The sequence below is a fragment of the Argiope bruennichi genome, chromosome 10 (assembly GCF_947563725.1).
Source record: "Argiope bruennichi chromosome 10, qqArgBrue1.1, whole genome shotgun sequence".
Taxonomy (NCBI): Eukaryota; Metazoa; Arthropoda; class Arachnida; order Araneae; family Araneidae; genus Argiope; species Argiope bruennichi.
Window position 1 is genome coordinate 86,656,061 of NC_079160.1, and position 72,089 is coordinate 86,728,149.

The 72,089-nt window shown below is 28.9% G+C and overlaps 1 protein-coding gene across 3 annotated transcripts; it reads right to left on the bottom strand.

Moving 5' to 3' along the window:
- Window positions 1-17,126: 17,126 nt before the first annotated feature.
- Window positions 17,127-44,005, bottom strand: LOC129988265 (coatomer subunit beta-like). Of its 3 annotated transcripts, none has more exons than XM_056096452.1 (23): window positions 43,931-44,005; window positions 41,909-41,938; window positions 41,418-41,512; window positions 41,072-41,301; window positions 40,416-40,585; window positions 39,509-39,716; window positions 36,309-36,446; window positions 35,322-35,441; window positions 33,980-34,087; window positions 31,817-31,963; window positions 31,571-31,716; window positions 30,450-30,546; window positions 29,746-29,905; window positions 28,578-28,708; window positions 28,403-28,474; window positions 27,480-27,635; window positions 25,347-25,436; window positions 24,024-24,255; window positions 22,347-22,466; window positions 21,650-21,795; window positions 19,944-20,033; window positions 19,679-19,831; window positions 17,127-17,926 (listed from the first exon to the last, which is right to left on the bottom strand). In XM_056096452.1, exons 3-23 carry the CDS (start codon window positions 41,506-41,508, stop codon window positions 17,858-17,860), a joined length of 2,874 nt encoding a protein of 957 aa, XP_055952427.1. In that variant the 5' UTR covers window positions 41,509-41,512; window positions 41,909-41,938; window positions 43,931-44,005; the 3' UTR covers window positions 17,127-17,857. The 3 variants fall into 3 exon arrangements, with proteins under 3 accessions (XP_055952427.1, XP_055952425.1, XP_055952426.1); XM_056096450.1 differs by having other exon boundaries at window positions 27,471-27,635; XM_056096451.1 differs by lacking the exon at window positions 43,931-44,005 and adding an exon at window positions 43,789-43,808 and having other exon boundaries at window positions 27,471-27,635.
- Between the last annotated feature and the right edge of the window lie 28,084 nt (window positions 44,006-72,089).

Here is a 72,089-nt window from a genome sequence, read left to right on the forward strand (position 1 = left end):
TCCGGATACTGTTATAGCGGGTTTGAACTTTTCATTTCGTTTTGTTCTTTTCTTCCTTTTTTTATCAGTTTCTTTTAGGGACAATGTAATACTGAAACTTTTCTTTTTACCTGTCTCGTATACGTAGTATAGAGAAAGTACAATAATCGTCAAAAAAAAAAAAAAAAAGAATTCGAGATTTTAACACCAAATTTGCCGATTTCTATCAAATTTTGAGTAAAATCTGTTGTGAGGAAGTCCACCTGTCCGGCTGTTTGAATATAAGATAATATGATGCGTACAAAACGAAAAGAGTCAGATAGATAAAAATTCGGTACACAGATCACACATCTATAGTGTAGGTAATAGTCTAATGTTGAGCAAAACCGAATAAAACCTTGACTGTCTGTCGGTCTTTCAAAAATATATAACGCTATATTTCAAAAACGCACTATCTAAAATATATCAAATTTGGTATGGGATTTTGTGACTATATATGCAGTTTTATGCTAAATCTTTGTTTCAATCGTTTGAGAAAATGTAGTTTAAAGCACACATTCGATTTTCGGATACTATTAACAACAAGCCAGGGATTAATCGCCAAATTACACTCCAAGAATAATATGATAGATTTAGTAAAAATGCTAAATTCACGCCAAATAAAAATTTTATAGCTATTGCACGCCAACACGTTTTCTGGTATAACAAGTCAATTAGACAGTAAGCGAGAAAATTTTTTTTGGGGGGGGCATTCCTGCTAGTTTTATCTGATTTCACATTTACTATTTCAGTATATAAGTAATCTTATGTGCAATGTTACGATAAGCGCTATCAGTTTCAAACGAAATGCAAACAAAAGTTAAGGCAGGAAACTAAGTTCATATCTGATTTTTTTTACTAGTCGAAATTTAGGTTTCCGTGCAGAGAGAAAAATAAATATGCAAAGCGAAGATGCTTCTGTACAATCTCAAATTCCGATTGCGCGCATGCACAGACGCAACTCCGACCTTTCCTTCATGTTTTTAAGCGGATTTTTTTTTTTTTTTTGAATGAGGGGGATTTAGGGATTTTTAGCTACAAAGGCTGTCATCCCAGCGTTCAACAATATCTTCAATCAATAAATGTCAAAAAATTTCAAGTGTTGAAGGAAAATATGGAGAGAGAGTTTATCTGCAAATGCTTTGCTCGTGAGTTGTTTGAAATTACAGCTTGAAAGAGAGTCGAGGCCCAACTTCGACCACAGGCAACGTCTTACTCTTGAGTATTTTCGGCAGTGCAGTAAGATATGATCCAAATTATTCAAAGAGTGGCATGTTTCGCAATTTGGTTCATTCGACAGGTTAAAACGATGTAGAAGGCCAGGTGTAATGAGTGTTTTGGTAGATATTCTAGCGCAAATGATGTCTTCTCTTCTATTTCTTGTCCATTTAGCAATATTTTTTATGTCTGGAATTTCACCAAGAATTTCATAATATTTGCTCTGTCTATAGCTGTCTGTTGTTTTTCTTTTTCAGATTTGTTTGATGCGTGAGATGATGTCTTCCGATGCGATCCATTCAATGCATGGGCTGATTTCTGTAACTGATTTTGCGATCAAGTCCGCTTTTTCATTCCATAAAATTGTCGAATGCCCTGGGATCCAAAGAAAAGTAATATGTTGGTTAATCTGAGATTTTTCCACAATTTTGGCCACAATTTTATGAATAATGGATGGGGATTTATATGAAAATTTTTGAAGTGCTGTAAGAACTGAAAGACTATCTGTAAGAAGAAGTAAATGTTTCTCAGGAACGGAAAGATAGTCCAGAGCCTGGTAAATTGCAAGAGCTTCAGCTGTAAAAATTGAATTGATGTTGTGGGTTCGAAAAGCAAATTGAGACAGATCCGAAATGCCGGCGATTGAAGTTAAGTTTTGTGATTTCGATGCATCAGTTGCGATAATGAAACACTGTTTGAAGTCCTTTTGAAGCGTTTCTTGAAAACTGCCATTAATAGCTGAGTGTGGGAGAGATTTGTTTTGAAAAGGGTATTTTGAAATAATAATACTGCAATTTTCTCTTGGAAGTTGCAAAAAATGTTGATCAGAAATAATGCGATTCCAATTAATGTTTAGATCAGAAAAAATTTTATCCAGAAAAATTTTGTCCTGTTCAATAAGAGCAAGATTGAAATGTTCTAAATCTAATTTGTAGATGGCGGAGAAGGAACTGATAGAAATCTGCTTAATGAGAAATTGTAAGGATAAACGTTTGATTTTTTCACTGAGAATTTCCTGATTGGAGATGTAAAGGAGAGCTTTATTTGGTGTCCACTGTGGAACACCAAGTGCAATGCGAAGTGCTTTGGTCTGAATAATATTACATGCTTTCATGTGAGTTTCTGGAAATTTGTTGATAATGGGACTGACGTAAAAGAATAAGCTGCAAATGCTATTGTCTGTGATTGTGATTAAATCTTTTGTTCTTGGGCCATAATGTTTATATGCAAAACCCTTTAATGCATTGATTTTTTTAAAGCTTTATTTTTAATTTTATTTAAGATCGATCCGTTTTGATTTCTTTTTGAAAAAGAAATTCCGAGGAATGTAATTGAGTTTTTCCATTGGATGTTCGTTCCTGCTAGTGAGATATTTGGGTGGGTAAAATTAATTTTGTTTGAAAGATCGGCTATGTAACTTTTCTCTGCATTAACTGAAAGCTTCCAATACGTACACCATTGATGTACGTTTTCCATTGTTTTTTGTAATTTCTTAGCAATAAGTTCAATAGACTGGTGCGAGCAAAATATAAATATGTCGTCCGCAAAGATCAAACAATCAACTTCATTTTCAAGAGTTTCAAAAAAATCCGATATAAAAATTGCCCATAAGATTGGCGAGAGGACACTACCTTGTGCCAATCCTTTGTTTGTAATTCTTATGTCGGAGAGTGTTTGTCTCCATCGCACTTGAAACGAACGGTGACTAAGGAATTGATGCAACCAAGCGCATATCTTCCCGCAGATGCCCAATTCCAAGCATTTATATATCAATCCGTCAATATAAACCGAATCATAAGCTTTTGCGATGTCGAGACTAATACCAATGAAATGTTTTTTTTCCCTCTTTGCTTTTGAAATGCTGTAATATAATGAGTAAGTGGCTGCCCTATTGTCCTTGTATGGTAAAAAACCAAATTGTTTTGGATGAAGTTTTTTGTTCTTTGTAAGAAAATCAGTAATTCTTTTTTAAGATACGTTCAAAGATTTTGGAAAAAACAGATGTTAGAGCTATTGGCCTATATGATGTTATCTGAAGCTTGTCTTTATTTGGTTTTGGAATGGGAATAATAAGTGCATGTTTCCATGTTTTGGGAACATATGCTGTGTTAAAAATCTGTTGAAATAATTGAAGGATGTAATAATTTGCATTTTTGTTAAGTTTTTTGAAAAAGGATGCGGGAATATTGTCTGGACCTGGGGTTGTTGTTTTTGATTTTTTAATTGCGAATTGTAATTCTTCCATTTGAAGTACTCCGTTTAATTCGCTTTCCTGATTGTCCGTAAACTGGATTGGTAATGGCTCGTGAGTACTGGAATTGTTGGCATAAAATTCTGCGAACAGATTACTTTGCACGAATGGGTTTGTGATAAAAAAATTGTTAACAGAAATGGTGTTGAAGGAGTTATTATCTTCATATTGCTGATTCATTTTTCTTAAGATAGAATAAAATAAACGAGGATTTCTTGCACTATTACATAAGTTATCCCAAAATTTTTGTTTTGCTTGTTTACTATAAAATTTGAATCTGCTTGCGAATTTTTTGTGAAGAATCCAAAATTTAGTTGATATGCATTTTAATGCTTTCTTCCGATATATGATTTTAAGGTTGTAAAGTTTGTGACAGGTTTTATCCCACCAGGGTGGATATTGTTTGTTATTCAAAGGTATTTTTCTAGTATTATTGGATATGATTTCTGAAATGTTTGATGAAACTGAGTCTAGGTTAAGATTTGTATCTTCAAAAATTTTTTCCGATTGAAAAAGAATAGATTGCCATTTAATTTCTGTGAGGAACCTTTGTTTGTTGTGTAAAACTTTGCAGGTGGAAATTATGGGGAAATGGTCGCTGTCAAAAGATGATTCAGCAACAAAACAATCTGAGCTACAGAAGAGTGATTTGGAACAAAGGGTAAGATCCAGAAGTGATTGGTTACCTGCAGGAGTAATGTGCGTCGGGTTCGAAGTATTTAAAATGGCAAAATTTGAATCCGTTAACCAATCGACAAAATTGTTGCTGAGTCTGGAAGAAGTGGTTGAGCCCCCAAAAGGGTGATGTAAATTAAAGTCACCAAAGATGAACGTTGGTTCAGAAAGTGAGTTAAAAAAGTTTCCGAAAATTTCAATGTCAAAACCTGTAGGAGCGTAAATGTTTACTATACAAAAGTTTAGAGAAGCTGTAATGATTTTAACGGTGAGTATTTCCACGTCCGAATTTTGAGGTACATCGTAAGGGATTATGTATGCCGACAAATGATCGGGGATTCCAATTAAAAGGCCCCCTCCCAGTCTGCCTTCCCTGTGAGATCTAAAAAACCTTTTTTTTATAGAAACTAAAATCTTCTTCAGCATAAAGAAAAGTTTCTTGAAAAATCCAGAAATCTGAAATTGAGAAGGGAGGAATACCAAGCCAGATTTTTTTATTCCTAATACTACGGCAATTCCACTGAACAAAACGCATCCTAATAAATTAAACCAACAGAAAAGGAAAAAGCAATCTGCAAACTCTGCAAGAGGTCAACCAAACACCGGGGTGACGTACACACACAAAAAGAAAACAAAACAAAACAAAAAAAAAACCCAAGCATTTGGGAAAGATAAAATTGAAGCAGCGCTTTGCAAAGAAGAGAAACAAATAACAAGCAGTAAAGTGGGAGAGGAAACATAAAACAGCAAAAAGGAAACAAAGCGCAAAAAAAAGATTATTAATCCGAAGTCCCAGCAGGGCCACCAGCGTCCCATTGCATGGGTTGACTAGTAGAACTAGCGAAGTTTTTCGAAGCATTAAGTAAAGCTTTTTTCTTCCTGGATGGAGATTTAATTTTTTCACCTTTGTCAATCACATGAATTAACTGTTGCACCATAGACTCGACCGTCTTTTGAAATATTTCCAATAGAGCATTGAAATGTTGCTCCATCTTTTTGTTGATGTTTTGGATGATGGATTCCATTTTGTCGTTGAAATGTTGTTCCATCTTTTTGTTGATGTTTTGGATGATGGATTCCATTTTGTCGTTTAAAGATTTTTCAAAGTCAATGGGTTCCGTGTTCGATCTAGTAACAGTCGCATAAGTTGTATTAGAAGATGCATTAAATATGCGTCGTGCTTCCCCCGTAGTGAGGTGGTTACGACATTTTAGATCCAAAATTTGTTGTTCTTTGACGTACAAGGGACATGCTTTAGATGTTGCTGCATGAGAACCTTGACAATTAATGCATTTAACTGGGTTTTGACAATTTCCAACGTGTTTTGTTCCACATAATTGGCAAACTTGGTCTTTCGAACATATCCTAGATGGGTGTAGGAAACTGTAACATTTTGAACACTGTCTAGGCCGATCAATAAAAGGTCGAATTTTCTGGATTGTAAGCCAAAGTTTAACTGAATCTGGAAGAGAAGTACCCAGAATTGTTATGAGAATTGGAGAAGTTTGTTGTGTCGAATTTTGTTTGACAAAACGTCTCATCTCTCTGATTTCAATATCGTTAAACTGTCGCAGTTCATTTGCAACTTCTTTGAGTGGAACACATGTGGGCATATCAATAAGCAGAAATCTAGAAGTAACTCCTTCCCAAATAACGTTTGAAGTAACCTTAGTATCGTTAATCTGCTCTAAGCTAAGAAGTTGTTTTGCGCATCCCGGATCCTTTGTAGTAAAAATTAGTTTCCCTTGCCGGGTAAATCTCATGTTCATGATATTTGAGTGTCTGTCGATATTTTGCTTTATGAAAGTTTGCATCAGAATGGGGTTTGTGCGCGGTATTTGAGAAGAAGCATTCGCATTAGAAAAAATAACGTTTATTTCCTCGTAATGTTTCTGACCTAAATTTAGCACAAGGTCCTTGGTAGGTTTTTCATTCAAAAAATAAATGTCAGTAATTTGAGGCATCGTGTTGAAGGCGAGAGTTTCAGAATTCAATTGAAAGGACTCATCACTAAAGTCTTGCACTGATACAAATGTGCGACTCAGCTTGCAATGAAGAAAAAATTCACAAAATATAAAGGAACAATCTTACCTCGTACAAAATGAATTTAGCAGAGTAGAAATATGAGGAGAAACAAATAAAAAACTTGTCTAAGCTTGAGAGTAAGATGCAAAAACAAAATCCACCGTAAAGTATTTTTAAACGCAACTTCGCTTTTTTATAAACAAAAGACCGTTATATCTTTCAAATCAAAAAACGAATTCCACGATTGTAATATTTCCTTTCTGCATATATTTGGAATACGAAAAAACTTTTAAGCGGAAAAAGTACTGTCCAGGCAGGAAATACCAGCGGAGTTTAAATGTTTTTTTAACAGCTGGAAAAATGTTTTTGCGTTTCAAAAAATGGAAAATAAATAAAGAAATAATGAATAATTAATAACAAATGAAAAATTGATCGAAAATAATTTTTTTATCGTCATTAAAAATTTGGTTTGAAATTTTTTGCAATTCAAGGAATTTTTCTGGTTAATTTTTAATTAAAAATCTTGGTAATTTAACTAAAAATTTTGAAATGAAGGGAAAGTTTTTCGAAATTTCCTCGTTCTCAGTATAATTTCGTACGATCATAATTTTTATCATGTTTCACAGCTAATGAAGCATTGATTTCGAATAAAATATGAAGAGCTTCAAGGAACATAATTCCTTAAATAATATTAATGAATTCCTATTTTAATATATCAAAGCGCACTTTTAGACAGATATAATAGAATGAATTAGTTTTTTTTTCTTTCATATTCAGAGCCAGAAGTCTCTTTCTTAACATTAAAATAAAATAATTTATTAATGGCATTAAATGAATCGAAGCAACTGATGCTACTTTAACTCTGATGGGTAAAACAGTTTTTAATAATCATATCAGCAAACGATTTTGATCTCATCGCTGAGAGCGAAACAAGATGGATGTATTATTTTTTAAATAATTTTTAAAAATACCAATAAAAGACATTCGATTATTCTTTTTTATATTAGTTATACGGGAATTTTTTTCTTTTTAATTGATAAGAAAATAATTTTAATCATGTATTCATTTTCATTTTATTGTTCAATCTTAGATGTATGAATCTTTTCTACTAATAATAAAATTCTATGTTGTCTCGGTTGCTGTGTGGATATTGGCTGTCTACAGGACAAATCATTTGATCTAGAGCTATCAAATTTGACACGTATATACTGTGGAAGAAGAAATAGTACACCGTGGAATAATTAAAAAAAATAATTATTTAAAAATTAAGCGAAATGTTGGCCTTTTTCAGTGATAACCCAATAAAATTATTATTGAAGAAAATTGGTTTCAAGCATCATTTTAAAATTCTAGGAATTGCTTTTTTTATTGCTTTGAATTTAATTATCAAGCTAATTTTTTCTAAATTCTGGAACTTATAAAAAATACTATTTTGCGCAATTTTCAACAATATATTTTATTGTTTTATCAAATAATGAATTGTGTTATTCAAATGTTTTTATCAATAATGAATCATTTTCTTAGCTTCCATTGTTGGAAGCTAAGAAAGAAAGATTAATCTGTGCATGATTCTTAATACAGATACTGAAAGTATAATCTGTATTTGTATTAAGAATTTGTATAATGTCTGTGTAGTTTACATGAGAAATAAGAAAGCGAAGCTACAATACCCCGATTATAAGAAGATAGATTTTCTGTTTAATCATAACATGTGCAATAAATAGCGCAATTATGCCATGATACTTTCTATTTTGAAGGTCCATGTACACAATGAACCGAACAGGTGTAAGAGTATTAAAATTACACTGCTTTAATGTATATCACCATTTGATGCTTAAAAATATTTTGCTGAAGAAATTTTGAATATTAAGTTAGTCATAAGGGATTTTATTGAATGGAAATAGAATCAATATTCCCCGCGAACCCGCTGGTCACCAAAGGAGGGTGGTAATATATAAAGGAAACGTAGCTGAAATTAAATTTTGAATTTGATTTTTTAATTAAAATAAGGTTGCTAAATAACATCAATTCGAAGTAAAAAATATTACAAGTTTGTTAGCAAAATATTAGTTTATTTAGAGTCAATGAAAAAAGACATGTAAGTGGTAAAAATATACACAGTGCAGGGAAGGAATAAAAGTTACAGTAACCCCCCTCCCCCCGATTGCAATCCATAAATCGTCAGTAAAACTCGTCATTTATATTCGTATTTCAATTTTATGCTTAAAAAAACATTATTTTGAGAGAATATTTGTTACAAAAATGGAATCGAAGATTTTCCCTTTTAATTCATGCAAGCATTTTAAACAAGCATTCTAATCGAATCTGATAAGTACTGATTCATTGTTCAAAAGCAAATTCGATACAATTCAGCTTTCACGGCGACCGAAAAGAGCCAAGAAAAAAATTTAGTCAAATTATAAAAATATACTCAAGTATCAAGTTATATAATCACATGTTATATAGTTTGACTATTGAAATCGCCAAATTGGCGAAGTTTTTTCTTGGTGCTTTTTCGTCACCGTTATAACCGACAAGTACTGCAAATTCGCATTAATTATTTATATTACTGCTTTCTACGACTTTTAATTAGTAAATTTAGGCTACATTCTGAATGGTTTTATCCTCTAAAGGATTCACCTTAAATGCTAGGAAAGAAAGTTCCTAGATAAACATTTAAAAGGCGTGAGCTGACCAATTGTTTCACATATGATGATATGATTTATCTTTTTGAAAAGTCTCTATGCATGAAATACTTGTATTGTTGTTTAATGTTTTGCAATATTTTTAATATTTTTGTTTGTATTTGCGATAAACCAGTCATTCAGTCATACTAGGTATAATGCAACAGGCCAGGTATTTCTCTAGAGGTCAAGTCATACTAAAAAATGAATATTTTGTACTAAGATGTACAAAGTATATTACAAATTCTTCCCAGTGAAACCCACTTCAGAAATGGGAATGAGAAGGTTCTGGTTCAATGTTTGGGACTTGCTTTTCTGTTGGGTATAGTAATGATGTGAAGTTGAGTAACCTCAACTCCGAAGACGGGACATAACTCTAACAAAAGGAGTTATATAGAGGTCGGTGATGTTCATTAGAGCTCCACCTTAATTCGAACCTCTTGATATCACGACAACGGTCTTTTAAAATATTCTGGATGCATAGGCAAAGCAAGATAAGCATTCTGAGTTAATTTTAATTCAGAAAAAAAAAAGGGAAAAACCGAAATTTTACTATCTTTTTCTTTTTATAAGGCCCATTCTTGCTCTATCTTCTGTAAATTTGTTGGAAGACAGAAAATATAGAAAAAGAATTTGAAATTAAAACTAATCTCAACTTAAACTATACCCAAAACCTGAAAATGAAAGCATATTAATTGTATTTTTTCCTCAGTGAATCAGCCTACTCCTCCACGGCCTATCGCGACTAGTATTGTTTTTAAATATTTAAGGAGGGCATAAGGAAAAGATTTGTAATGCGTAACGGCAAAAGCGCCGTTACGCATTGCCGATTAAAATTTGATGCATAACAAAAATCCTAAACTTTTAAGGTATAAATGTTTCATCTTGATTTTTATATTACTTTTGCTCTGATGGGGCGTTCACAGTACATAGGGTCCTCTCAACATGGGACCTTCGTAAGTATCCAGATCAGTTTTATTTCTCCCTACTCTCGTGTCCATGTTAGAGGCAAAGTTTTTATATTTTATATGCCCCCAATAAATCAACCAAGTGAAGTTGGGCAGATCCGGTGAGTTGAGGTGTTTTTCATATACAGTACACTCCCAAGTGTCTAGTTCGCAACTATCCAGCCTACATTTCTTTTGTCGTAATTAAATGAGGAAGGCTAGGCGTCTATTAAGTCATCTATTAAGGACTTTTCAAAACCTAAATACTTTAAATTTTTACTCTTATCTTATGGTTACTTTTAAAACGAGAAATCGTATATCAATGATAAATGTGACCTGCGTAATCATTTATCAATGAAAAATAAAATCAGTTTAAGTCAATTTTTTTAAAAACTTCCTAAGATTTACATTAATATCTCCTGCATTTAAGTTGGGCATTACAGAATTTATATTATAATGTGAACAGTTTATATCCTATAACATATATTTTCTCTAATCGATTCTTGAAACGTGCAGGGCAGTATCTAAGCCAATACAAACTACCAGTACAGAGCCTTCTATTTCAACTCGACACGCTACCGGCAATTGCTTCTATGATTCACCGCGGTTGCGTTCACATTGAGATAAATGGAGGGCTTAGTACTCAATAAGAAGTGAGGAAATAAGTATTATGACAAAGTTTTGGTACAAAAACTCTGTCTTCTTTTATGGCAAAGGAATGAATTCATAGAACTCCGACCTATCCGGCTTTTTAGTTATCCGACCTACCCTTCCGCCACATTAGGCCGGATACTCGGGAGTGTACTGTATTTAAATAAGTTAAAATTCATCGATCATTTAAAATATTCCAGATGCATAGGCAGGAAAGGCATTAAAAGGTTCTTGATTTAATGATACATATTTATTTTAAATAAATTTATTTCGATTTAAAGCATGAAAAGTATGTTATCAAGAAAAACGATTGTCTCAATTTTAATGGCAAGATTGTATTAATTTCAACAGCATTTTATTATTTTTCTTGTTGGCTCTCATATTCTAAGGAAAATTTCGGTATAATAGATAAATTTTGTAGATAGAAAGAAATGAAACCAATTTTTTTTTTTATATTTATTAAAAATCCCACTTCCTTATTTTGAAGTTTTTAATTCTATTGAGGTTGTATATTTTACGATTTTTGATTTGGCGAAATTGGCTATTACAATGATTTACTGAATGAGGTCATTCTGACAAGAAATTTGAATTTAAAACTGGTTGGTTAAGTTTATTTTTCTTTGTGCTGTTTTTTTGTGGGTTTGTCAGCAATACCCAGTGTTGACATATAATGCTTGAAAGATAAGAACTCGACCTTGGCGCTTCATAAGAAAGCAAAACGGAAAGATAAAATTCAGTAAACACTTAAAACGTTTTTAATGTTTATGTGGGCGGGACAGATTAGATTGCTGAACTGGCGAGGAACCAACTTTTCGATTATATTATTCATTTCATAGGAATGCAGACTGACACTATTTTATAAAAGGTTAATAGCCTTTAGAATATAAAAAGAAAGTAATCTGCTCTAATAAAAATAAGTGTAGTCCCCTCAAATGTTTCTCGCATACTCTCTAATGAAGCTGTTGTCCCAGAGAAAGACTTGCATAACATTGGCGTATAATTGTTATGAAATATTAACCTTTTGCGTGAATTTATCATTTTTAATGAATCCACTGTGTCATTCTTGGCGAGTTTTTTGGCGATTAATCACTGGCATAAGGATAATAGTATCCGAAAATCGAATTTGTGTTTTAGACCGGTTTCTTCTCAATCGATTACAGCCAAAAATTGACACAAACCTACACTTGTAGCCACAAAATCCCATACTAAATTTTATATATTTAAATCAGTGTGTTTTTCAGTTCTCGTGTTTACATGTTTCTGAAAGTACAAACCGACAGATGGTCAACCCCTTGTTGAATTTGGCTCAAAGTTTGATAAGTGTCTGCATATAGATGTTATATCTGTGTACCGAATTTTATCCATCTAGTTCCGTTCGTTTTGTAGTTATTGTGTTAACTTATAATCAAACAACCGAACTCGTTCAGAACAGATTTCGCACAAACTTTAGTAGAAATCTGCAAATTTGGTTTAAAGATCGCATACCAAATTTCATCTGTCTAGCTGAAAGCGTTTTTGAGTTATCTCTGTCACATACAGACAGACGAACATTTTCCAGAAATGTGTTTTTTCAAACTCGGGGAGTTCTGAAACGTGGAGATTTATTAAAATCTTAAATTCGAATTTTTTGACGAGTATTATACTTTCTCTATACTAAGCATATGAGGAAATAAACATGATTAAGAAATCAGTTTAAGAATTCCTTTCCCTTGAGATATGAAACAGCTAATAGAAATGACATTTTATCCTTAAAGAAATGAGACTTTCTATGATACTTTTAAATTTGCAGGCCGCGGTGGCAAGGTCTCGGAACCGGAGGGTTTCAGGTTCGTGACCCGATTCCACCGAAGAGCCGTCATGTACGAGGGTCTGGTGCACGTTAAAACTGTCCGGGTCAAACGTCCTCCCGCTGGTGTGGAGAGAGGAATGCCAGCTCAGGTATCGTCCTATTCCTCGGACTCTGGTTCAAAATTACGAGGTCCGTCCCAAAATAGCCCTAGTATTGATTTAAAACGGAACGTTAATATGACTAGACTAGACGATACTTTTTAAATTAAAAAAAAAATTTAATTAGAAAAGCTAAGAAATATTCACTCCATTTGATATTTTATAAAATTATATAACAACGAATAGTGCTGACTATGCGAGTAAAGTCTTATTTATGAATTTAAAATTTACCAATGAATAGTTGGAATATTTATTATCATGAGTACATGATGTTCTTTTGGTTTGGAGTTTTTGAAGCCTTAAAATGCGTAGGCAGAAAATAAAGGGCATAGATCGTAAAAAGTTATCGCCCGAAGAAGTAAGTATAAATGAGAAAACGGGAATCAACGCAAAACAGGGAGGAAAGGTATCGAAAGCTGGCCAAAAAATTTTGGAGGTGAGACGATTTTGAGATTAAAAAAAAAAAAACATCTTTTTTCTAAAAGTTGACGATTGTACATTACAATAGTCACGTGATCATTTCAAAACAGTTTAAGGCAGATTTTCGCAAAAAGAAAGGGGTGGGGAATCTGCCCTAGTAAAAAAGTTTTGGAGCTCGAACGATTTTCAGATGAGAGGGGGGGGGGGGAAATAAATAAACCTCTTTTTTTAAATATCGATGCATGTGTAATCTTATAGTCACGTGATTGTTTCAAACCAGTTTAAACTGGATTTTCAAAAAAGCCTCGAGGAAAAATTTTAGAACTCGATTGATTTTGATATTGTCAAAAATCATAGCTTTTATGTTTATCGTAAACTCAACCTCCGCTCCTTTTATTCTGTCGGATTGATACCACGCGATTTAAAAAAAAAAAAATAATGTTCCCACATAATAATTTGAAATTTGCGGTTGCAGATTTTCACTTTTTTTTTAACTTTTAAACATTCCTGCAAAGTATTAATTTTATTGCATTCTTGCAATTTTCTGCATATTCTTGCCAGATGATGATTATAAAAGCCGTAGAAAAAACTGTTACATTAATTTTTAGTAATTATATATATAAAAAAAAAAACTCCTACAATTATATTTTTGAGTTCTCTTTGCACCAAAAGGAATGTCATATAAAGGAATAATCATACATTTTATTATATTTCTGACGGTGTAAGGTTAAGTATCAATGTACTATTTTTCACAAATAATCTGAAATTTTGTTTGGTAATAACTAAAGTGCTTGAAAGAGTATACTATCTTAAAACGCAGTTTCATTTTCTTGAATTTGAAGAGTACCAATTTTAATTCATCAATAGATCAGCTACATTGCAAACGATTTCTAGATTCAAGTTTTAAAAAAGGCAATTTCTGAAGAATTCTGCTTGTTGTTTTTTTTATCCTTCAAAGAATATTATTATTCTAATAGGACCAATATGAATCAAACTGAGAGAAAAATAATGAATATAAAAGCAAAACACGTACTAAGATTTTTTTATATATATATCTTCCTAATTTTTTTGTGAAAATTATTCAAATTATTTAATCGTGTCTAATTTTTATCCGTTTATTTGTTATCTCGAAATTTTGTTTAATTACCCTAACAATCTTTTAATCTACTCAATCCTCTTTTAGAATTCGTATCAGAATTTCTACTTATTTAAAAATTAGTTATCTAATCTTCCTAATTTCTGTTTGCTAATTCATGGCTGGTTTTTGTTTAATTCCTCTACACAATCACGCTCTAGAATTAGTATTCGTATCCTGGTCACTTTATCTAACTGCCGATTCTTATTCAGTGAAATTCGAGATAACATTTTTCTATTTTTGCCAGAATTTCTAGAAATGCTCTGTGTTCGTATTTCCTTTCGCAGGAACAACAATTCCTTCTTTCATCACATTTCCCTTCATTAATAACTTGACATCCAAAAATAGGTATAAGTAACTGGACTCATTAGGCTGAAATATGATGCTCTTTCAATAATCATATTCAGTGAAGAGGAACTCAACACCTACACTGACATCAAAGAAACACACAGAAAAAAATAAAATAAAGAATAAAATAAATAAAAAAGTTTGGGAAAAAAAGCTGCTTGTAATTATGCGTAACAAGGGCGGGAAAAAAAAAAGGTTGGTAGAAAAGCAGATAATTTGTTGTAATAGAATAAAACACTCTGCTCATAAACAACGATTTATTACTTTTTTTTACAGAGAGCATTCTACTGTTTTTTTTAATTAGTCGATTGTTTTGGATAAAATTTTCAGGTATTAAATCATTGTCGGCTCTTGTTATATCGGGCATCTTTGAGAGAATGTTGAAAAATTTATAACAAAATAATCGGCCTTTTTTCTATGACAAAACGATTTCTATTGAATCAAAATAATGGAAAATGTTTTACGAGAAAGATTTGAAATAAAATAATCATAAAAAGATAACCGATAAACTGATTACAAAAAAAAATTTTTTTTGCACATAATGACAATTATGTGATTAACGAGTACATGGGAAAGCTATAACGATTTTTGGTCGAAATTTTAATTATTTACTAAGCTGAATGTGTGCGACATATCTTGAAGATGGAAACAACAATAATAATAAATTAAGGAACATAAAATTCTTTGTATTTTCCTATTGCCATGGTAACCCAGTTTAAATTTTGAAACAGTGAGAATTCATTTTTGTGCGATTATATTTTCTGAAGTTATGGCGGAAAAACGGCAACATTCAGCTTAGTAAATAATTAAAAATTCAAAAATAAAAGCTCCGATGTGAACATTCTTACCCCTAACTTACTCTTCCTGTCTAAATAGTATTTGCTATTTTATAGAATATTTAAATTTGCCCTTTTCAATATTCTCAACATATAATACCAATCATTCTGCATTTCAATTGCTCTAGACATCTGTATATGCATTAAATTTATAGCTGTAGGTCAAATGACCCAGCCTGTAGAGAGCCAACACACACACATTAATTATTATTATTAATAATAACAGAGATAATACACACATTTTTGACATCATAATTTTCAAAATGTTATAATGCTTAATTCATTAGAATTGTGGAGAGAATCAAGTTGATTTATTGATGAAATTTCATTGGACATTTTTCAATTATATTTTATATATATATATATATGCTATCAGCAAAGTTTGAAATCTGATATTCTATAGAAAACCTAGACATTTTTAGACAAGACGTAGAACAATTTGAATATTTAGCACTTTCTCAGATAATCAATTGCAAAACATGAAATACATCGCCAATTTGTTTCCTAAATTTATCAAAATAAATAGTATTTGCCATTCTACAGAATGTCTAAAGATGCTCTTTTGAATATTCTCAACATATAATACCAATGTTCCTATATTTTGAATGCTCTGGATATCTGGTTATATGAAAATTTATGGGAAATGTCCTGATAAAATTTTAGATCATCCTCCCCTTTCACAAGTGAAAATTTCAACAAATTATACACATTGTACACAGAGGGGTTAAATATCTTCTATGGATATTATTTATCATGTCTAGGTGAATTGTAGAAAACATATGTTACAATTAGTCCCCCACCACCACCACCAATTTAATAATAAAATTGAAAACTCTTTCTGTATTTTGTCATTCAATAAATCAAAAGTTTCCAATTTATTGATGGTCTGTTCTTTAAGACAGAAAAAACTTTTGTAATTCTACCAAAAAAATTAGATTTAAAAAAGTGTTATAAAATATCTTTGCTTGCGGGATGGCTCATTAAAAGTAAGTATTTGATTTTAACTTCTTTGATTTTATCTTTTCATAACTGAATGAATAAGTCCACTGCCTCTTTTGCAAAGATTAGCTGCATGTTTCATCAAACATTAGATTATACACATTAAGATCAGCCAGACATTTAAATAAAATATCCCTAATGTATGGAGCCATGTTAAATAAAACCAAATAAGAGCACTTTGTTAGCTTCAAGAGAAATTTTTGGCAATCTTGCTTATTGGAAACATTTCTCAGAATGAATCTGAAATATCCTTACAAAAGCTATATGAATAATAACCCTATATACTTCCAAAAAAAAAGTTTCAATTTTTTATTTAAGCATTGCAAAGATATGATTGGTGTAGCAGTATTATCCTTAGCTGCTAGGTCGGTTGAAGTTTCCTCACTAGCTACAAAGACAATACAATTTACTTTCTCCTTTTCTTCCAAAACAACACGGAGAAAAAAAAATTGGTGGTTGACTGTATTCAGATATTAATACCTTTACCGTAATGGTGGAATTCTCAAGGAAAATCCAAGTTACTAACTACTTTCCATATTTCTTAAAAAATAAAGAATATACATCTTAATTAACTTTCAACAACCTAAAGAAAAATCAAGTAAAATAAAATTCAACATGCTTTCAAGGAAACCATCTTTGTATCAAAATGATGCGATAAATCCAAAACATAACTTATTTACATGCATTGTTTCCACACTAACAGTAGATATACAACTTATTTTACACTAACATTTTCAGAAGGTAGATTGTTTGTATATGCATATTCAAAAAGTTAAAAATGAAGTTGAGAATATCAAAATTGTAAATCTATATGAAATTTTGACATCTAATCAGTAAGAAGTCAAAATTCCTTATTTCATTGTCTATACTATACTACAATATTTAGCACAAAATGCGATTAGTATATAACTGTATTATAAAAAACTGCATTGCATATTTCGGCTTTAGCAAATTCTAATAAGATGACACTCAATTGGTTCATATTTTATTTTTTAATGAAAATAAAATAAAAAGTAATTTTCCATAGCACTGCTTTTTACATCTGAGTACAAAAGAGGTGAAAGGCAATTTAACAATTCAATAAATTTCATAAAATAGAAATAATATTAACTATCTCTAATAATTCTGAAGAATCAATGCATTATAAAAATATTAAAATTCCCAATGGCAAGAAAACTGCTTTTACAAGCCAAAATTTATTATTCATTTCAATAATTGAAAAAATTCCAAGAAAATTTAACAAACATCATTCTGCTTTATACAATACATAAGCCATTTGAAGTGATAAACACAATTTTAACTCTACTTCTTTTCATTTCAAAAGACAAACAATTAAAGGAAGTGATTTAATTCAGCTAATTAAATGCATACGACACATAAAAGAGTGCATTTTATTGGCAAAATATTTTATGAATAAAGAATAAATAATAATTGTCCAAAAATTAAAAGAAATGAAGTTGATATAAGTTGTGATGCTGGATTAATTATAAAATTCAAACTATGAAAAGGTTCAATTAACAATTACAACACATTTCTAATAATATTTATTATACATGAAAAAATACTATAAATTTAACATTTAACAAGATGGTTTAAAATAATGAATACACCTTCATAATTTCATTTATATCGTGATTGGTAACATTCACATAAACAGTTCATTTCAAAGTCTTATAAATGAATTTCCCAAAACACAAACATCATCAAGCACCACTTTTTAGACCCATCTTTTGACTGAGATTTATTTTATCTCCAAGGCTTAGAGCCATACCCTAAAAGAAAATATTAAGTATTAAATAATAGAAATGATTCGGTAACTAATTTTACATGAAATAAAAATACAATTGATAATATTTGGAAAAAAATATTGATTTCAGTTTTATTAAATACCTGCAAAATTACAAAACAAGATAAACAGTATTAGTTTTACTCAAAAGAATTAACATCAATAAAAATCTTTTTAATTATGAGGGAGTAAGAATTTTCGTAAGTATTTAATTTAGATATGAATTTGATGCTGTATCCATTGTGCAGTTTAAAAATATTTCTTATAAACTGATGAATATATATTTGAGCAGTTTAAAAATATTCCCCATGAACTGATGTGTTGGTAACTATTAAATTGAAATTTGTTTTTGCAAATAGTTGTATCTTAACCTATAAACCTATATAAAAAATATCCCTTTTTTTTAAAAAAAAAAATTCTGTATTTTCTGTTTGAAAAATATATATGAATATAACATTTGATTAAGAGAGACTAAAATAATTATCTTATTTTAATTAATTATCAAGAATAATAATAAATTATTTTACTCTTAACAATTAATTCATTAAGAGTAAAATAAATTATTACTCTTTTTGATAAACAGTATTTTCTAAGGTTTTTTAAAAAAATATATTGCACATTAAAATGTTACAAAAAAAATAATTAAATAATTGTAGCTAAAAATGGGGTTTAACTTTAACATTAAGTGGAATATATGATTAATAGAATTTTTAGAGATAAATTTAACAAACGATTTCTATGTTCTATGTATTTGAACTACAGAATTCAAAACTTATTGAAATGAGAGCTGCTCATTCAAATAAGTGTGACAGCTATTTCTGAATCTTGGAATCTGATGTGTTTGTAGATTTCTCAAGCTAATCTTTGTTTGCAATGGGGAAAAAGAAAAGCTTTCCCTTCTGCCACACACATATAAAGCTTAGATCTATTCATCATGACTAGAAAATATTCTAGCTCTCTTACCAATTCCTGCATTGTCACTGGCTGAAATGGTGGTACTAATATTTGTTTGTATTTCAATTTTAAACTGTAAATGCTAATATTTTGTTCATTTTAATATGTCAAAGTTTTAGTCAATATACCTGCCATATCCATTTAACATCAGTAATATTGTAGGGAGTATTCTTAGGCTGTATCACTTATTATTTCACAGAAACAAATTTGAACTATTTTCATACACTCTCATTAACCCTCCAAGTATTCATCTAACAATCTTTTTGATTTGAAACCTGTCTATTATTTGTTGTAACCCACAATTTTCAAAGGTTATTAATCACTGTGCTTATCTACGGTTACGGAGAGTATAAAAAGAAAACAGTTTTGTTTTTAGCATTATTACCTCATGGTTTCCAGTAAATGAAAAAATATTTGTTTTTATTTTTGTAATACATACATTTATAATGTTCTTTAGCTATCACATTTACATTTTAATAAAAGTAAACTTTGGGGGAAATTTTTTTCTGAATATAGTCTTTACAGGCACGGTATACTGGATAAATAAAAACGATCTTTTCAATTTATTAACATTATTAAAGCAAGATCTTAATTTTTCACTGTAGTTTTCTCTTCTCTTACCTCAAACCTGGTTTTCACTATAATTAAGAGGAAATTGTCCAAATGCATAAAATTTAATTAATGGATGAAAAATACACTTACACAAAAATTTAAAACAAAAATGAAATATTTGCAAAATTTGACATCGTTTTATAAATAAATGAAATCAAAACATTACACTTACCTGGCTTTTCGCTCGAATTCTAATGTGACCAGTTACAGGAGCTTCAGGAACCAATGGATTCTTTTCAATGCTCACATTGGCCAGAGCATATTCTCCAAATATTGATCGGGCATACAAGTTGGCAGCCATGAAACCACATTCACCAGACAATGCCTAAAATATAAAAGTTTGTTAATTTTGTGTGTAAAAATATAAATTTAAATGTAACAAATTTATAAACTACATACAAATTGCAAATTGGTAAAGAAAAATATGATAGGCATACCTTTTCAGGAGTTAAACATCTCATGTTCGTGAAGCTAATAAGATGTGACAAATACTCATACAGATCAGTTAAATTAGTGTTAACAGACACCTAAAACAAATAATAAAGTATTTTCTCAACAGAATTTATTAAAGATACAATGCAAAGATAAAAAAATAGAGGAAACCTAAATAGCTAATTAGGTAAAGTAGTTAAAAATAAATTAATGAGATTCAATTACATACAATTAACCACTAGATAGAACAGTTCTTTTTTAAAACAAGCTAAGAATCGGTTAAGTTTAGTTATATTAATAGCCTTTTTAAAGTAACATTATGGCTATTTTGGGACAGCCTTCCTATATTTAACCTATAATTAGATGATGAGGACAAGACATGAGCTGATATCCCCTCTCCAAACTTTCACACCACAGCAATAGAAGGATGTTTGATCTATAATATTTTATTTAACATATGTACTAGGCCTGCATACATGATGGATATTTAGTGGAATTGGGCTTTGAACTTGGAACTTTCAGCCTCAAGACATTATCATTAAACCACAAAGGCAAGCTAAGATTTGGGGAAAATTCGACAGCAGCCAAGGACAAAATTTCATCTGAGTGGAGGCAAGATTTTGAGAAATTTCCAAATTACATAGTATTATAAAAATTTTAAAAAGTAAGACATTTAAAACAGAACCTTTTAAGATTTAAAAACCTACTAATGTTGAATAATATAGTCAGCAATTCAAGAGATTTTGAATGCATTCAAAACTGCATCAGAGAATAACTGCAATAGGTTGAGGCAAAGGAAATAAAAAAAAACCTATAAGATACCTTGGTGACCTCATAAGTTATCTCCTCTGAAACATGGCACCTTAAAATAATAGGTTGTTTTTACAAACAGTACAGAATAGAAACCCAATTAATGCCATAGTAGGTTAAGATGAAGAGATTCTATCTTGGAATGAATCTTATAATTTTGAATCATATTAAGACAATGAATATAACTCCTAAGCCAGTACACACTTATCTCTGAACTTCTACAACAGACAAGCAAGAATACATTTGGACTTGATGAATTTAGCATGCCCCATATCAGCTTTACATGGCAGTTCTTCTATGAAACCAGGCCTGAAAGCAAAACCCAACAGTCCTATAGTTGAAACCTTACAGCAGGTTATTTTGGCCTGCCTGGCTTTTGATTTTGGAAAATTAATGCATACAGAAAAATGTGAGTATTGCATTGAAAAATAAAAGAAGAGCATTTTTAAATAGAAAAATTAAGACAACCAAAGCTGCTCTTGAGAGCTGAACTGCACATAGGGAAGAAGCAATGCCTCAAAATAACATCTATCTTTGATTTTTATCTTCATAACTGGAAATTTGATCTTACGGATGAATGATAATCAGGTAAATCAATCAATCAATCAACTGACTGATGCACAGTAAATTGAATGTAATTCTTCACGGGAAACCATATTAATAACAGAATAAATTGAAGGGGAAGGAAACCACATGAATTAATACTAAAACAATACAAAGCATGCATGTAAAGGTAAAACTGATTTAAAAAAAAATAATAAAGCTTGAAATAATCTTTTTTAAGAAGTTAAGTTACAAATAAGACATTGGATTCACATAAAAGATTTACAGGTAAAAAAATTGTTTAAAAAAAATCCATGCTGATTTCAACAAGAATTTTTTTTTCTCTTTAAATTCTTACTTTGTTCTCCCACTCAAATTCAGCCCACATTTGACGGAATTCTTGATCAGTGCATGTTGCAGGAATTATGTAATCCATGATATCAATGTGTATGTCATTTAGAACAACCACACTTCGATCACTAGCAGATCCAGATATATCATACACTGAAAAATAAGCAACGATAATTAACCAAATACAATATAAAAATAATAGAAGTAACATACAAATATGTAGCAAAATATTAATATATTAGTTTATATATATAATATTTTCAAGCATTCAGTTTCTTCGTTTAATTATAAAGCTATCATTACTGAATTTAGGAATTGGGAAATAACTCTAAAGTTAAGATATAACTGGTTTCAAATTTAGAAAAATTAAAATTATAGTATAATATAAGTAGCTTATTAAGAGCAGATGAGAACAAATTCAATCCTGCAATTATACTGTTCAGAACAATTTTCTCAGATGAAACCAAAATCCAGGAAATATTTGTTTCTCAAAAAGCCTATACACAAAATTTTGCTTATTGAATACTTTTTTAAAGAAACATTAAAACAGAAATAATTACCAAATTTACATTCTATTCTAATAAGTTTAAAATTAGATATAAATAATAGCTTTACTTTCTAACTAAAATTATTACCACACAAAATGCTGTAGGTACGCAGAATCAAGGATAAAAAAAAGTTCAATATTGTTAACAAATACATACCAATATTTCCAAAGATGATTCCATTTTCAGTTGAAGCAACTTTGACACTTGCTTTGATGTTACAGAAATCATGAGGTGCTAGAATAACAGGAGATGGCTTTTCTACAAGCTTCAGATCACCTACAGAAAATGAATGAACAAATTATATATTACAACAAATATACTACATCCCAAATTAGTTAGAAATCCAATCCTTATGATTTGTAATATCCTAAAAAAACAAGCATTCTATCATACAAAAATATAAACATCACAAATTAGGGAAAAAAAAAAATGTTAGACTAGCATAATGCTTCTCTAATAATATTACAAAGGATTTAAGTTAAAAGACATTAAATGCAACTCAAACTGAATTTCTTCTTCGTTTACTAATCATTTCTTTAATAAATTTGGGCACAAATCAAATGAAAATATTTAAGCATACAATTTTAAATTTAATGAAAACTTCAATAAAGAAAAATAGATGACATCAAATGAACATCTATTCAGATCATTAATCAAAAAAGCCCTTTAAAGTCAGAATGGAAATACTTATCTGACTCTACTCTTAGTTCTAAATGAAATCTTATAATTTTAGAAAGAGATAGCCTCTCATACACTATTAAGACTTTGAGACTTAGTTTAGTTACATTTACCTACTGTTTTGAAGCAATTTTAGAGCTATTTAGGGGGATGTGTCATAATTTTGAACTTCAGTTAGATGATGAGGATGGCATTCAAGCTGATACCTCTTTCCCAAACTTTTGCACTACACTAGGTGAGAAGACATTTAGTCTTGATGGATTTAAGGACCTCCACCAAACCTGTCTACACAGTTCTGCATAAACAGATCTGCTTAATGGTTCTTCTGCAGAACTGGGCTACAAAAATGGAATCCTCCAGTACCAAAGCCAAGATCTTACTATCAAGCCACGAAGGTTCTAAAAATTTTGCAGCAAATGAGGATCAAGTACCATTCATATAAAGTTAATCTGCTATTCTAGTTTGGAATATAATTTTAAAACCCTACGAGTTAAAAGGATTTAAAATATGGGCCTAACTGATCTACAGGGAAAAATACAGAGTCTCTAAAGTATGTATAAAGAATATTTTGTTAACAAATTGAATGAACCAATAAAGAAGTAAAAAATGCAGGACATTTTTGACAACTGGGTGATAAGCATTATCGTTGTTTGAATTGCAAACGATTATTCGCATTTGCAAATTGTGTTCTATTTTGAATTGTATTCTATATTGGTGTTCTATCTTGAAATAATATTAGGATTATTTGGGGATGCGAAGGATAGATTATCTGCAGACAGAATTAAAATTTAAAAATAGAAAAGCAAGATTTTTTTGCATTCCCCCCTACCCTGCATTTCATTAATATAAATAATTCTTATTTAATTATGTATCTATAAAATAACCCAACACTTTCTACATGGACTAATTATAAATAGTCAGTCAATTGAATCCATGTTTCTACTGAAAGATCACAACAATGATCTTTTTATTTCAGGGCTAATTTTGAGTTAACAATAAAATGTGTAACACCAAAACAAGAAATTTATCGATACAAAAATATGGATTATCTTTCAGTAGACATTATATATTACAAAGTTTACTTCTATAAAATCCTTTTAAATATAAATATTAAGATAAATCCAAAAATTCTCAAAATAAAATTGGAAAGCTTACCTAAGGTAGCCAATTCTAATGTACAATTTTGGAGAGTATCTGATGTCTGATTAACAATCAGTACATCCAACACTATATCATACTGATTGACATGCACATAAGCTTCAGCATACACTGGATCAGAGAAGCCAGTCAGCTGAGTCACTTTGCTCAATTTTGAAGAGCTCAGATCAGCCGCAGAATCTTTCTTCAAAGCTCCAATGGCTTGGTTAAGACTCAATTCAAACATGTTCTAAAAAATTGAAAATGGCAAATATCATACAAACAAGTTGTGAAAAAAGGCACACCACTTAAAAATGTTAAATTTCACAATATAACATTGAAACATTTGAAAAACTTTTCAAAAATATATGCATAAAAAATTATCAATTAAAAAAATAATTATAGTTATATATTCAGAATAGATAACTTTTTTTTCATCCTATTAATTCCAAAGAGAAGTACAAAAATTTTATTTTAGAGAGTTGAAATCATTAATAGCATAGTTTAATCAATAAGAATCTCAGAATGATAACAAAATTGCACGTAACATACCCTCCAACACTGGTTACTCAGTCATCAGTAGCACTTCATAGCACACATATATTACACACAACATAATATCAACAAATTATTGAAGAATAGATATTTCCAAAGAATTTTAATTAGTTAAAACAAATGTTTTCAAATATTAATCAAAATTAATTTAGAGATATTTATTATTTATTAAATATATTAATGAAATAATTTTTAAAACATACACACAACACGATATTGTTGATCAAATAAATCAATACTATTAGTTAGACATTAAAAATTTTGTTTCATTAAATAGCAAGTATTTTTGTTTTTCTTAAGTCATTATTGCTCAGTTTAATATTGTAATAAATTCCCATATTTGTGATGAGCAGCAATGCAAGTGTTTTTGTATTCATGCTAGAACCAGACTCCATCTGCTTATTTTTTCTAACCAAGCTAAAAATTCATTTACTAGCAGTATTATTGTGAGTGAGAATATGGGAAGAGGGTATTTTCTAGTGCTTTTTTCTAACTTTCAATAGTTTTTCACTATACATCCGCAAAACCACAGTTTTCCATCTAATTTCTGCAGCAATTATGGAAATTCAGGAGTTATTGGAGGGTATGCTAATTTGTGATTACTGTAGATTTGCAAAACGTTTTGTATTTCAAAAAATGAAATTAAAAATTATATGAGCCATAGAATAATTTTTGCAAGAAAGAATTTGGCAAAAAGTTTGTAGCACTATAAAATTCTATACATAGTATACATAAAACACAAGAAAAATAAGCAAACATAACAAAAATTAACAAGCAAAAACATACCTCCGTTCCTGAAGCATCACCTTTTGCCATAAGCTGTCCGAAAGTAATTGGATCATCAGCTTGAACAACAATGCTGTGTTTCTCTTTAGCCTGAAATATAATAAATGTATATAATTAAAAAAATATTATTAAGCATGTTTTAAATTTCAATAAAAGCATTGGAAACATTATTAGTGTGGGTTGTTTATTTTCTTGATAAGATTTAATCATTAGTATTTATAGACAAAAATTCTACAATATGAGAGATTTTTATCTTTTATGTATAGTTATATAAAATATGGCATATACAAATATGAAATATTTTTAAATTTAGATCCTGCATTTTAACTAAAATACCATTTTTTAAATCTGCAATCGCATAATTTCATTATGCATTAAATTAGACAAAATTAATGTCAGGTCATGCAGGATTAACTTTTAACTCATGACCTTTTCTGTGAAAAACAATACAATGCTGCATTATAAAACAAGACATTTTATACAACATTTTTAAAAACTCAATTATAAATTCAAATGCCATTAAAAATGGATATATATATATATAAATTTATACATCTAAAAATTTGAATTGTTTATGTAATTAATGCAACACAATTGTATAAAATACAATATTTATAAGAAGAAAATCTTATAAGATTTCTTTCAGTATACAGACTTTTTAAAACACTATACAGGATGGACAGTTACATGGTTTTTATTTGAAAGATTAATTTGAATGAAATACCATCTTCTACTGGAAATGAATAGGCTTTGAAACAATTCTAATATTATTGAAATTATAAAGTGTATCAAAATTAATACAAACTTGAAAAATTAATTATTAATTATTTAATAACAATTTCAATATATATATGTTGGAAATTTTTTATTCAATTATATACTTATAGTTAGTCAAGAAATACATGTACATTTCAGAGATACACAGATAAATACATGTAAATTTCAACTGTTAAAGTCAATATCTGATGAAAAGTCTTGTTAAGGATTGTTACATGAACAAAGGGCTGAATAACAGTGACAAAATGTTGAGAATACGATTATGGATCATAGAACTGTTTTTCCATCACTTTGAAATATAAGAAAATGAGAAAAAAGTGAACTGATGTTGATTATAGTATTTTGACTTGGTCATGTCTGATAACTTTGAAATACATGGTACAGTATAAATGTGTTCCAAAGAAAATGCAAAAGGATTTTACAGAACAGAAATATGCAATCAATCCTTTAAATTTAACACTCACAAAAGCTTATCTATGAGAGATTCGAAATAACATCATAAATAGGAACCTTCAACCAACCAACCTTTAGATAGGGAGTTAAAAATACAGGTACCGCAACCTCAAAAAACTGTTAACTAATTTTATTAATAAATGCCTGGAAACGAAGGACAGGGGTTTGACTTTCTCATGTAGTTATAGAAACAACAGAATTTAAATATATCACTTGTAATTAAAAAAATGTATTCAGAATTTCAAGAGGAGCCTTCAACACTAAATTTGATTACCTTGCAACAGGTAACGAATGGACCTTGCAACAGGTAACGAATACAAAGATATTTTTCAGACATTTTTGTCCAATTAAAATTAATGAAAGACAGCTCAAATACAATTTTGTTATGAACATAATGAAAAAAAGAAAAGAACAATGCAAGAAAATTGGTACAATCATTTTTTGTGAAAAATACATGCAAGAAATTCAGAAAATGAACCGATTTACCCTAAAACTTATTACTCTCATGACTATATTTATCTGCTCTAAACACATGTTCTGTACATAGATCAAATTATTGTATTTTGAAACTTGTAAATTAGAATTAAGTCATTCATTTATATCACATCTTTGAACAAAAATAACAATAAATAAATAAAAAAAAAAATGGATAAAACAACATATTTCTGAAACAGGTACAACTTGAGAAGATAATACCATGATATCTTAAACATGACACAAAAACAGCATTTTAAACAGTAATGTAATTAAGGCTCAAAAACAACAAATATATATTTGTATGTATATTTGGATCATACTTATTTAAAATTCAATATATAGTTAGAAAATATATCAAATTTCTTGAAATAAAACATCTATAACAAATATAAGAGCAGATTCAAGCAAAGTGTTTACATTTGTCACCTTAAGGTTCTCTTGCTCTTCTTCATGTTTTGCAGCTAACATAGCAGCAAGAGATTTTCTACATTCATCAGTGAAAATGTTGATCATCATTGGTGATCGATCTGCAAGTACTTTCAAGCTCAAAGCTATCCTTTCCATATCATCATCATTAATGTTCTAAAATTTAAGCATAAAGAAATTAAATTACTTTAAAAATAAATTATAATTGATAAACAAAATATTACCACAAAAATATCAAATTTAGATACAATTTTTGCTCAAAATTAAATGATAACATAAAACTGATGATGTATTTAGTAAAAAAATGAAATGTAAATTTTACTAGAAGAAAATAACAGAATTTCATAAAACGAAACCTTTTTAGAATAAAAGGGCTCATAAATCTTTAAAATGACCTCTAAAGTCAAGCTATAATGAGTTTAAAAGCCAATAAACATTTACAAAGCAAACAGAATTAAAAGGGGGGAAAAAACCCACTTCATAAAAGTTGTTTGTAAATTGTAATTAGCTTTTTTTTTTTTTTGAATGATTGTTACATGGCACCATACAAATCGAGAACTTATATTGAATATTATTTATTTACATGATCTAAAAAATGTCACGACTACTTTAAGGCAATACATTATAAAATTTTTTAATAAAATTAAATATTCTTATTCAGCTTTCCTAAAAAAATAAACAAAATCACCACAAATGTTTGAATATATTTCAGCATAAAACACAATATTAATAAACATCTTGAAAGTGTTTATATTGCATCTTTTTTTCAACAATTATAAACAAAAAGGCTTAAATTTACTGAAAATACTTAGTTTTCCTTGCTGGAAAATGAAATCTGATTATTTCTTCTGGCTTATATAATAAAAATAACCGTTTGATAAATGATTTATAATACAAATCTGAGGAAAAACTAAAGAATTTACCTTAGCAGCAAGACCAGACTTTCCTAAATGAATGATGGATGTCATTATCAACATAGCTTCAGCAATAAAGGACTGGAATGAAAATGGAATTTACAATTATTAACACATATTGACAAAAAAACGAAACTTTTTAAAAATATGTTTATTGTTTTTAGTAACCAATACAAATATTTACATTTTGTTTCTTTGGATCATGCACAAGAGTAATATAGCGAAGAGCCAGCTTTGCTAATGTAGAAGATAACGCTGCACCAATAAAGTAGTCCCCTTCCAACAAATAGCCTCTTAAAGGTGGTTTCTTTTCACCTAAAAATGAAAAACTAAAATGTTACCCAACAATATTTTTAGAAATAATTTTATTAAATTTTGTTATGCTTCTAGAAGTAGGTAATCTTATCACTAAGCAAACTGGCAAAAGCCAATGATTAGGATACAGTCAGACTATCAAGACAATTGCTTTACTTTGCATGTTAGACATGCATTTCACTCTATGGTTAAAGATACAGCCTGAGCAGGAGCTTAAGAATTATATAAAAGATGAGTCCATTCTAATGTATTAGACATACCATCTAACATTGATTATTAAGTTATCAGTAGCTCTTGTTTTTGATATATATGTAATATAATATCAATGAATTATTATAGAATAGATAGTTCAATAACAAGTTCAAGCAATAATTTTAACTAGTTTTCAATGAGTTACTACTTCATATAAAAAGGGCAAGATATATTTGTTTTCATACAACAAATTTTTATGGAAATTTATAAAATTATAATTGCAAAACCAGTTTCATGCATTCTTAATTTTTACAGCTACATCTATTATAATTTTTCTTATAACTTCTATAAACTTAAATAATAATTTTTTCATAAATAGTGAAATAATTAAAAATTTAATATTTTGTATTGAAAACTGTAGGGATGATAAACTAAATATGAAAAATGGCTGACACAAAACAAGTTCCAAAAATGAAGAATAGAGAAGAATAAACAAAAAGTTAACATTAATGTAATCCAGCAATCAATGCTTAATAACTTAATCATGATCATAGTGACTAATAATTATATATATTAAGTGGCCCAGGGAAGGGTGAAATAGATACTAATACCTGTCATAAAACATCCAAATATAAATTTAATTAATGGATATAAAATAAATGACAATTTTTTGCAATGTTTTTTTGTTATTATTTATATTACTTTCATTTTAATTGTTTTCTAATGTGAATGTAATGTAATTCTGAAACATCACTCAGTCTTGGAACACTGTTTTTGTCCTATAGTGTTCTGAACAGAGATATTGTAATTAAACATAAAACACTGAGTTAAATTTAATTTCTTACTTTTGTTTGATGAAGGAGCTGCACTAAATGCACTCTGGGTTGCATATGTACCATCAGCTGTGACTAGTTTTTGAACTGGAGCAGTCATGGCAGAATCCCCATCATTCTCTTCTTTGCTTTCTCCAGAAGCTTTCTTGATTTCATCATCAACTATTGGAATCTGAAATGAGTCGATAAACATTAGAAAATTAAAAAAATATTTTAACAGTAAAAGTTAATATACATAATAAGATTCATACAATGACAAGCTGAAATTTCTACAACAGGTTTCTTAAAAACCAGAAATTATCTTCTATATTTAATAGAAAATACATCAAAAATTCCTGAAATTTTTGATTAATGTGTTGAATTCTGAAAAATCTTATAATGCAATGCTGCTGATCGATTATTTCCTTTTAAATTAAACTTCAAACAATAATTATTTCTATTTAAATTAAACTTCAAACAATAATTATTTCTTTTTAAATTAAACTTCAAACAATAATGATCCAAATAAGAAAACAGAGACCACAAAGCTATGTTTCTTAAAACATGATCATTAATGACTAATTAAATAGTATTCATTATGAACTTGCATAAAGTACAAATGCAATATTAATCTTAATTTTAATGTACATGTAAAATCACATGATTATTTATAAAGAGCAATAGTGCCGTAAGCAGAATCGCAACATAATCCATAAAAAATATAGTCAATTTCTTACATCTCCAAGACATTGACGGAATTCTGTCATTACACTATGGATATCTTCTACATTTTCACAATATTCACCAAGTATCCATAAAGCACTTCGATGAATCCTAAAGAAGATAAACTTTTTAGAATAATACTTTATTTGTGATATAATTGTGTTGGCCCAAGAGTTATGACCAAGAAATTTCTAGTTGATAACTATAAATAGTAATTGCAAAATTAAATGATAAACTTAAATTGCAGAAAGTTGTTACACTGAATACTTGAATAGTGTATATTTGCCATTTCAATTTTATACATTCTTTCGTACATCATTTATTCATCTGGTATATCATTTTCTATAATCTAATAATTTGAAGCAAAATGAATTTGACACCTTGAATATTTTACAATAAAAATAATTAGATATTAGAAGTATATTCTCCATTTCAATATCAAAACAGAATAAAAAAATTAAACAGGCAAGACAAACGTTAGAAAATATACAAATTTCATTTCAAAAAGATTGTTATGCTTTGAAATAATGCAAATGGAACTCAAAAATTTGAATTATGATCAGATGACCAGGACATAACTTCAGTTATACTCCAATCTCTGAACAATCATGCTACTTTAATGTGTGGATTCATGGCTTTAAACAACAGATTTAGATTTAACATGTACAGGAAGATTATGTCATAAAGAATGAAAATCTAATCAATATGAATCTCTATGAAGCCTGATAAGCTTTTAAAACAAGCAAAAGAGTCTAGAGCAACAGAATAAATTATTTAAAAGAAAACAAAACATTCAAATATGACAATTATCATATTAAACATTTATATTATGGATAGCACAGTGCTACAAAGATTTTTTTTTTACATATCACAAAGAGACAAACAGAAAATTATATTAATAGCTTCATTACATTTTTCTTATGCAGTAGAACTAATATATGACAAATATTTATCACAAGTAAAACATTTAAGGTAATTTATTTTTGGTAACAGATTGAAAAAAAAGACAAGAATAGGTAAACAATAAGGGTGGAGCAAAACAAGCATATCTCATTTCTGTGATTCTAAGGATAAGAAATCCTGAATTAAGAAATGTACAATCTTAAAATTGAGGAATTAATAGTAAAAAACTTACTTAGATGCTTTTATAGTTGAAAATACTTCCAACAATTTTGACAAAATAAGTGATCGCAGTTGTTCAAATCTTTGCATGGCTTCTCGTACAAAAGCAAGGACATCAGCAGCAGCTTGTTCATTGTTATCAGACAAAAATTCCAGCAACTGAAATAATTTTTTTATAAGTATTAATAAATACATGAAGTTCAAATTGATGTCATATGAAGAAAGCTACGAACAAAAACGTTAATAAAGTTTTACTTACAACTGGAATGATAGTATGAGCAACATCTGGAAACTTTACACAACATGAATGCAGGGTACGAACTAGCAGTTGTCTATATTTTCCAGTATCTTCATGCTCAACTGTATTATGTGTCTTTGTTACTTCTTTCTTCAATACTAAGACCATCTACCAAAAAATATTAGAAATTATAAAAAACAATGTTGACAGGCAAACAAGACAAATTAAAATCCCCCCCCCCAAATTGTTCTGAAATATATGACTACCCAACATGATATATATTGAATATGAATAAAAGGAAAAGTCGAGTTTTATATTGTAATGTACGTTTTATATAATCTATTTGCTGAGATTTATAATACAAATATTTGAGAATAACAACGATGCGCATTTTCCTCCATCAACAGCAAAACTGTAAAAACTGTAATAATTTCAAACGCTCCTTTGTAAATTAAATTTTTCACCAGCAAACACCTATTACACATTTTTTACATGGAAAAAAGTGTATATTTTGTTTCTGGTGAATTGCACACTGCAACTACTATTTTTTTTAAAATTTAGAGTTAAAATAAAATAATGAATAATAAAGAACAACTAACAGCAGAAGGTAATTTTGATTGGATTTGATAATGAATCAGAAATTTTTCTAAATGATTCTGGCAGTTATGAAAGTTTCTAATTGGGCTTTTCACTTTTTTCTAGTAAGCTTAGAATTTTTATGAGCATGAAATTTAAAATAAAACAACTGAATTTGAAAAAAATATTAAGTGTATACATACACACATACATGCATGCATATTATATATCATATAATATTTATAATTCATTAATTTTTTCCCCTAATTTATTAATGTTTCAGGAAAAGAGACAACTAAGTTATAAAGTCATTTTTTACAATAAATAAAAATTAGCTCAGTTTAATCAATATGAACACAAAAAATGATTATCCAAAATATGCTTATTTTTTCACATAATTTGGTAGAAAAAAGGAACGACCAGTGACTGCTGATCTGAATTCATATAATCAATATGAATACAAAACTAACTATCCAAAATATGCTTATTTCTTTACATAATATGGTAGAAAAAAGAAATTATCAGTGGTTATAAAAAAAGGTTATTTTTTCACCAAAAAAACTTCAAGTTTATCACATTTAAATTTTTCAGTATAAAGATCGATCACATTTAATATCTCAGCTTTAGACATAAAATTATATTTGTATTTATTAACAAAATAATAGATGGCAGTTTGGATATTCGCAACATGGATCTGCATTTTGAAGACATACTTTGGTTGAACCCAAAATTTTATAGTATGAAAATGACTTAATGTACATGAACTAAGGAGTAATAGACTTTTGATATAGATAACTCTCATATTACAAAATTTTTACCTATTATACAGTTCAACATTGAGGGAGAGGGGTGGATTTTAAATAGTACAAGAACCCTGGAAAATGATATTATTCTATTACAATTTGAGGATTAAAGAAACCATCAAACGGTATATAAAGTAAAACAAACTTTGAAGAGGGGGGTATGAAGTAATTTTAATGCAAATGATTAAAATATAGATTATTAAAAATATAATATATAGATTATGAAAAATATAATTTATGAAATGATAGTACATGAATAAAATGAAATAAAATATTGTACTTAACAGTTAAAGCTACATTTTTGACTAGGAACTAAGAACTTGACATTTACTAAGAAAAGTAAGTTGACAACAGAATTTTATAAAAGATTTTTAGCTTGTTAAAAATAACTAAAAAAAAAGTTATAGCATAGATGTCAAGGAAACTTAAAGACAAAAGATATCTCATCAAAAAGAAAAGGTCTTTAGTTAACAATATTTAGCAATAACAATGAAAAAAAAGTTATTTAATGCACATTTACATACCAAATTTTTGAAGGGGAGGAAAACCCCTTCCGAAAAAAGTATTTATTGTTATTATAAAAATGTAATAAGTTGTTTTAATTCCTGAAGCCAAAATGTTTTTTGCATCAGTTTTGTTTTATATAACAAAGATATTATATGGATTTTAATAATATTTGATCAGGTGTAATTAAGCATTAATGATTACAGTATAATTAACATACTTTGCAATAACTCACCTTTGACTTTATACAGATAAGTATCATAAATATATATATATAAAAGATGCTATGAAAGAACATTACCTCTTCTACATTTCTTGATGATACAAGATCTAATGCCAAATTTAATGTCTTTCTTCTTACTTCTAAATCAGATGAAGCTAATACTCTTAAAATATCCATGACAAGGTCCTGAAAGAAGTCATTTTCATCTTCATATTATATATATTCATTCACATACATACAATCAGCAAGATTTAAACAATACACTATAACTAACCAATATATATTATATAAAGCACATAATGTATTATTTTTCAAATAAAAATAGTTTAATGTTTATTTTATATGCATTCATTTTAATGCTTCTTGTCAAAGAGAAATTTATTAACTCCAAATTAAGATTTTTTAAATAATCTTTTTAGCATTTCAAAAATTTATAAATATGATATGATTTTAAAACATCTTTCCCTTTTCTGCCAGTGATTACCACTTTAAAACGCATAAATAAAATATTTTTATCAAAGTAAAATTAGAGTTGCTTCATTTTTATTGGCATTTTCATATACAATGAAATTTAATCATTGGCTGTTGCATGACCCACCCATGATTCACACCTACTCTCTAATTAGATTTTCTGAATCACAGGTATAAACAATAGCAGCCAACATGCTAATAGACAAAATTTAAAACATTTAAACACAATTTTAATATATAGAAACTTATGTACAAAAAAAAAAATACTCACTTGGGACTTTAATTTTTGAGATAAGAAATAAAAATGTTATTACTTAATCTAATTTAAAAACTGCAATAAGTAATAATCATATTCCATAGGAAAATAATTAATTTTGAATATTAAACAATACATAGATAAATATACATCTGATCATATTTGTTGATGGCATTGTTAGGATTTTAAGATTAAAACTACAAAATTTGAATTAAAGCACTTCAAAAAGCAATTAAGAACATATTGAAAACTTTTCTTTGGAAAATATAATACACTGTTTTTAATTAATGAATAAATTGATAATACCAATGATTAGCAAAATTTAAAAAGATGTAGTTTGAAATATACTTATAGTATCAAATTTAAAGAATGATCAAATCATATTAGATGGAGATGAATTATATAAGCCATTAAAAGTCTTTTGAATAATTCGTTGCAGATGAATTTCACAAGTTAAGAGTTAGCTTATTTCCAATATCATCTTATAACATGAATTTGCATGTGATAAGATAATACCACTTATTACAAATAACAAATACCACTTATTACACTATGGAAATTAAAAATCATTTCTTGTTATGATTTAAAAATGGATTACATATTCTACTACACAATTTAGAAAGAATATTTACATGCACTAATTTTTAATATAAATTGTTAAAAATAAAATTACATATTATGTATATATATTACCTGTAACACCCTCTCATGAGCTGGAGTGTCCTTCAGGGCAATCAAGCGATCCAAAACAATGAGTTTTACATTATTGTCACTTTCTTTGACAATCAATTCTATGTAACAACTTGCAGCAGCCTGTGTTAGAAAAGAAAACATTTAAAAATATTGAAGAAACAAAGCAATATATTACCAACTTTATTACAAATCCATTCAAATGAAACAAAATGGCCTAAAAATTTTCAAATATATAAAAATAATTTTTAAGCAGAAAAGATTTCAATAATTTGTTTGAAAATTTTAATCACATGAGAAAATAGACGAGGAATAAAAAGAGAACTTCAAACAAGAGAAATAATAAAGATTTACTTTTTAGATTATATTATTTTAGAATGTGATCTGAAGTTAGGAAAAATAAACATTTAAATAATTAAAAATTTTAACTATTAAGAATTTAAATATTGACAGATTAACATGGTAAATAAAAATAGAAAAAAAAATGCAAGAAAGAAATATTTTTGAACATGTGATGTCATATAGAAAGATACTAAAGAAGTAAAAATTATGATAATGCTTTAAAAAAAAAAAAAAAAAATTCAACATTTGTTAACAATGTTTTAAAAATTATTCATTTAAATTTCACTGTTTTAGAACTGATTTCAATTCATTGTTTAAATATTAGCATTACATTTGCTCATGCATTTAATAATCCATGTTAAAATTTATAGATTTCAACAAAATGCTTTTGAAATAAACAGAATTACATTTTATTTAAATGCAAAACAGCTATGAGCAGGAAAAGATTTTTGTACCTTTCATTATACCTTTCATCATTATACCTTTATAATTTTGTAAAACAAATGCAAACTTAAGGATAAAAAAATCCTAAACCAATTAAATAATTTTATTGATAGATGATTTTTTTTTTGTTTCCATGATTTCTTCACTTGTAAAAATTTTAATAAAGATGATAGAAAAAAGTTATTATATAAATTAAACAATTACCTTGATAGCTGTTGGAGCACTAGAGAGTGTGACAAGTGTCCCAGCAGCTTCATAGCGAACAGAAGGGCTACTAGAATTGAGGAGGTTATAAATGCAACGAATGAATCTAGATCTCTCCGATGGGTTGGCATGGCATACCTAAAAGAAAATTTTAATTTACATAAAAACAGCAATACTATTACTTAACAAAATTTTATTATTAATTTGTATATCATTCTCTTAATAGCATATTTACTTTTATTATGTTATCTATATTATAATAATCTATACATTATTTAATTATTTTATATTATCATATAACTTTTTAATTTCTAGAACTTGCATTTCAAGTACAATAAAATCTTAAACTTATACTTTCTAATTTTATTTTATTCTTCAAATTCATACTTTTTAAATCTATGTACATTGCATTTCAATTCTTTTAAATCAGAAATTAGGAGAGCCAATGGGTTCAAAATGTGGCTGTCATACATGCCAGATTTCTTATGTTTAGTAGGATCTTGTTTGCAAATGATATAATATCTGTTGTAGACTACTGAATGGGTTTTTCCTTCCAGAATTAAAAAGGTATTTCAAATTATTTTGAATTTATAAATTTTCTGTACTTTGTTAAAAAAAATAGTGACATATTATAATGTCAATTTCAAAAAGAAAGCCTCTAGTTTATTACTTTAAATATTCTTAGAAACATTACATATTAGCTTTCAATTCAAAAACATTGTAACATGTACAATATATCATAATAGAAATAAATTCAAATGTTTTAAAAACTAATGATTAAAAGTGATCATTTAAAAAAATGAACAATTTTCTACAAAAATATAGGAATTTCCAGCTTAAAAAAATGTTTTGTATAGTTTTAAGCACAATTTAATCATTTAACATTCATTAAAAAAAACACTGACACTTTATGGCAACAGAAAACAGCTTACATTACAATATTAAATAAAAAAAATCTTGTAGATCATTAACTTAATTATGCTGTATTTAAACAGAATTTATGAAGTGGCCTGATTTTGACATAAATCTGAGGAGAAATATTTGGAACTGTTATAAGAAATAGAAAGAAAGCCTATGAACAGATCAGTTAATGTTCATGGGAGTCATTCATTCAATAATATTAAAATAAATTGGAATAAATTTAGAAGCGGTAAACGGGATCCACTATGAGTTTTCAAAAATGATTGTATAATGCAGGGGTGGCGAACCTTTATGGATAAAAGTGTCATTTTTTTCTAAAGAATTGTTTAATGAGGTAAAGTGTGCCGTCAAATAATTTTGACTCGTGATTATTGGGATAATAATAAAATTAAATAACAACTCGAAACTCCTTATTTACTACGAAAAAATATATTTTGCATTGTATAGAATTGAAGGTTTTAGTTATAAGAGTAATTCAAATTAAGATAACGTTAGTGTGACTTCAATGGTTGCAAATTAGATGACAAATAACTTATATTAGGATTATAAGATGTTATTTTTAGCAGAATGCATGCTGAATTATAGTCATCTGCCAAATGATTTCTAAGAGAGTTTTTAATGTTACTCACCTCTGACAATAATCATTCACAGACATAGGTAGATGAAAATATGGTTAAAATTGCATGAACCAGCTTTCCAAAACAGTTAAATGTGTCTGGAATTGAATTCCATGTTTCCAAAATTTTGTTACAGGCAATTTTGTATATATTGCTTGTTACTCTTTTGTTTCAATCAATTCCTTTTCCTTGTTTCAATAATTTTTTGAATCTATATTGAACTATGCTGGAAATCAATCAGTTGCATTTCAAATTCTTTAATTTCCAACTAATTGAATTGGGACTAATTCTATTTATCAAATGAAATCACATCAGGGTACATAATAAACTCGAGCGTTTCTGATAATTATTTGAACTGACAAAATATCGCTGAAAATTCCATGAATGAAGAATCAATTTCGGAAATAAATTCTTCAATAACTTTTTCTTCATCTGGCTTCTCATGTACATCTAAATCCTTGTTATATGTATATGAAAACATGCAGTCCAGCATCAAAAGTGCAAATGAGATCCATCATGACAAAACTTATTTATGCCTTGAAGCTTTACTTTCAATTCATTGAAATATTGGAATATGACTATAAAAACATCAAATTTGAGAGCCACATAACATCCAACACTGTGAGTATTTTAATTTCCCCCTCATTTTGAAGAAACAGTCTGTTTTCTTCCAAGCAGTCATCAAATCTTTGAAGTACGTTCCCACAGCTCTACCAGCGAACATTATTATACATTAGTACGCTATTATATTAGTAAGTTATTATATTATATTAGTAAGCTACTTCATGCACAAAGCCTCAATTAAAGTCTTTTCGCTTACTTTAAACGTTATTATTAATTTATTATTAATTCTATTATTATTAATTTTGCTTATTTCAAGCCTACAACAATATGAGGTTGACTATTTTTGTGACTAACCATAGTCCATTATATTATCAAGAGATGATTATGTATCATGATATAAGAGATCCTTATATATTATGATATAAGAGATCCATTACATATCATTATATCGTGGCCATTATATTAACAAAAGATGTTAAACCAGTCTTAGAACACAGGACTTGTTGGTGAATAATGCAGTGGAGTTCAAGAATCGAATGCCCTACATCTGCTTGAAATAAACTAATGAAACATTTTTTCACACCACATTTGGAGAACCATCAGTTACTGAAACAATTCTTTTCAAATCAATTTCTTTCTCAGCAAGCGGCTTTTGAACAGCCGTACAAATATATCTGTTTTTTTTTTTTTTTAAATGGAATGGGAACACTAGCGTTTGTTCGTAATACTTTATAGTGAATTTTGTCATTTTCAACTAAAATGCAAACCAGTTTGATCGGTGGCATGCCCAAAATATTGTGGCACGTGCCATTGATGGTATAACGTAAAACACAGTTTTTGAAGTTGAAATAAAAACAGTGAAGAAATATTACATTTATCTGATTTGCAAGAGAAATCAGGAATTGACATGATTTCTTTAAACCTTTAAGAAAGCATGCCTGACATTATTATAATTTTTTTTTTAATTTACAAATCTATAAAGATTAAGCAGTAAAAAAGGTTATGCATTGACTAATTTGTGTAACAGAATAATCATAATCAATAAGAAATTCATTTTTTGCAACCAAAAATATTTTAGAGAAAGACTGAAAAGAATACCTTGTATATTAATTCAACAATCACAAGTTGCAGAATATCGCCAAATGTGTGGACTTGATCAATACAGGAACTGAGGTAATTGAGTGCTCGTTCTTGATCAACATGAATAAGCATCATGAACGCATTTCTTTTACATGACATATCTTGTTCAGTCTCAAGAAAATTGGCCACTAATTCAGGAGCATCAGGAATAAGAAACTCAAAATTTCTGGAAAAAAACAAACAATGTTTTAACAAGAAAGGAATAAAAGGAAGCAAGTTGAATTTAACATCTATAGAACAAACCATATTGAAAACAAATCATAATGTAAATAATTTCAAATTATATAGCATATAATTTTTGTTAAATATTACAGATAATTTCCAAAATTTTAAAAATAAGAAAGGATATATTAAAATTATCGATTCAATAAGAAGAGGATAATAATTTTTTTTTATCACCCTCTGAGTTTTTCAGTCAAGTACTTTACAATTAAGATTTGAATATTAAATTAAAAAATTAAATGCACACGCAGACTATTTACAGACTATTTTTATATACAAAGTAATTAAGTATAAGACAAAATTATATGAAAAAGTGTATACATTTTACAATTCTGGTTATTTACATTAGTATTAATTGAAGATCACGAATTTTAATTCAGTAATTCCACTTGATTTTCTTATTATTCAATATCAAAATGAAATGTAATTGAGCTGCAATAATAAAATAGGAAAGATTTTAAAAATCATTAAAAAAACTAATAAAAAAATTAAAAGCAAATGCAATTAAAGAAAAAAATGAAAGGTCTACAAAATTTATTATTGTAATTCTACATGTATCAATTTTTGCTTTAGAATTTATGAAATAAATATTAAAGCAGAATTAAAGAAATTAAATAGAACCAGTAATATATTCTAGACTTACTTATAAATTGTAAAGATCGCAAGAACAGCATTTCTACGAACATACGAATGGCGATGCTCTAGGCATGCTCGAATAGCTGGCATCAAAGGCTCTAGAAGTTCTGGTTCCTTTAATTTGCACAAAAATCTTAAAGTTGAACCTCTTAAAAATTCATTTGGGTGTTGAAGATCCTGTAAAAAATTATATTTAAGTATTACAAGTTCAGTGGAATAAATGAAAAGATAAGAATATAGTAAAGCAAAAACTGCAAAAATAAAATATATAATTAAGTCTCTAAATGCCTAATTATTTTGATCTTATGGCTCTTTGATTAGAAAAAGTAGCTTTCAAAGAAAATAAACCAAACTTTCTTTTATATAAAATTAGATCTCTGAAATCTTTAGAATACTTTATCCATAATTGTTAAAGAAAACATACATATAAATAGAAATTCTTTATTATTGAAATAAATATGGAAAGAATTGGTTAGACCACTCAGACAGTTAATTTTATCAGTGAATCAAAATAGTAACACATAATAATGCAGAATGTCTGGATATTTAGATTATCACTATATATAAATTATTTCAAAAACATATTAATAAATTTATGCTGCAAAATTAAAATAATATTGAATTTCTAACAATCTTTATATAAACAAGAAAAAATTCTAATACCTTTCTATAAGCATCACAAACTAGAATCATTTCTTGCATCAGTTTACCATCAGGTGTAGTTTTAGGTACAATTTCCCAAAATATCAGCAACAACTTTTTGATCGTATGATCTTGAAGAGGTAATACAAATCGAATGATTGTCATCAGTATAGTTGGGAATTTCTCGCCATTGAGAATTAAATGAATAGTTTTTTTCAATGCTTCAATTTTGGTTTTTGTGTCTCCTTTTTCTAAAAATGCATGGAAACAAATTAATTGAGTAAAACTAAGGAAATATCAATTTATAATTTGACTGATTAAAAATAGGTTCTTTAATGAATTATATAAATGTTTAAATATTCATTACCTAAATCCATTTTTAGCTGCATTTCATTTGGCTGCTCTGCATCACTTGGAGCAGAAATTAAAGTATAACATATCTGCTCTGCCGCACTCATCTTTCTGTAAAGAAAAATGAAAGGAATCAATACAAAAGAATGTCTTAAGACAATTTTGAAGCCATCCTGATATTTCTAAAAACAATATAGTGAATATGTATAGCAAAAATTTATATCATAAAAGAAAATATTAATTATGATTCATAAACTGTATTGTAATAGAATAATCAATGGTAGTGGTAAAATCATAAATTATACTAAAAAAAGGCATTTTTCTTGAACATAACAATAAAAAACAACAAAATAAAAATTTTAAAAAAAGGGGAAGCTTTTGACATATTTTTAATTTATTTATAATGAGACATTTTACTACATATCAACTGGTTTAAGTAATTAAAAAAAAAAGATAAATAAACCAAGAAACTTCAACATTAATAATTATGTAAAAGCAAATACTTACTTTAAATTTGGCGGCAAATTTCCAGAAAAACTGAAAGATACATAATTTAATCACTAATTAGATCTGTAATATTGCATAAATTCTAATATGATTTTATTCAATTACTTAACCAATAGAAAATATTTAATTTATAAAAAGAAGTGATGTTCTATATCTAAAGGAATAATTTGATATATTACCCCCCCCCCTCCAAAAAAAGATACTTTTACATGAAAAAGAGAAACACAACTTTTAATTTCTACACTTGATAATACAGATTCTTAATCATGGAAAAAATTATCAATGTAAAATGAATTTGAAGCTTAAAATGCAGTTAAATATTCAGACTTCTTTCAAGTCCAAACTATAATAGTATACAACTAAAAAAAAAAAAAAAAAAAATCAGTTTTTTTATCTTTTTCTCTAAATCAGAAAAAATAAAATAAAGAATTAACAAATAGCATAGTTTCTTTATATTAATGCTAATTTTATACTTTCAATAATAAAAATTTTTCACAATTGAACACTTATGAATTTTTTTCTTTAATGTAAAATGAATTTTTCTATTCTTAAAGTGATGAAATAATGATGTTAAAGTAATTTTCAGCAGATATAAAAAAAACTTATTAAAAGTGAATTTTTGTAGAAGATAATATATTTATATGTAACAATAGAAGATATAAGAGTAAAATTATAAGCATTGACAATGAAAACTAATTATTTTGGCAAGATGAATGAAACAGTTCATTAAACATTATTGCATCCAAATTTCTAAATCATTAATAATTATGTAATTAGCTAAAATATACAGAATAGAATATGCATTTGATTTTTCAAAGGGAAATTTATAATTAAATTACTATACAACAAAATCAATTTTTGGTAGAAATGTTCAAATATTTAATAAAATACAGATAGTTTTGTTAAAAATTGTGAAACAGTTAGGTATATTTTATCAAAATAACTCATACTTACCAGATTAATAATTATTATAAATAATTTTTGAAAAGAACATTATAAATATAGTTATTGTTTATTTAACAGCTTTCATAATTTTAAATGAATATCAAAATATTACATAAAAGTAATATATAATAGATTTAAAATATTTGGAAAAAAAGTATAATACATGACTAAAAAGCTATTATAATCTTCATTTTAAGAATTCTAGAGAAATGCTGGTTATAAGCAGCCAGCTGTTCCCTATATTTTTCAGCTGACAATGCAATTTGTTTACAAAATAAAAATACTGGATTTCATTTAATTTTAGAAATATTATACTTTATGTTACATTCATAATTTCAAATATATACAAGTTGTTTAAGTATTATCACTGACTCATGAGGGGAAAAATAAATAAAAAGCAGTGGTTTAATTAGAAAGAGATACAGTTATATTAAGCAGCAATGATTTATTCAAGAGTTTTAATATAAAAAAAGGGGAAAGAAAAAATATCCCACCTCATTTTTAAAATCTGGAAAACATATGAAAATAAAATTTATATATTTTTACAAAAACAAACATTAGTATACAAGAAAAAAAACTCAAAAGGAATAAAATATGCCTGTTAAAAATTCTAAAAACTTAATAAATAAAAAACTAGAAATTTCCACCAATTCTCTGCATAACTGAATTAAAAAATAATCCAAACATTTATCATAAGAAAGCAAAACCTTTTAAAATTTAGATACACAAATTTCACACACGAATGCCGGTCACACAAAAAATATACAAAATGACCAACACTTTATAATTTACAGTGAAAAAATAAGTCATTGCAATATATGTAATAGATCATCATTATGAAAAAAAATCCATTACTAAAGATGAATCTTATAAATAAAAGTTTAATGTTGTGATATACATACAATAACATGCAAATACACATTAAATAAGCTTACTTTTGAAAAATAGAAAATGTAGGGTAAGTAAAAGCTTAAAAAATGCACCTAAACTCAATTCAAATAATTCATTTTAGGAATAACAAAAGTTTTCATCAAAAACATTTACTTTATTATAAAATAATGAAACAGAAACACTCACCAATGCTTACGTTTACGTAAAAGATGTTGTCAGTTTTAATTTTTGTACTGAGTTGTTCGTTTGCTGCTGTGAATGGTTTCATTTTAAAGAAATTTTTATTACGAAATACTTAAATAAATAAAAGAGTTAATAAAAATAATTGCTAAAAGTCCTTTTAAAATTATATGAATGGATGGAAGAGAAAATTCAATTTTTTTAGTATGTTGTCTCATTTATGTAGTTTCATTTTTAATGACAGTAGACTGAATCCTTAAAAAAGATTCTAGATTGCCTTGATTCACTAAATCAGCATAATCTAGAATTTTATTTTATTTTAAATTTAAAGAAGAAAAAAGCTCTTAAAACCTTAGCTTCTTTGGACAATCTATTGACTTGAAGAAGGTGGCAACATATAAACTTACTCGCATTGAAAGCAGCAGAGAAAAATGATGACGATATTGGTTCAAAAACTTTTATAATGCATCAATCAGCTTTTTCTTCATGATCGCTTTCGAGATCATGAGAAGAAAAAATGGTTTCGAATTATTCTTTTTCAATCCACTGTATACCAGCTCAAAATTTAATATTAATTTCATTATTGGTTTAGGAAGTGTGGGAGCAAATTAGAAATTATTTTCGATAGTACTTTTTTTAGAATATAAATGAGTTTTAATAATAATAATATTAATAACATTTTTCGAGAAGCACGCTTGTTAATGAATTAAGAAATAAAAGATTTTAATTTTTATTTAAATTATTTTTTACTTGTCAGTCAGTAATTATTAGTATAATTTATTATGGAATTTTAAAGTAATTCCTCGACTCCCCCATTGAATTCACCATCAAGTATCATTCATCAGATTGAAACTTAAGTAAATTGATAGGTCAGTTTACACGTAAATCTTTAAAAAAAATTTTTAATTGTATATAGTCATCTCCAATGTAAATAGCCATCCTAAGTCCAAGAAAATGGAATATATTTTTGGATGCTTTTTTTTTTTCCGACTGACTAGAATCAAATTTGAAATAATATTAATAATATTTGAAAAATTTGCAAATTTGAAATAGAGGAATATAAGATGACATATCTAATTTCATTTATTTAAATTAATTTCATTTATTAAGTCATTGCAATTCATGCGATTGCACAAACCGACAATGGTTAACTCTTCGATAGATTTGACAAATTTGAACCAAATTTCATTTACCTAAGTAGTTATATTTTTGAATTATTGCACTTATATTCATGCAAAAATATTGATCGATGGATGGTCAACTCCCTGATGGATTGGGTTCAAATTTGAATCAGGTTTATATTTTAAAAACTAAACCTATACACCAAATTTTATCAATCTAACTTTCAATTCAATCAATCTTTGTTTTGTTATGAAAATTTGTTTCCAGACAAACAGATTCCTCTGAATGGTCGAGTTTACCAAGTCGATACAATACCAAGAATGTGCTTTTCGGACTCGGAGAAATCTGAAACTTGGAGAAACGAGTATCAATTTTTTTTGGAACGATTATGTTACTTTGTCTTTGTCATTTCGTATACAAGAAAGCAGTAATCCGCTACCCGAGAAACATATTCCAATACTACCACTTCTTTAATTTATAAAAATTAAAATTAAAATCAATTTTATACAATCTGATGTAACGTGACTCCATTTGGAATTTTAAAAATTTAAGTAATATAAATATTCAGTTAGTGAAAATATTCAACATATTATCTCTACTATTAATAAAGATTAGTATGTGTGTGTTGATGATATACAGACCAAATCGTTTTTGACCTTCACCTACCAAATTTGGTTCCTATATATCTGGGGAACGGGCAATTCAGAGTGAATTTTTAGAAATTTTTTATTATAATTTTAGTTAATTGAAAATTACGTCGAATTTTGGTGTTTTTTAGCGATAATTTCCTTAAATATTATTGCATAAAAATTATCTTGGTATTTATTAAAAACTATTATGAAATTCTGCTCAAATAAAATTTCCTTTCATCATTATTATATCTATGAGTTCAAACGGAGTAAAAAAAAAAAAAAAAAAAAAAAAAAAAATCTTACTCCTCCTCCAAATATTCTTTATATCTTGTGGTTGTTTATAGCTACATATACTTACAGAACTATCTTAGATTATTAAAATAAAGCGTGTTTTTTAGGCAAATAATGGATAAAACCAATTAGAAATAATAAATAGAGCAAAGTTAACTCGAAGCTGCCATAAAAAATTGATTTATCTCAAAATCTGAACCAAGAAAAACTTTTAAAAGTGCATGAAGAGAAAGTTATGAATTTCAAATTAACTTCGCAAAGAATGTTCATTCATAATATTTAACAATTTAAATAAATGGTGCATAATGGTAATAAACAATGTAATTTCAGAAAATAAAAAAATGATATTTATTAGAATTTTTAAAAAATTTTATAATAATAATTATAACATTTATTTTTTTTTGCAAAATTCGGAAACTAAGAGAGAAGCATCCAAGGAAACTAAGGAAATAAAAAAGCTATATATGACGACTGTTGGATGATTTTGTGACTTGAAGGATCCCGAACATTCGGGAATTTTGACAAAAACTCCATTAGGTCTCGAGTTCCAGCTTAGTTGCCCTGCCTTGCGAGACTGATAGCCAGTCAATCAGAAGACAAGCAAGTTGAAATAAGTCGACTGTCTTTGAAGTGTTTATTACCAGAGTGAGTTCTCTGAGTGCTTTGCATTGTTGTGGCTGTTAAACAGTGATTTGATAATTATGTCTAGTTAATTTCCATGGGTTTTTATGGGTGTACTTCACCAGTATTTTATAACCTGTTTCACGTTTTCATGTAGAATAAAACGACGTTATCCGTTATTAAGCCTGTTGGATTTTGCATTATTCACCACAATGCACAAGGATTTTTTTTGTTACAATATTTTGAAGGACTTTATACATTTCCAGCAGTCGAAAAAAAATATAGCTAAAAACATGTTGATTCAGGATATGAACTCTGAACTCAGATGGAATATGGCTGGCTCTTCAACGTTGTTTGAGCAACGTTGTTGCTCAAATTAAAAAAAAAAAAAGATTCATTGAGTCAAACAGTTATAGTTTGACGGATTTTGAACCTCATGAGCGAAATTTCGAAAGCCTTTGCTATTCTTTTCTTTTGGTTTGTGCTTATTTTTTTTTTTAAGATAAAAGAATTTTTTTGAAAATATTATTTTTTTGTTATTCAATATTTTTATAACCATTTGAGTTTTTTTTAAGTCCATTCTTGGGAAGTTACACAAATTTTTATGCTTTCAATATAAACATTTAATGCTATTTTACATATTTAAAGGCTGTTTTTCCTATCCAAATTCTAAATTTTGATCGGAATTTTCTTACAAAAAAGTCGTAAATTAAAATATAAAGCATTTTTTTAGATTGAAATTTGGTAAAATAATTTCAAAATATGATCTGCAGTTTCTAAACAAAAGAATAAGTAATCTGTTCATTTAGAAATATTTTGTAGTTGTTTTAATGCCTAACAATTCGAAAATTAACAGAAAAATTTCTTGTTATTTATAAATAGGAACTCAATATTTAAATGTGGATAGAAATGCAGCTTATCTTTTAGTTCAGGAACTAAATAATATACACTGAGTGGTAAAATTATTATGGCAACCTGACAGTTTTATGCAAAATGAGCTATTGTATCACAGTGTTGCCGCTAGAGGGCGAGATAGCTTCAAAAAGGGAATGCAAAGAAGTGAACCATCAATTACCCTGTATTACACGCGGAGATGTAAGTAAAAAAGTGACTTTACTGACTTTGAACGCGGGGTGATTGTATGTGCTCGAAGTGTCGGAAACAGCATCACCAAAACGGCTGCTCTTGTGAAGTGTTCGGGAGCAACAGTTATTAATGTGTACAGAGAGTGGACTACCAAGCAGAAAACAGGGTCTCAATGTCAGGCTTGTGGTCGCCACAGGCTACTAAATGCTCGAGTTGAAAGAAGACTTGCCAGAGTAAGAGATACATAATCCACGATTTTTGAATAACAAATAATTTTGCTATTGTTATTTTTAAATATTTTTTCCAAATATCTGTTATTTCAATCATATTATTAATTAAAAATTATTAATTAGTATTAAATATAAAATTTATTTATTGTAATTAATACTTAATTTACTAATTTAAGTAACGTGTGATTGAATTAATTTATCTATTTCAGCTTACTTCTTAAATTTGATTTTTTTCAAAACTATTTATTTAATTTCTTTATTGGAACAAACCATTTTCTGAAAAATTTGAATTAAAATATATGTCATTTCTTTAAATTGTTTACTTTATTTCTATATTCTATCAATAGATGGCGCCAGCAGTAAACAGAATATATGCAGTCATGTCACAAGCAATAAAAATTATCTTTATCGAATAGTGCATCTTTAAATGCGAATATCGGAGAGTTAAGGTCACTCCCATGATGTGGAGCGGTGACTTCACACTTTCTAGTGAAGTCTTACCCTTTCCAGTGAAGTCACCGCTCCGATAAATTTCAGTGATATGCAATTCAATGATACGATAATTCCAAGAATAACGGGTTCGTTCACTTTTCCACCCATTCACCGATCGCATCGATTGTTACTTAATATCGTGATCCAAGACCTGTAATCGAAATATCACCAGTAAGATCGTATCAAGGATTTGAATCACACCCCTATTTGAAAAGTATTGATCACTGGTATTTGTGACTTTTTGATATTGGTTACTTAATAACCGCTCGTAAAATATTCGTCATTCCTAGCCAGAGTTCCACTCCAACAGAAGAACAACAGTGCGTCAAATAACAAGGAATCTTAATGAAGGAGCAACTGCGAACATCTCTGAATGAACTGTGCAGGAGCCAATGACCTGTTCGAAAGCCTATGCTGTCAGCCTTGAACAAGAGCAGACATCTCCAGTTTGCAAAGGCGTAGAACGATTGGGCATTAGATGACTGTAAAAGGATCATGTTGTCTGATGAATCGCGTTTTCAATTATACCACGCAGATGGCAGAGTTCGGATATGGCGAAAACAGAACGAAAGCATAGATCCCAACTGCATTGCCACATCACTTCAAGCTGGTGGATGCAATATTATGGTTTGAGGGATGCTTTCTTGGCATTGCACGGGCCCTTTGATTATTGCGGAACAACGTCTGAATGCCCAAGGGTAAATAAGTATTCTCGTAGATCAAGTACATCCTGTTATGTTAATAGTTTACCCTGCCGGGGATGGATACTTTCAGTAAGACAATGCTCCTTGTCGTACAGCTGGTATTGTCGTCAGATTGCTCGAAGAACATGGCCCTGACTTTACCTGCCGCTGATCCACACAATCACCAGATCTGAATCCAATTGAGAATTTGTGGAATGAAATCGAACGGGGCATCAGACAGCTGGATCCAGTGCCATCCAATCTGAAGGAACTGGGAAGTGCAGTTCATCGGATATGGCATCAAATTCCACCTACCACCTACCAACATCTCACCGAATCTATACCAAGAAGAATGCGAGCAGTATTACGGGCTGAAGGTGGTCCGCCACTGTATTGAGGGGGTGATCATAATAATTTGGCTACTCAGTGTATTTCTTAGATCATCTGCAAAATTTTGAAAAAAAAAGTCATTTGATGGACATCTAAATTAGAAGAGTTTCGCTTTACATCTTTTTTTAATCCCTTCCTACTTTTCCAATGTTTAAAAATTTTTGTCATTTCGGTTTCATAGATATAGATTGAAAACTTCAAAAATATATGTAAAACTTCAAAAATATAATTATTATATAGATTTTTTTTTTCAAAAAATTCATCCAGAAAGTAGTCACGTACCTTAATATAGTGATGTCGATTTATCCCTCTCGATTCCAGCTGGGCGGTTTGAGAATTTACCCTATAACATCCACGTGGGTCAGTTTGGGGCGCCTGCTAGCCGTTTTAGGGGAGATGGGTATTGAAAGCGGCAACTATACTAAACACCCCAGGAGGTCCTCGTTATCTTCGACAATCGCGGCTTTTTCACAGTAGTTTCCCCTGTGCCTTAGGGCGGTAGGGGTTCAGGAGGAATTCACTAAATAGGTTGTTGGTGTATATTTTGTATTTTGAAAGGGTTTTAGTTTCTGTTTTCATGTGCTGTTAGCTCAAAATTGGAAAGATTTTATGGCCATTTATAAAAATTTTTTCTACTGAAGTTCTCTGTTAACGATGAATGATATATAAGGATACCGACAAGTTGTTTATTTTTCGGATAAGCATCCGAAGCTCTTTTCAGTATTAAGACTATTGTAATGATATAAAGACAAACTATTGTATTGTCCCTGCGGCCTATTCACATCGCAGTTTTCTCACAAAATGGGTATCGACTTTTGTTACTGTGGATGGAAGTCGTTTTATACTCCAAGCGTCTTATTCTGTCATTAAAGGACTGTCGGAATTTCTGAGGCCGAGTACAAACTACGGCTTTCAAAATAGAATTAAAAGACAAAAAAAAAAAAAAAAAGATTGGGAGTATTTTTTATTGCCCCCTTTACAGAGTGAGATAAGTTATAAAAATACTGAGGTCCTTTTTCGAATGCCATTCTGAAAATTTCTACTCTTTATTTTACGTACTGTGAATCGGGTTTTTTGGATTATCAGAGTAATTTTTGTATTGAAAATTTCTTATTTATGAATAAAATAAATCGTGAACACACTGAAGAAGAAATTAAAGCTTCTGATGAAAGTGACAGTGATCTATCAGCGAAGATGATGGTTGGCCAAAAATTGATACTTTAGCTGATCTCTCATTTATTCTAAGAAAAGAAGCAGGAGATGAAACTAACGAGGGTCAGATGAACGAGAGAGATAGAGAAGAGGACTCAAAAAATGTTATATAATGTACATATTATCAAAAATTCGCAAATGATTCCCTCAGGCGTAAATTTGTGGAAATTTAATATTAAACTTTCTTTCAAAAATTTATCTTGTCTTAACAATACTATAGAATACTTCACAAAACATTTTAAAATCAAAAATTCAGCTTGAAAAATTCAGCATGACAGTTCATACTAAAAAAGTAATATTTATGATGAATGTAATTTTAAATGTGTTAAATCTTCATATTTAGTTTATGAAGAATGTTTTAGTAAATGTTCAGTAATGTTTAGTTAATGTTTTAGTAAAATGTTCAGGCTGAAAACTGAAGGAATGTATTTTCGAAATATATTTCCCTGAGTAATTTTTTCCCCGAATTTTATTTCATAAATTTTTGTATTTCAGTATTAAATGAAGTTTTAAAAATATGTTATCTCATCTATCGAAACAATTCGATAGATGAGATATATAACGTTTGATGTAATATATTCCCTTGGTTAGACAAAAATTTTAATAGTTATATTTTAAAAGATTAGTAAAAATGAGTGGCAAAATAAAGATATTTTTGGAATGTATATTTACCCTACATTCTTTTTCGATTATTTAATGTAAAAGCAAGAAAGCATAAGGTTTTGGAAAAAAAATGTGAAAACTTCTTTAAAAATTTAAAGTTCTAAAACTTTTCTCTTAGTATCAGTATCGAAAATGCGAAGGGCCGCGGTGGCCTGGTGGTAAGGTCTCGGCTTTGGAACCGGAGGGTTTCAGGTTCGAGACCCGATTCCACGAAGAACCGTCGTGTAAGGGGGTCAGTTGCGCGTTACATCCGTCCTGACCACACGTCCTCCCGCTGGTGTGGTGTGGTGTGGAGAGGGGGGTGCCAGCTCAGGTGTCGTCCTCGTCATCTGACCGCGGTTCAAAATTACGAGGTCCGTCCCAAAATAGCCCTAGTGTTGCTTCAAACGGGACGTTAATATAACTAAAACTAATATAACTGAACGAAAATGCAAAATAATATTTTATAATTAAAATTTTAATGAAGATAATCGTTTATACTAAAAAAAAAGAAAAGAATGCTAAACACAATAAAAAAAAAATCTTAGCTGAGTGTTGAAAGAACGTATTATTTTCGAAACTTCTTTCAAAAAGAGTAATAACAGTTTTTTTTTATTCAACGATTGTTTTTATTTCGGTAATAAATGAAGATTTAAAACATTATCTCGTCTACCACTGAATTGTATTGACATCTATACTATGTAAAAAAATGTACTAATTGCATTGATATATGCACAATGTATGTTCTACATTACTATGTAAAAAATTTTTACATGGTAATATATGACATATTATTTAATTTTAGCAAAAAACAAAAAAAAAAAAATTAAAAGCCTGTTGAAAATTAGATGAAACATAAAGATATTTTTGAAATTGCTAGTAAAGCCACTTTTTATTTAAATGGTTTGAAAGTCTAACATAAAACTTGCAAAAAAAAAAAAAAAAAAAAAACTATTTTCTAAATTATAGAATCAATTTCAAATTTTTTGTAAAAAAAAAAAAAAAAAATACCCCACAAAGATGATGAGCGAAACGCTTCACACTAAAAAATATAAATATATTTGTATAAAACTCTTAAGCTGATGGAAAATGAATCTCGTTGTCGAAAACCGCAAGGCAATTGTTCAAGGTAAGGTGTCGATAGTTTTATTACTTCGGAGTGCGGGGGGTAACTGCCAGTCAGCTTGGAAGAATGCCTCCCAGAGACACGCTGACTAAGTCTGGATGTTAAAGGGAGTGCCGCTTGAAAATTGTTTGGATGTTAAAGAGTTATATTCAAATCTACTTTCGTTCGCAAATCATAAAGTTCTGTATGACGCATACTCATTTCCCTCGATACCGTCAGACTGACTGATAAATAATCAGTTCATTACAAAACTAAATAAACAAACTTTATTCGAGAAATTATTTCTTAAACGAATGTAAAAATAATCGGTAGATAATAAAATGGCAATTCAACGGAGATGCTTTTGGAACTAAAATAATATGCCGCAATTCATCAGAAAAAGGATAACAATTAAATTTATACTAATAATAAAAGTGTATGTGTGTCTACCTAGAACTACTTAACTTACTATACTTGGGGGTGGGCATGTGCGTTTTGGGGCCATTTATTTTGAAATATTAATGCCCTTTTTAATTCATCAGAAATTAAACGACGTCATAGCGTTTTTCCGCGATAACTATTGAAAATATTGCTGTACTGTTATGAATTTTTAAAATTAATCTAAATATTCGAAAAATTATCTTGTTAATGATATCAACTGCTGTACAGATTTTTTTTTTATTTTTAATTAATTTGTAAATTATTTTTAGCTTATTTTACTGAAATGTTGTTGTTGTGAAGAAAATTCAAATCATTTTCTTTTTTACTCCAAATATTTCATCCTGAGTTTTTTTTCCATTGCTGACGTTACAGGCATAAATATATAATTGGTTTTTCGATGGTAAGTTGGTTTTTATTAATTTAAAGTAAAGTTTTTAATAAACTTTTTGAAATTTTATACTGCTTACAATTATGGTCTAAATTTATAAATAAACAATGTTGAAAAATTTTTTAAGTGCGTCCATTTATAAATAGTCTTAGTAAGAAAGATATTGTATTAATGTAGAGTTATTGTATTATCTCAAATTTTAATTGAGATAAGAGAAAATTAAAGAGATGCAAAGTGCAATGGATAGAAATGCTTTAGATTTCTATTATAATACGTATCATATGTCTATCAGAAGTTGAAGATTAAAAATAATTTACCAGAAAGCTGCTAAAAACAAGTTACATAAAATATTTAATTGAAAATTTAAGCTATCATTGATTTCAGTGACCCAACTAGTCGCCTTAGAAGAAGAAAGTGCGTTAAAAATGCTCAAGCACGAGAAAATGTTTTCGCAAAAAATGCCCAGAATATGAGTTCGTATAGTAAAAGCTTATATAAGCAAATTAAATGTGTTATTATTCCAAATAAAATTTTATAATATTATGATTTTTCAAATTAAATATTTTTAAAGAAATCAGGTAGTTCTATTTACTTATGAATAGGAATCGTTTATTTCTGTATAATAGTACAAGAAATATCCATAAATGTAAAGTTAATAACACAAGAGTAGAGAAGCAAAGAGAATTTTAATGAATATCGTGGATTAATTAAAATTGGACACACATATGTTTTTTCTGTAATAACCAGATCGAACGTTTTTCACAATTTTTTCGTATATTCATTAATAAAAGTACTTGTATATTGTTTATTGCATGTCATTGGAGCATGCCTGAAGAACAATTAAAAAAAGAGTATTATAAAGTGCTATTTTTGGAGATTTTTTTTAGCGATTAGTCGATGGAAAGTGGTTATATACACAAGCACCTCAATACTGCCAACCAACAGAAATAACAATTTGTCACAAAGTTTGTAATCACGAAATCACATTACTGATTTTATAAATTTGAGTCATTGCTTTTTTTTTTGAATTATCGATTTTATATGCTTGAGAAAGTATGGACCTATAGAAGGGTCAATCCTTTGATGGATTTGATTGAAAATTTAACAAATATCTATATTTTAGATTTTAATTTTATGTATTAAATATTATTCATTTAGTTCTCTTTATTTTGTAATTATCCTGTTAACTTAGATTCGGATAGCAGGACAGACAACTTTCAATAAATGGATTTCAATCAAAATTTGATAGAAATTAAAGAAATCGATGTAAAAGACCGTACATCAAATTTTATCCTTTTAGCTTAAAACATTTTTTAGTTGTGATATTTACATAGATCCATAATTCCATAAACATCTTTTTCAGACTCGGGAGATCTGAAGCTTGGAGATTTGATGATATTTTGTGTTCGATTTTTTTTGGATGATTACAGATCTTTTCTTTTGTAAACTTCGTGAACGAAAGGAATGAAAATGTCAACAATGTAACTCACCACAGGGATAATCGTAATATGTATTATTATTGTTGATAGACATCAATAAGCATAATAAAAAAACACACATAATTTAGCCATTTTTTTTAGTGTCTACATAATAAATTATTCATAATCCCCCAAAATTTGTGATAATTCGACGTTTAATTTATAGATAGAATAACAGACATCTTTGAACGGGTTATAATCCTAGAATAAACATTTATTTCATTAAATAAGTTGGACCACATGCGAGTTCCAAGCTTTAGTAATAAAATGAGCATAATGTTAAGAATGTTACCCACCATAGGAATAGGCAAAAAATATTATTACCATAGATGTTGGACGTTAATAAATATAATAAAAAATGCATAATTTAACCATGTTTTTAGTGTTTCTGGAATAAATTATTCATAATCCATTCATAAGTTGACAACATTTTCATCAGAATATCTAGAATTAAAGTCGAGATATCAGCGGCGAAACTAAATGCAAAATTGAATTGTCTACAGAATCTTTTATATTGAATGCCTTAAATATCGTTCTAGATATCATTCTAGGTCCTAGAATATCATTTTAGATATTGCAGGCTCTTCCTCCCGAAAGAACCTGCAATAAACCATATCAGTGTTCTAGTTCAAAAGAAATTTAGTCTTTCATTTGAAATTCATTTCATTCAAAGTACTATCTACCTTTGCAGACCAATTTTCTCGCCAAAAGGTAGACAGGGCTTTTAAACGATTAGGTTAAACGATTTGGCTGTTAAATAATTAATATGAGATACATTTTTTAAAAACAAAATTTTACCTTGCCGTTTGATATGACTGAAAGACTAGAATTCAATTTAATCAGTTTCTCGTAAATTTAAAATTGTAAATATTAAGGAATAAAAGAGAAAATAAAAATCCTGCTGAGGAATGAATGATTGGTAAAAACACGAGACGGACATTTGACTGACAAATTTGAATTCCATCGTAGTATTTCAAAACGTTGTTACAAATACTGCACCATATTGCATTAAAAATACTATCAAAATTGTGGGAAAAATTGCAAGGGAATGAAATTGATAGAAAGGTAAATTTTCGAATCTTAAGAAAATACAAAGAACATTTTTGTAAGATATGAACATCAATTTTCACGGGCAAATTTTACCATTTACTCCCAGATTTACGATTAATGTACAGTTGCCAAAGCAGAAATATTTTGAGGCACTTTTTTATAAAATGTAATTTTGTCATTTTTTTAATTACAATTCTAAAAGTCGTTACCATTTCTGATAACCTTCCAGAATGGCAGACTTTTGGCGAGTTTTTTGTAAATACTTGGCGAGAAACCGTACATTCATCTTAAGTCTTACCACGATTATTTATCTGGCGACGGTTCAGCGTATTTTTTTACGCTTGATTAAATCTTGTTTGAAGAATATGTCTTGATTTCTTTTTCATCTTCTTCCTCTGACTTAGAATATATTTTGGTGAAATGGCGTAACATTTGCATCATTTCTATTTGCAGCTCCATTAATGATCTAAGTGCAGTGTTGGATTCAATGCAGTTGTAAAAATGTTCAATGAATGTTGCTTGCTTGTTTGTTTGTTTGAATGAGCGGGATTTAGGGATTTTTAGCTACAAAGGCTGTCATCCCAAATGAATGTTGTAATCTGAAATTCGCTTGCTAGTTTGTTTATATTTGATTGTTGCCATTCGGCAATAAATAATAAGTCTGATTTCTGTGCCACGTACATTAGCGTTATATATATATATATATAACGCTAATGTACGTGGCACACACACACACACACACACACACACACACACACACACACACACACACACACACACACACACACACACACACACACACACACACACACACACACACACACACACACACACACACACGTGTGTGTGTGTGTGTGTGTGTGTGTGTGTTCGTGTGTTCTCATTTTACATGTAGAACTGTCAGAAAATATTTGAATAAAAATTTCTATCATGCCCTTCCGTTTGTGAGATCGTGTCAAACTCTGCTTGTACATAAACAAACGCATTTTAAAAAAACATATAATTTGCTCATTTTTTAATATTTTTTGAATGAATTATACATAATCCTATAAAAATCTGCGATATATCCATGCCTTTGGGTGGTTAAACATGCTAATTGATCACTCACTACAATATAAATTTCAAAAGATTTGAGGAAATTATGAGTGGACCATCACTAATTTATTTTATAAACGAAGCAAACCTAATTTTATATATGATATAATTAATGCTTCACTGTTATTTTCCATATTTATGGTAGCTTATTAAGAAGCCAGCTGTTTAACACAATATTAAACAAATTTGCTTTGTCGTCACTAAGTTTAATTAAATATGTCTATAAAGAGCAACTGGAGCTTCTCACTCACAACAGCTGCAACACTCATAGATGAAAATTTTATTAAATCTTTTCGTTCGTGTCACTGCAGCAGTAATGGGATATAAATTGGAGAATATTTCATTACTTTATTCAGCATGGCTTGGAAATTTACACAAGAATTTTAAAAACAAAAATTTGTATTCTATAAAAACAAACAAAAGGAGGAGTGGTCCTTTACAGAAAGTTTCTTGTATACTCTCCAACAAAGGTTTTATCCTCTTACCTTCGCATAAACATTAAACCGGCTTCTCCGACCCGCCCTAAGGCATATTGAAAAATCTGAATGACTGGACCGTCGCAACAGCAACACTGGCAGGAACAATGGCTGAGTCCTAAGGGTCATCATCGGCCACGGCACAACCCTTCCCTAAGGAAGTAAGTCCTATCATCGATGGGAGGAGTCGACCCCCATCTTTATCTGTATCCACCAGGGTGACGAAAACCAGCCACTATGCTGGAAGTTTCTCGGAGCAGTGGTTGAGTCCTGGGCCATCACCGGCCACGGTGCAACCCTTCTCTTGGGAAGCAATTCCGTTATCGATGGGAGGAGCCGATCCCCATCTTTTTCTACACCTACCAAGGGGGCGAGAACTAACACTATGCCGGAAGCTCTCATCCTCAATTACGAGGAGCCCCCCTGGGGGATTACCTTCCCATAAGATTTGGGACCTTAATTAATGCCGCGAATGCATGGCATTGGTGAATTTTAGTTACGAATATAGATTTTTAGCAAGAAACTAGAATTTTTACTGAATCGATCTCAAGAATATGTATTTTGAATGCCTTTCTGGTTAATTGACACCAAAATTTGTTATAGAATTATATCTCAAAGAAAATTATTATTGAGCAATGCTCGCAATTTAATTCCTCCAAGAACCAGCGAGTGTAGTCTCCCTGAAAATTTCTTGCATTCCCTTTAAAAAAGGTGCTATCTCTGTTCCATCGCATAGAATTGAGCATCTGAGGAAGGCCATGGATGCCACGAGTGCTCTCGTCTTTCTTTTCTTTTTATCATGTGAGAACATGATGTTGTTTTGGTTAGAAGGTTTTGAAGCTCGAATTCACGTAGGCAATGAATAAAGCATAAATGGCAATTTTTATCATCATCTTTTAATCTTTTAATCGTATATATATATATATATATATATATACGATTACGTCTACGTATATATATATATATATATATATATATATATATATATATATATAGAGAGAGAGAGAGAGAGAGAGAGAGAGAGAGAGAGAAGTCTCGTGATTGTTTCAAACCGGTTTAAACTGGTTAATGACTTAAATTAATCAAGACAAATAATGACTTAAAAATAATAATGTTCTCACATGATAACTTGAAATTTGCGATTCTTAGATTTCATTTTAATTTTATCTTTCACATTTTTCATTTATTTATTTATTCTTTTTTTATTTTCATGAAAATTGCATGCTTCGTAGTTGATTAAAGAAAACCGGTATTTGTGTATCAACTGTATACCACTGTCGAACAATAGTTAAAAAAGATAAATCTTTGACATAAATCTGGAGTCCTTAAAGAATCTTGCGTGCTATCTTTGGCGATTTTATGTGGCTGATATTTGTTAATGCATAAACACCAAAAATGAAATACATATTTTGGACATCTTTTTTGAGACCAAATAAAACCAGAATTTAACAAAGAATTGCAACTGGAGTCACAGGATCACATTCAAATTTCATTTATTTAAGTAAATTTAATTTTTTTAACTATTACATTTAAATACATAAGAAGACTGATGGGGTGAGGTGGGGGCTTAACCCTTTGACAGAATTAGAGTTTTATAAAATTTTACACTTTAGATGCTAAAATTGTGAATTAAATTTCATTTATCTGAGTTGTTAATATTTTGAATTATCTTTTTTATATGCACACAAAAATACAGATAGTCGATCCCATTGAAAATTTTTGTGCCAAACTTGATACGAATCAATTTATAGATAGTAAATATGGATACAAAATTTTATACATCCAATTCTTCATGTTGTCTCTTGTACTGGGATAGCCAGACTCAGAATGGATTTTGTTCAAAATTTGACAGAAATCAATAAATTTGTTAAAAAGACCATATACCAAATTTCATCCATTTAGTTGAAATCGTTTTTGAATTATCGTGTTCACAGACAGACAGATGAGGAATTCTGTATTCAGGGAGTTTGATATGTGGAGCCTCGTCAAAATCACGAGTTCGAACTTTTTGAAAATTATACTTTCTCTTATACTTCGTTTACGAGAAACAAGCAATATATAAACATTTTTTTTAGGTCAATTTCCACTTAGGTCAACAAATTTTTTTAATTTTAGTTACTTATTATTAAATAATTAAAATTAATATAAATATGTATATACATATGACAGAATTAGAATATTAAGTGGCAAAATGGGGCTTTGTGACAAACTTGGCGACTTTGGCGACCAAATAGAAATTACTGGATAAATTAAATTAATTAATTAATATTAAAAAAACTGTATTAACATGAAGTGTCATCTACTACAAATTTTAAAAAAATGTATTTGAACTTGAGTGGATGAATAAAAAGTATTTTATTAACGATTGAAAATTTGAACTAGATATATATATAGAGAGAGAGAGTGTGAGCTAATAGTAAGAATTGGAAAAAACACAAAATATTTAAATCAAATAAAATTGAATTTTTCAAATCAATTAAAATGAAATCCTTAAAGAAATATATGCTTCGAAATTACCTAAAAAATGCTCAGAAACAACAACAAAAAAAAGTAAGCAATTTAAAAAAAATGATTAAGGGAATTAATTATTAATTTTTTTAATAAAGTAAAAAATGATTTAATAATTGACTAAATGATGCACTGCTTGAAAATCTAGTTGTATGAAGGCCTACAGTACATACAATATCGTATTAATAATCTGAAATTATGTCGGAATATTATGTCATAATAGCTTTCAGGATTTATGACATGAAGGAGAGGCCAAGGTGGAAAACAGCCCTCTTCTAACCTTTTGTCCTATAAAGTATATTCCGCATCAATATTTCAACAAATTCCTTTCCATTAATAATTAAATTCTATCACGTCTTTGAACTTGACCTTTCATGCCACTCATTGCCGATATGAATGACCAGCTTTCACGAGAATTAAACTAGTATAAGTGGTTAGCGTAAATTCGGCCTCTTGTCTGTGGGCCTCATACATCTTGTTACAATCAGATGGGAAAGTTCTCACAAACTGTACGTATGTGTTCGTCGCCGACGCAAAGTATAAAATTGGAAATTTCTGGAAATGCCATAAAGTTTCATTACATAGAAAAGCGATGAAATTTCCTTTAGAATGAAATTAGATATATATCACATAGTAGACAAAATTAAAATTGAAGCATTAAAATAAATAAATAAAAAAAAAAATTAAAATCTGCTATCGCAAATTTTATGTAATCATATGAGGACATTATTATTTTTGTAAGTTATTCTTTGTCTTACTTAATTTAAGTTTAAACCAGTTTAAATCCGTTTGAAACAATCACGTGGCTATCGGATTACCCATGCATCGATATTTAGAAAACGATGTTTTTTTTTTCCCCGTTTTAAAATCGTTCGAACTCCAAAACTTATATATATATATATATATATATATATATGTGTGTGTGTGTGTGTGTGTGTGTGTGTGTGTACAAACTTTAGATACCTCCATTTATTCGCGTTTGTTCTCATTTTCTTCTCTATGTTTCTACGGATGATAACTTCACATGACCCTGACCTTGCTCTTTAGTGTACGAGTGAATCGAGTACATGGCGTACAATCGCGCCAAGTTGTAACTTTTTGATGATGATAAGTAGCCAAATCTTCTTTATCTTTTTCTAATAATCTTAAAAGTGAAAAATTGATGCCTCAAAAGCGATAAATCGGCAATTTTCTGCCAGTGCATTTTGAGACTTCAAAACCCCAAACCAAAACGATATCATGTTCTCACATGATAATAAGGTTGAAAAACGTATTTTTTGTAGTAGAAGAAGATGACTTTTTAAAAACAATGGAACTTGATGTAATTGTATTTTATGTCATTGTATTTTAATACCAGGAAGTTATCTTTGTCTCTTCCAATAATAAAAATGAACATGTGTGTGTTCTACAGAACAGGCAGTTACCTGTACAGTTAGAAAAATTATACAAATATATTTTGCAGTGTGGAAATGTGCATCCTAGAATTATTTCTTTAAATATTAATTATTTGAAAATAAAAGAACATTTTGGCGTTTTTTTGCAATAGCACCGAAAAGTATTATTGCACGAAAATGGTTTTTATGCATTCTGAAATTTAAAAAAATTGTCTTTTTAACGATACAATTTTAATATTCAAACTAATTTTGCCAATTTTTAAAAAAATATCCTTGGTTTAATTCTTAACAATAAATTTTATTTTTGAGTTGAGTTGAAATTCAAATCGTTTTCACTGTTTTATGAAATTTTTAATCTTACGATTTTTTTTCCATTGTAGAAAGTTAAAGATAAACGATTTTGTATAATATCTGTATAATTTGCATAACGAATAAGAAAATGAAGTTACAGTGCTACTGGGATTAAAAGATAAATGAGTCGAAAAATTAAGTTCACGCACAGTTATTATAATATCTTGTCCTCCATTAGGTTCATGTACACAATAAGCAGAACATATGAAATCTATAAAATTAACACACTTTCAATTTCTTTCTCAATTTGATACTTAAAAAAATTGTCTTGAGGGGAATCAGGAATATAAAACTATTCATAAAAGATTTAATTGAAAATATACACAAATATTATTCCTAGTGACCAGCGGTTACCAAAGGCAGCTCGTTTTAAATTGAGATAATTGACAGCATACGACAGCATAATTTAAATGAAAGTAATTGAAGCTATTGAAAGTATTTACATTTAGAGCTTAACAAAAGAAATATTTTCAAACAAGAAGTAAAAATATGTTTTTCTAAATTATCTTTATAAAATGCACAAAATATCTGTGAGTTATATAATATGCTTTATGTATTTGATTTGTTAAATTTCGGGACTTAACTCCAGTGTATCATTTTAAATTCAAAAGCAGGAATATATGGTCTAATAGGAATTCACGTATAGCTCCAGAAAAGCAAAATTACATGTTAATATGCAAACAATCTAAAGTCTTAAAAATCAACTTGATTATATTTTGAATATAAAATCTCTCCAAAATTTTTTATGACATATCTTTTCTCTATAGATAATATTTGGCGATGAAATAACTTTATCAAAATATCGGATATCCTTTTAAAATCAGCTTATATCCAAACAATTTTATACATAATTTATGCGGTTACGAAGAGAACCATATTTGAATTTCAAAGACATGGAATTCAGGAAACGAAATCAATTTATCCTCTAGTAATGCTGTCAAATACATTTACTTCAGTGCAATTTTTGAATCCATTTCGTATTTCAGAGAAGGAAAATATTCTTGTCATCAAAATAGGTGACGATAGCAGATTTCTTTTGTTAGACTGGCATGGAAGATTCCAATTATTACCAAATGCTTTTGTTCTCGAATAAGTGATAACCATCTTTCTTCATTTAGCAAGAGAAATATGAGAGGAAATAAAATTACTCCACTTGTCCTCTGTCATTTTCACTTCTAATTTTATAAAGGTTAGAGATTTGAATATGAAACCTTCTTAATCATTTTCTAATAATCCTAAAAGTGAAAAATTAATGCCTCAAAAGCGATAAATCGGCAATTTTCTGCCCGTGCATTTTGTAACTTCAGAACCCCAAACCAAAACAATATCACGTTCTCACACATTTCCCAGAACTTTCTCGCTTTCAGTTTAGCTGTTTTAGAGCAACACTAGGGCTATTTTGGGACGGACTTCGTAAGTTCGAATCGAGGTCAGATGACGAGAAAGGACGATACCCGAGCTTGCACCCACCTCTTCAAGCTTTCCCGCCTCACCAGAAGGGAGGATGTTTGATCACGACGGATTTAGCTTGCACCAGGCCCGCTTCTTCAGAAGGAATTGGGTTTCGAACCTGAAACCCTCCGGTTCCAAAGCTGAGACCTTACCACCAAGCCTCGGCAGCTTCTCAACGCTCTCTGACATACTTTCTAATAAAACTGTTATATCATACCCCTCTAAACTTTGGGGGGGATAAATTGCGGACTACGAGCAAGATCATGGGTGTCACGAGAGTTGGAATTTCTCTCTCTCTCTTTCATACATACACACACGTACGCACACGCGCGCGAACATTGTGTGCTTTCTATATAGTAAAGAAAACTGGTATTTATGCATAAACTGCAAGTCATTGGCGAGCAATAGTTACAAAAGATCGATTTTTGGCTTTCGTTTAGTGTTTTTATTGAATTCAAGGAGTGATTTTTAAAAGAGTTTCAGAGGGCGATAAGAGAAATGCCAGAATGTCGAATAAGTATTAAAAAAATTTTTTTTTCGACAGATTGAAATCTAAATTTAGCACGTAAGTACAATTTTATTCATAAGATCTCATATCAAAATTTTTAAGCATGATATTTTTAGATATCTCTACTATATTGTTAGATATTCTGAATACCGTATAATATCGGATGATATCGTAACGTTATAGGGTATTTTGTGCTAATAAGGAGTGAATCGGCGTGTTCTGGATAAGTCTTATTTTGAATGGTTCTCTTGAGCAAACTTGCCAGCTGGAATTCTTCGTTTGTAGAATATATTTGTTTTACTTCTATTTCTCGGAGACTTTCTTTGCTTTACTTTTTTTCTTTAAGAATTAATATATTAGAGCAAGAGAAATTATTCTTCATCAATATCTTTGATGCGTCTACTATAAATGTTACATTATTATATTATAATAGAATTAATTTGAAGATGATAGAAACACGTTAAATATTCGATTTAATTCAAATATTTAAATTATGTAATATAAAATAATTATATAATTTATAATTAGGTGTGTAAATAAATCATCATGATGAAAATCATTTTTGTCTTTAAAAATTTATTTTTAATGTTTAATAGTTTTGATAAACAATTCATAATTAATAAATAACGAGCATAATAAACAATTGTAATAAAGCGACAGTAATAGTAATAAAGTAATAAATTTTAATAATAAAGAGATTATAATAATAATTAAAAACACTCACTAAAAATAAGTCAATAAAAAAAAACAAAATACAGTGATTTGCATGTAAAAATAATTTCAAAATAAATAGTGGAATTCGCATATATTTTATTAACTTGTTTATCGAAAATATTGAGTAGCCTTTGTGTTCACGGATGAATTTAGAAATTGCTTCCTTCCATCACCAAAGTCTCATAGTATCATAGTTACTATTAGTAAGCAAAGAATTCACAAATAGAAATTATTTTTAGCTTATACTGTTAAGAATTTGTCATATGGCATCATTGTAATATGAATATCACTGATGGGAAAAAGAGACTTTTTTTATGGATGCCAAGTCACTTTTGTGACTGTTCTGGAGACAAAAACGAGAGTTTTGGAAAATAGAAGAATTATGGCAATATCTCAATCAGAAGTTGAGTTTCTAAGTTCTTTCAAGAAAATTCTATATCCTGATGAAAGATTATAAAAAGCAAAACGCTCACATGAGGAGCAAATTCTATCTTTTTGGGTGTTGATCGCAGAGCGAATTCTCTAGTTTTTGATGTCAATTGTTTTCTATAAAGTGTTTGCCTCTTGGTGTCTACAATTGCTATTCGTTGTGTTGACTTTGACTGTGCTCATTTGCTACCTATGCTTTGTGTTTTTTTGTGAAATAAAACGTCATTATTCGTTAAGGAACTTATTGGACTTTTTATACCATACGCCTGCCAGGCGCTTTCTGTAAAAATACTTCGAATAATTAATCAAAATTCTGAAAATGGATGTAGTTTAACATTACATTAATAGGAAATTCAAGGTATCAGAGAATAAAATTCAAATTTCCGGCAGGTTTGAATTAAAAACTTTCAAATTTGACAATTTTCTCTGTTTTAATTTTGTGAACAAATCTGAAAAAGAACAAAAGCGTATTCTCTTACTTCGTAAACGAAATACTTAAGTTTTACAACTTTAATACATCAGAAATTATTCGAAGTTTTACGGAATATCTTATTCCTTTTTTTTTTCATAATATTTAGTAATCACTAGTTAGGAAGTTCAATATTGTATATTGTTACGAATCTGCGATGCGGCTTTCCAGCATAGTTGGTTCCATGAGAGGTCCCAGAGCTTGGCGACAAACTTGGCGACGAATTTGGCGACTTTGGCGCCAAAATAGATTATACCCGAAACATCGAGAATTTTCCCGATCCGTCCAGAAGGAACGGAGATACGCCTCGAACGTTCCTGATTGGTTGAGAGGCTTCTAGCCCCGCCTCCTGAGACCTATAAAAGGAGCAGCCTGTAGCTGATGGAATCGAGTCGTGACCCAGCAGTGGTGGACCGGTGGTGAACTGAGTTGTGAACCAGTGGTGGATTGAGTCGCGAGCCAGTGGAGTGCGAGAATAGTCGGAAGCGAAAGAGTAGTCGTCGTCGTGAATCCAGAGTCGTGAACCGACGGTGAATTGGGTCGTGGTCCAGTGGAGTCGAAAAGTAGTCGGAAGTAACGGTGAAGAACTCGTCTTCCAGGGACTTGCGGAGCAACGACGGAGTACAGCTGCTGTGTATACTGTTGTATGCTGCTGTGTACATTGTTGTATGCTGCACATCTCCGCTGAAGATAATCGTCTTCTGTGCTGTATATAGTTGTCTTCTTTGTGCTGTCCTGTGTGTCTTCGTGTAAATAAACGTCGTTGTTTTATTTTCTACTGCCGCCTGGTGATTGAGCGTTCTACACACCATATAACTCCCACTATCCAAACGAACCCCGGGAAATTTCGTAACAATATATACATTTCACTTTCATAAATAAACGGAAAACGTAAAAAAAAAAAAAAAAAAAAAAAAAAAATCATACGGAAGGTGGAAAAACAATCTATACTGCAAAAATAATTTTATCGTCGTAGTATGCTATTTTAGTTTCGACGTATATTAATTATATACTGTTGCGAAAATCCATTAGATGTTTGTAAGGTGCACAATGTCCGAGAAACTTGATAATGGACCACGAATGCCTTATTACACACACATTTTAATTCTGAAACACATTTGAAACGTACCCAAAGTCAAGGCATGCAGAAATCAATAAAAACATGCAAAGGACAGCAAATTGTTACTCAATAACTCAAGAGCACAATAGTGCTAACTTTGAGCTAGAGAAAGAGACAGTTTGCTCTGCTATCAGTATTCCTAAGATGAATTTCGATTCGCTAGAGATGGCTTCTGCTTATATATTCTCCGTGATAAAGTATAGAAATATCTAGAAGGATCTTCGGATCTTGTTCCACTTATAACTATAGCTATTATACTGATATTTTATGGAAACTTAGTCTCCAAAATTGCCAATTTTGTCACCAAGCTGTCAAATAGCCACCAACTTTATCGCTAAAATTATAGTCATTGACCTGGCATCCATTCAACATCTATTAAAATATTGTAACTTTCTCATCTTTAGTATAATAGTAACTGCCCAGGAAAACAAAAAATACAGTTTTGTTACAATATTGTAAGTGGCATAAAATAAATATTAATAGAATAATAAAATACCAAATTTTAAAGTAATTAATGCATATAAAATTAAAAAAAAATTTCACCAGATACATTAGAGTTTTTTTAAATTACTCAATTCCTCACGTTATATAGAGGAACTTCGTTAATTCAAAGCTCACGGAATCATAATAAAAATGTAAATTATGTGAAACTCAAATCGAAGGAAATAGGTACATTTTTAAATTAAAAATAGAAGTGAGGAGGAATTTTTAATTTTTAATAGTTTTAAAAATTTGTACATAATTAAAAAATAAAGAACAAGTCATTTAAATTTGATAAAGTGATGTTGATTTAAAGTCATTACATCATCTATACTTATAATAAAGCTCAATGTGTGTGAGTGTGTGTGTGTGTGTGTGTGTGTTGGCGCTCTACAGGCCAGGTCATTTGACATACAGCTATCAAATTTGGTACATGTATACCTTAGAGGTTGGGAATGTGCACCTGGGGTCCCTTTTTTTGAAATTTTAATTATTAATTAAAAACTAACTTTCCCGCCCAAAAAAATCTTCCATTTTCCCCACCGCCAACTTTTTCGCTGAAAAAATCTTCCATTTTCCCCACCGCCAAATGAGTAAGGCTTCAGTTATTTTTTTTCTCCCAACAGTAATGAGGCTAGGGTTAACATTTTTCGGAGGATTATTTCAAACGATTCTGTTTATTTTCTTAATGTTTTATGCATTTAAAATTAAACATTGTTAATTAATCCATGTTTCAGATTCATTTTGAAGTACTTTTGAATTAAAATAACACAGAATAAAGGAAATTAAAAATGTCTAATCTGCAGAGCGTTACCCCAACTGGGGTAGAAAAATTCACGCATTTGCGTTGCCGGAGCTGGCGAAGAAAATTCACGCATGCGCATTCTGATTGTTGCCATGACAACCGTTATCAACGGATGATTTAAATTATTTTTAGGTTAGTTGCATGCTTTTGTAAGTAAATTGTTCTTATGTTAGTTATATATTTTTTGTATATGCTTATAGTTTTAAGTACATCGTTTTTTAAGTAGATTTTTTTAACCTGTTTTCAATGATTTAAATTATTTTTAGGTTAGTTGCATGTTTTTGTAATTAAATTGTATTTATGTTAGTTATATATTTTTTTTGTATATGCTTATAGTTTTAAGTACATCGTTTTTTAAGTAGTTTTTAAAACCTGTTTTCGACCGATTCTTTTAAACGATTCATTTTATTTTCTTAAAGTTTGATGCATTTAAAATGAAACATTGTTAATTAATCAATCTGTTCAATCTGAGAAAATTTTGTTGACAAATTCTTGAGATATTACATAATTTAAGAAAGATATTCTTTAGTGCCCATAAAGTTTAAACGCTCAGTGACTCTATTATCAGTAATCATATTATTAAAAAAAAATGCTTTGTTTCAGTAAAAAATATTATTATATTAATTGCAGTTTAGTCATTTCTATTTTAATTTTAAGCATAAATTCTACCAGAACTAACAGAAAATTAGAGAGATACACATTATGTTATGGCTGAAGGACTTTATATTATTATGAGTGAATTACGTGACTATCAAAATTTGAAGCTTTAAAATATTTGATGAAGAAGCTATTAAAGTAGGAATTACATAAAATATTTAATTATTAAAATTTTAACGAGCATTAAGATTGGCGAACCGGCTGGTCGCCAAAGGCGGCTAGTATTTTATAAAATAACAATTTTTAGAAAATAAATAAGTAATTTTTATAAACAAGATATAGTACTTTTAATACAACAAATGTAAAATAAGGCATGGCCATAAATAATTAAACTGACATATAATATGTTTAAAAATTGTCAAAAAATGTTACAAATTTTTAAATTATTCCGATTTTAAATTCTTTCAACATAAGCTTCATTCCTCGATTAAAACTACAACGTTAAAATCCCAAGGAATTCCTGGTTTCTGACATTAAATAAGCTAAATTAAATTTGGATTAATTTTACTATGATAATAATTTTAACGCGATGTTAATTGGAAACTCAAAAGACCAGAGAAATCCCAAATTATCAAAAATCCTAAGGAATTTAGGGTTTTTGACATCAAATAAACTAAATTAAATTCAGCTTAATTTTACTATGGTAATAATTTTAACGTAATGTTACTTGGAAACTCAAAAAAACCAAATAATTACTTAAGATCGGATTTAAAAATGTCTGAATTAGCAAAACTCTGCTGTAATCAGGATCAAGAAATTAAATGCACCAAGCTTTATAATTCTTTATACAAATTCTTTTTATGCACTTTTTCTAATCATATAAATTGGTTTTTAATTACTTCCAAATCTTAAAAAAACATAGCAAGTTTTGTAAAAGCACTAAAAAGTTTGAAATAAAAGAAATGATATTAAATATAGCATCAATATGGAAATTTTAAAATTTCTTAACGGATTAAAGCACTTCTATCAATCAGGTTGTTTAATTTAAACCGACATATAATTGAAATATTTTAATTTCTTTATGCTTACATTAAAGAAGAAAAATTATTTTTGAATTTTATTGTGACTTCAACTTATTTTTTAGAACAAACAATTTTTACCTTCTGAAATGAAGCTAAAATATAGTCATCAATATGTTCCTTACAAATTTTAATTTCGAATACACGTTATTAAAATCCTTTCACCATGAAAAAAATTAATTGAAACTCAAATTTTTGAAAAGAAGATGAAAATATTGTCCGTTTTTTAAATTAAGAATGAAGAGTTACGTTGGTTGACTCAAGGGAAAAACATTCATTGTTTCGGAAGTTGTTTAGTACTGAAAAAAGTTTTTTTTTTGTCAGATGTTTTGTTTAAGCTTTACATCTTTGTCGAAACAAACAAATATTTTGAACAAAAGTTTAAAAAAAATTAAATGAAGGCTTTTCATAACCGTAACCGTAACGGAATTCGAATACTTCGATCACAAAAGATAAATGTGCTTAATTTTTTTTCTTTTAAAAAAAGATAAAGTAGAATTTAATTAAGATTTTGTTTCTTTTTAAAACTCAGAAAAATCGTTTGCTTTGTGCAGTTTTTAAATTGGATGAGAAAAGAAAAATTTGCTTCCAGAGTATTATATAAACAATAAAACAAATCCACAACATCGATATAATAAACAAAAACTTAATAAGGAAAAACTATTTCAGCTCATTTTTAATGACATTTTAATTTAGTGACTTTACTTTTTGCAGAAAAATATTAAGACAAAAATAATTCTTTTTCGAATTTAGCGATGTTTCTTTAAAGAGTAATGAAACTATATTCTTTTAAAATCTATTTATTGTCAAGGAGTTTTATAATAATTGTGAATATATTTGTTTTAAATGTGGTTTTGTTTAAATTTTGAATGCTATTTGTTTCTTTTAAAGAATTGTTAACTTTCAAATAATTGTAAATTACTTTTATTTTTTCTGTGATTTAGTATATGCTTACTAAAGGCAGAGTTTCATACAGGTTATATGAAATTTATTTTCTATATAAATATTTGAACTCACAAAAGATACTTTTAAATTTTGAAAAAGATTCTTAGTCGAAAAGGAGTAAAATGCAAAACAAGAAATATCAATATTAAAAAAATTTTCTTCCGTGATGTTATGAAATGTTTGAAAATAAATGGATTTGAATTTTTTTTTAGGTTTGAAATTTAATTTGTTTTGTTTATTCCTTCCACATCATATTTATTTTATCTTGAATTTTATATCTTTTAAGTACTTAATAAAAGAAAATTGTGATAGTTTAAAAAAAAAAAGAAGATAGTACTTTAATATCTCCGTACAGCTAGTTTATCTTTTTCCCATTTAAGATGTTATTCTCGAATGATGCATGTCCTTCCACTTGCCTTTCTTCCCATTTTTTCTTCATCTGATATCGCTGGGCGCCTCATTACTATTTTAAAAAAACAATGCAGGGTTAATACGTGTATTGCTTTTATATTCAGGCGATTACTGGCCGAGAGACGAAAAATTTCCGTTATTCGAAATAGGAAAACAAACTGGAAAGGTATTCATTAGTGTTGCCACAAATGGTTTGTCTAAAAATAGAATTAACAAATAATATTATTTTAAAACTCATCTGCTGTTAATTTGGTATTAATTAAAGCTTTAATTTTCTTTTTTTCTCACCATTTCATTGTCAAATGCAATATAAATACTCGCTACGATGTAATAAGAATTTTCAGTAAATATTTCAGACAATACTGGTAAAACAAACCTCAAGTGCCATGGATCAGGTGACTGGCTATCCACCAATTCCAAAGCGAATAAAACGCAACTTTTACATAAAATTTTTTATATAAAAGAGATATAACATTGCACATTATTTTATACAATTATGAACATTTAATTTTCTTAATACCATTTATAATTAGTCAGAAAATCGGCAATTACGATTGCAGAATCAAACAGATATCATTATTGTTCAGGTGCTACTGATGAAACGGTGTTACAAACGGGTTTATATATATATATATATATATATATATATATATATATATATATATATATATATATGTTATTTCAGTTTCTTCTTCAATAAATTCTCCATAATTTCTTTCTTCTCTTTACGATATTAATTAATGTTTCATCAATTGAAATGAAAGAAAATCCATCGGAATGAGATCCGATGAGTGTTGGTAGAACTCAATGCCAACTTTTTGTTCTAATCATTTGTTTATCAGAATCCCATCAAGATAGGTCTACAGTTGGACATATTGAGTCAATATATATCTTACTGTAAGTTCCATTCATCATATTCGCACATTCCATAATGCATATCTGTTGTAAGTTCAAGTAAATATTATTGGTTATGATGCTATGAACAAAGGAATTTTCAATAATATCACAATTAGACAAACTATTCTACACAGTGCATATTTAATAAGTTCACATGACTTTTTATTATCAGAACACGAATAACAGCAATTTTTGATATAATAATATTCTTGATTAGAAAACTATTCTAAATTATAAGATGAATAGTGAAAAAAAAATTGTTGAAAACGTTCTATAGGGCAGGCTGTTAGACATATATTTAATCTCCTACATAGTTATTATTTGGGTTATAAGTGGTCAATAAAAAATCTGTTTAAGCTAAAAAATAACCGAAATTTATAGTTTTCCTTCAATATAAGTATTGAATATTATGACATAAAGACCATTTTTACTCCTTTTTGAAACAGTAATAATAAAAAAACAAACACAGTATTTCAAGGATACAAGTTTTATTTTCGTATAATTTTTGTTCTAATTTTAGAAGATTTTTATATCAGTTTAAGAATATTTCAGAGTTGCTGTTCATTGTTTTA

What these genes read in the sequence shown, in the direction of transcription:
- LOC129988265 (XM_056096450.1), bottom strand. Translation starts at nt 41,508, where the DNA reads ATGAGTGCGGCAGAGCAGATATGTTATACTTTAATTTCTGCTCCAAGT. An exon ending in GCAGCTAAAAATGGATTTAG is followed by an intron (nt 41,302 to 41,417) that starts GTAATGAATATT and finishes ATGCATTTTTAG; the next exon opens with AAAAAGGAGACACAAAAACC. An exon ending in CATCAAGAAATGTAGAAGAG is followed by an intron (nt 31,964 to 33,979) that starts GTAATGTTCTTT and finishes ATTTTTTGGTAG; the next exon opens with ATGGTCTTAGTATTGAAGAA.